This window comes from Ranitomeya imitator, chromosome 4, assembly GCF_032444005.1.
Source record: "Ranitomeya imitator isolate aRanImi1 chromosome 4, aRanImi1.pri, whole genome shotgun sequence".
NCBI lineage: Eukaryota > Metazoa > Chordata > Amphibia > Anura > Dendrobatidae > Ranitomeya > Ranitomeya imitator.
The window spans coordinates 277209221-277281309 of record NC_091285.1 but is presented as its reverse complement, the minus strand read 5'-3'; the positions used below and the strand labels follow the sequence as shown (position 1 = coordinate 277281309).

The 72089-nt window shown below is 44.4% G+C and overlaps 1 protein-coding gene across 1 annotated transcript; it reads left to right on the top strand.

Annotated features, from left to right (window-relative positions):
* The first annotated feature begins 16117 nt into the window (after positions 1 to 16117).
* DYRK2 (dual specificity tyrosine phosphorylation regulated kinase 2) lies at positions 16118 to 33919 on the top strand. Its single transcript, XM_069764644.1, has 3 exons — positions 16118 to 16477; positions 21056 to 21180; positions 28285 to 33919. Exons 1-3 carry the CDS (start codon positions 16432 to 16434, stop codon positions 29884 to 29886), a joined length of 1773 nt encoding a protein of 590 aa, XP_069620745.1. The 5' UTR covers positions 16118 to 16431; the 3' UTR covers positions 29887 to 33919.
* Positions 33920 to 72089: the final 38170 nt, after the last annotated feature.

Sequence of the window (72089 nt, the reverse complement as noted above, 5' to 3'; positions counted from 1 at the left end):
AGTGTTGCTTGCTCTTGGCGGTTAATAGGTCATTGGTGACCTTAGTTAGGACAGTTTCAGTGGAGTGGTGTGACCGGAAGCTTGATTGTAAGCGGTCGAAGAGGGAGCAGGAAGATAGATGGGAGGACAGTTCAAGATGGACGTGTTGTTCCAGTAGTTTTGAGGCATAGGGAAGAAGTGATATAGGGTGAGAGCTAGATATAGAGGATGGGTCAAGAGAGGGCTTTTTGAGGATAGGTGTGATTGAGGCATGTTTAAAGCTTGAGGGGAAAACATCAGTTGATAGTGATAGGTTGAAGAGATGGGTTAGGGTTGGGATGAAGACTGTGGCGAGGTTTTGGATGAAGTGGGAAGGGATCGGGTCAAGCGCACAGGTGGTGAGATGCGATCTTGAGAGTAGAGTGGAGAGTCGATCTTCTGTAATGGTGGAGAAGTTGGTTTTGGAGGTGGAGGGCTGGGTACTTGGGAGAAAGCGATCTGAGGGTTGTCGACTAAAACTGTCTCTGATGTTCTCAATATTCTGCTTGAAAAATGAGGCTGAGATGAGTAGGGAGGGAGGAGGTGCGGGGGACGGAGGAGAGAGTTGAAGGTGCTGAATAACTGTTTAGGGTTGTGAGACAGGGAGGATATGAGAGATGAGAAGTAGGTTTGTTTTGCTGTGGCGAGTGTGGTCTTGAAAGTAGTGAGGGACTGTTTGAATGCGATGAAGTGCTCGTTGGAGTGGGATCTTTTCCATCTCCGCTCAGCAGCCCTGGAAGCTCGCTTCAGTTCTTTGACCAGGCTGGTGTGCCAGGGCTGTCGGTTGATTTTGCGAGCTTTGGTATGTGTGAGAAGGGCAAGAGATTCCAAAGGTACAGCTATTGTGGTGTTATATAGAGCGGCAGCGTCATCCGCATTTTGTAGGGAACTTATGTCTGTGAGAGGGAGGGATTCAGAGAGTGAGTGTAGATCAAGGTGTTTAAGATTTCTGCGAGGGTGTGCAAGTTTGTGGGGTGGGGATTGTAGACATGGAGTGGAGAGGGAAGAGAATGTGAGTAGATTGTGGTCAGAAAGAGAAAGAGGTGAGTTAGAGAGGTTAGATAGTGAGCAGAGGCGGGTGAAGATGAGGTCCAGTGTGTGACCATCTTTGTGAGTGGCTGCAGAAGACCATTGAGTGAGGCCGAAGGAGGAAGTGAGGGATAGAAGTTTAATGACAGCTGAGAGGGAAGTGTCAATGGGTATGTTGAAGTCGCCCATGATGATAGTGGGGATGTCCGCAGAAAGGAAATTAAGTAGCCAGGTGGTGAAGTGGTCAAAGAAGGTGGTGGCTGGCCCTAGGGGTAAATGACAGCCAGTTGGAGGTTGGAGTTGAGTGAATATGTTCGGATTTGGACGCCGAATATAAATTTGACATATTCGTGCCATATTGGTACCCTATTTGTGCCGAATTTATGTTAGATGATCGGTTCCAAACATATCCGGTATTTTCTACTCCCATTGACGCCAATTACGTTCGGCTATGTTCGGCAAATATTGCAAAACCAATATTCGCTGACAATCATAATCAGAACCGAATTTTGAAAAATTTGCTCAACTCTATTCGGAAACACATAAGCAGTTAAAAGAAATAACAAGTGGCTAGTGCCCCCTCTTTATACTTGAAAGTATAGAGTAAAAGACACCAGTGATAGAGTCAGTGCAAGAGCAAAACCGCTGGCAAAACCACTTCAGGAAAGCGACTGCTTGGAGATGCACTGGCATCCATGTCCACTCCAAAAACTCTTCAAAACTGGTTCAGGAAAATAAAAACTCATCCTGAGGCAATTTCAGCTTCAAAAACTCATGGTTTTTAAACGCATCAACTAAATCCTATGAATATGGCCTAAGTGCTCGTGCACACAACTGGTTATATCGGATGAGTGCTATCCATGGATAGCACTCATATCCATGTTATTTTGTGGGTCTGTGCGGTCTGTGCACATGTCCGATTTTGATCCAAGGGTCGGATCAAAATCAGCAATCCAAGTCTATGGGTTCGTGGACAACCGATCATGGTCCGATTTTCACAGACTGACATAATGGAGAAGGTGGAGAAACTTTTTTTTTTCTCTCCTCCTCTGAGAAAAACTGATCAGACTATGATGATCAAACCCTCATCAGTCTGTTCAGCATAATTGGACGTTTTTTCTTGGATGGAGAGAAAATGGTCTTGTGCACGTAACCTAAGGTTTGCTTTACACACAATTTTTGGAGAAAATTTCGAAGTTTGCCATGCGTTTTTTAAGCTAGAGCCAGTAGTGTAGTAAAAGGAATAGGAAAAATAAATGAAAGACTGCTTACTGCTGAATCATCTTCTGACTTCATCTCACATTCCTCTTTTTCCCATTTATGTAGTCTATGGTTGCTCAATGGACCAGTCAACTTACATTTACTTAGTTGTGATTTATAAAGTAGAACATGTAGGAAATTATATTGAGGGCCCTGAGCTTCTTAAGGCTCATATTACAATAGAAGCAATTCTTTAGAAATTGTAAACCTGTTCACTTGGTCAGTATGATTTGTGTTCATTTTGATAGCATTTAAATCAGAGTTATTACTGTTTAGGCACATAAATGTTAGAAGAATTATAGGAGGATGAGTTATAGGAGGAAATCAGAGAATGTTGGGTATTATAGGCTTATATTAGTAGGACGGAGACCACAGTGCTTAACATACCTGATTTTCTTCCGCAAAATACAATATTTGCTTTATTATAGTTTTGATTGTTTGATTTGACTTTTTGAAACACCAGTTACATTTTCAGGAAGTAGCTTTTCTATCTTCTAATCTACCTATAAATTGAAGCCAATTGACAGGGCAGACAATTTTTGGTGACATGTTTCATTCCAATATGCTATGCTTGCTATGTTAGTTATGTCTGTCTAAATGTATGTACTAATATAGAGACCTGCCACATACTCTTCCCTTGAGTGTAATTTGTGACACACGTATATGACATGAGACGTTTTAAAAAGTGTCGAAGATAAAGCTATTTTCACTGCCCTTTCAACTAAATCTAAACTTATACTACAGAGTATTCCACAAAAAGAAGTGTTTGTTACTGAACCAAACCATACTAATGTTCTTGTAATTAGTTATCTTTGCATAGCACTAATGCTGCATTCTGTGAAGGTGGCTCTTCTTTTTGTGCTCCCTTCCAACGCAGCAATATTAATTTTCATAATTTTTGCGCCATACCTTTAGTCTGTCCAGAGGGCATGTCTTTTCCCCCCAGACACAACTGTCTCCCAGCCATCAGTCAGCACCGGGCGCCGCCTCCTCTGTCTTCAGTAATGTACCCGGTGCCTGCGCTGTGCTTTTGTTTTTCGAGCATGTGCCGTTTGCGCTGCCCTTCGACTCACATCACCTGATAGAATTCATCTCGTGCCTGCGTGTACCCGAGGCCTGAGATCCCGCCCCACAGTGTGTTCTGACATTTGACACAGACAGACAAGACAGAGAAGACAGAGGAGGCGGCACCCGGCGCACGGAGGGGCTGACTGATGGTTGGGAAGCAGTTGTGTCCGGGAGAAAAGACGTGCCTCCCGGACAGACTAAAGGTATGGCGCTAAAATTCTGAAAAATTAATATTGCTGCGTTGGAAAGGAGCACAAAAAGAAGAGCCACCTTCACAGAATGCAGCATTAGTGCTGCACAAGGTGGCTCTTTTAGTTAAAAATGCCGGAGGGGGGTGACAGGTTCCTTTTAACTCTTGTTCAACTTACACTCAATATGGCTTCAGGTAAATCGATTTCAGTTCCTAAACTTTACAAGCTAATAGCTTCGCAACTGAGAGGAGCAATTAAAAAATGAAAATATTTTACTCAGATCCATGATGGGAACAGTTTGACATCCTCACACTAATGAAAGGTCTTCTTTAACGACAAAAGACAATAAAACATAGATTTTTATACTTCAATTAAACAAAGGACTAGAAACCAGATCACAAAGTTGTTGCAGAATAAGAAAAAATATAGTATCAAAACGCAAGGATTTTCATCAGATTCCTATGTTGCAGCTACCGTGTCCAAAGACCATGCACACAAACGCTGGAAAATGAGTGCATGAATTTGCAGGTAATGTAGTCTTTACCCCCTCTTTGTGCATGTGCTACAGCGACACCAGGCAGGTGCACTGTGAGCCTCTATCCTATAGGGTTTAGCACTGTTTTGCCAGGAAAAAGGGTGAGCAAAGCTTATTTTGTTATTTTGACACAACTTCTATGGGTTTATTTTTAACTACTGATCTCTAACTGCTCTATCTACATTAAAAGAAACCATTGAGCATAAAGCAATCCAAAGTGACCAGACCTGTGGTTTACACTTGTCACGGTATTTTTACACTAAAAGCAGGGTCAGGATATTGAAGGGAACCAGTCAACAGTTTTACTCCTTATAAACTCTGGCCATCAGCTTTTAAAGTATGTAAATGGGGTTCGTATAACCCCTTGTTAACTTCATAGGTGCCCACATACCTTTAAAAAAGTATTTTATGTGTGTCTGCATGCAAATTGTGCTATCTAGTCCAATGGCAAGCTCCATACAACTCTTGGTGCTACATCAGTCCCTGCAAATAACGCATCTTCTTTCATGATGGACGAGGACAACGTCTCTTACGTAATCCACACAGTGCTCAAAGTCTCATGACAATTGCTGGGATTCATCCTGTATAAAAGACTCCCTCTTACATCCTGACGGTCTTTGTCTAATGAAGTTTAAAAAACTTCAAAGCCTTGGGCCAATGGGAGTGGGAGAGACTGCCCATGTTGGGAGTATTCCCTCTCCACAGATGACTATGACTGTATCTGTGTCAAGTGGAGGCTTCGGTTTGGCAGAAAAGTTTGTACTGCAAGCCATGAAGAGTCGGTGTCAGATTCCAATCTGACAGCTCCAGAATTCAGTGAGAGTGTTGTCAAGTGAAAGATGAGCCCTACTCAGAAACAGTCAAGTCATGCTTTAACAACTTAAGCTCCAGATCAGAGAGTTAAACATGGAGAAGATCGCCTTCCATGTGCTGTCTGGTATTCCCATAGGACATCCAGAGCTGAGAACTCATGTGCCTATTCTAGCCTGGAGACCCCGTGTGGTGCTCCGTTGAGGACAATCAAGTCACAAGAGCTGTCTGGTCCCCATATGTTCAGGTAAATGAGCAGTGTCGCAGTCTTCTCCACCAGGTCTGCTAGTTGTCGAGTTGCTGTGTGCTGGTGTCTTTGAAGAAAGGGAAGTGGGGGTGATGTCCCCACACAGTCCGATTATGGTACCAATGATCTTCCCCCAGGAATCTCCGAGCCGCGTGGACGTGCTGTCTTGGAGACCAGGCTGAAGAGGAACCCAGAGAAGGTATCTTCAGTTTCTAGGTGGTCTGGTGAAAAGAACATCAAGGCAGTGGCCTTTGCCAAGTCTCTACTATCATGCAACCAGGCAGAGGAACTCAAGTTGGTCCTTGAATCCTGCGGGGTGGTAGCTGATCTCAACGAACAGAGAGAAACTTCCCAATGTCCAGTTCCTGGTACTACGCTCGCTCTGTCCTATGCTGTAGATGGCTTGATAGAGAAAAGCATCCTAGCAGTGATTATGGTGAGACGTGTCACTTCTCTTCTAGTGGACAGAAGGAGTCGTAGCCCTTTAGAGTGTCTATGAAGAGGTGTCAGCATCCAATTCTTCTGCAGAGAGTATTTGCGGGCTTGAAGAAGGGGCGTAATGCAGCTTACTGTACAGCTATGGCCAGTGCCTCTGCATGGTGTCCCCTTCCCCATCCAAGCCCAAGGACGGCAGCTTACTCACCACCCCAGCCCTCGGCATGGTCCCTGTCCTCTGCTGCTGTGTGTGCCACAGTTCCCAGCGTCCTGTCTAGTGTGCAATGCTTTCGTGCTTTTAAAAGGGCAGCACACACATATATTAATTGCCCTCAGCTTGTTGCTGAGGCATTTAGTATGATGTGTACACCATAAAGATGGATCCCAGCCAATTTCTGGGATTCATCCTATATGACAGATTCCCTCTCCCTTAGGGAGTCGCCAAGCAATGAGTTGAAGTATTAGGTAGTGTGGTGGTCTACCAGTGCAGATGTGAGATCCCCTGGTCCCAGTGCAGCCAGTGTCATGAACCCGAATCCCTGGTACCAGTGCGACAAGTGTCCTGAACGTTTTCCCCTGGTCCAAAGTTCCCTGGTTCCGATACGGCCAGTCCTGTTCCCGAAGTCCCCTTGTCCCACTGTGGTCAGTGACTGAACATTGTCCCCTGGTACCAGTGTGGTCAGTCCGATCCAGTATTCTAGACCAGTGTATCTGAACATAGCCCTAGTCATTGCCAGCGAACCTGACCCATGGGGTCAGTAGCTGCAGTACCAGAATCTGCCTAGGATTGGTACCTGGTGTCTACAGTGGGGCAAAAAAGTATTTAGTCAGTCAGCAATAGTGCAAGTTCCACCACTTAAAAAGATGACAGGCGTCTGTAATTTACATCATAGGTAGACCTCAACTATGGGAGACAAACTGAGAAAAAAAAATCCAGTAAATCACATTGTCTGTTTTTTTAACATTTTATTTGCATATTATGGTGGAAAATAAGTATTTGGTCAGAAACAAAATTTCATCTCAATACTTTGTAATATATCCTTTGTTGGCAATGACAGAGGTCAAACGTTTTCTGTAAGTCTTCACAAGGTTGCCACACCCTGTTGTTGGTATGTTGGCCCATTCCTCCATGCAGATCTCCTCTAGAGCAGTGATGTTTTTGGCTTTTCGCTTGGCAACACGGACTTTCAACTCCCTCCAAAGGTTTTCTATAGGGTTGAGATCTGGAGACTGGCTAGGCCACTCCAGGACCTTGAAATGCTTCTTACGAAGCCACTCCTTCGTTGCCCTGGCAGTGTGCTTTGGATCATTGTCATGTTGAAAGACCCAGCCACGTTTCATCTTCAATACCCTTGCTGATGGAAGGAGGTTTGCACTCAAAATCTCACGATACATGGCCCCATTCATTCTTTCATGTACCCGGATCAGTCGTCCTGGCCCCTTTGCAGAGAAACTGCCCCAAAGCATGATGTTTCCACCACCATGCTTTACAGTAGGTATGGTGTTTGATGGATGCAACTCAGTATTCTTTTTCCTCCAAACACGACAAGTTGTGTTTCTACCAAACAGTTCCAGTTTGGTTTCATCAGACCATAGGACATTCTCCCAAAACTCCTCTGGATCATCCAAATGCTCTCTAGCAAACTTCAGACGGGCCCGGATATGTACTGGCTTAAGCAGTGGGACACGTCTGGCACTGCAGGATCTGAGTCCATGGTGGCGTAGTGTGTTACTTATGGTAGGCCTTGTTACATTGGTCCCAGCTCTCTGCAGTTCATTCACTAGGTCCCCCCGCGTGGTTCTGGGATTTTTGCTCACCGTTCTTGTGATCATTCTGACCCCACGGGGTGGGATTTTGCGTGGAGCCCCAGATCGAGGGAGATTATCAGTGGTCTTGTATGTCTTCAATTTTCTAATTATTGCTCCCACTGTTGGTTTCTTCACTCCAAGCTGGTTGGCTATTGCAGATTCAGTCTTCCCAGCCTGGTGCAGGGCTACAATTTTGTTTTTGGTGTCCTTTGACAGCTCTTTGGTCTTCACCATAGTGGAGTTTGGAGTCAGACTGTTTGAGGGTGTGCACAGGTGTCTTTTTATACTGATAACAAGTTTAAACAGGTGCCATTACTACAGGTAATGAGTGGAGGAAAGAGGAGACTCTTAAAGACGAAGTTACAGGTCTGTGAGAGGCAGAAATCTTGATTGTTTGTTTCTGACCAAATACTTATTTTCCACCATAATATGCAAAAAAAAATGATAAAAAAACAGACAATGTGATTTTCTGGATTTTTTTTTCTCAGTTTGTCTCCCATAGTTTAGGTCTACCTATGATGTAAATTACAGACGCCTCTCATCTTTTTAAGTGGTGGAACTTGCACTATTGCTGACTGACTAAATACTTTTTTGCCCCACTGTACCTGCAACCCAGTCTGTCTCCACCATCAGGAGCTCCAGTGAACACCAGGTAGCCACTTAGTCACATCCCTTCCTGAGCAGTACCAGTCCTGTGGCACAGAGGGTCCACAAATTATGTGCGCCACCATTGGAAGTAACAATTTTACTGTCTAATACCTACAGTAAAATATGTAAAAAGGAATATTTTTATATAACCGACGGCTCTCATCTATTCCTTGGCCCAGTGTCTGGTTTCTAAGCAAATACCTGCCAAAACATAATTCTAGAATTTATTCATATTGTATTTTCTCATTGGACAGCGTATTTGCCATAGTACAGATTGGTTAGTGAATTTCCTGGTGAGAACAGACAGCTTTTGGCAATAATCATTACTCAGATGATGTAGACACTAGAGCCAAGGTCATTACGCCAACATATTAACACCACAGCCATCTGTCATATCATGAGTGGATGAATTAACTAGAAAACATGAGTATGTGCTGAACAATTTCATTATGGATAGTAAAGTATAAGAGGAGATGATGAATTTTCCTGCCGCCTTCATAAAGAAGTGAACAGCTCCAAGTGATACTGTGCTATATACTATTTCTTCCAAGAAACAATACTTTCATAATACAGTGCTATATGGAGTTACTAGTAGGCAGTAGAAAGAGTAAGAACTAGGTGCCACTGTGATAAACTCATACCTCGCCACCAGGGCTCAGGAGTCGGTAAACAAAACCTCCAACTCTTCAGTTTCCATGACACCGACTCCGACTCCAACTCCACCAAAATGGGCTCTGACTCAGATTCCACGACTCCGACTCCACAGCCCTGACAGAGTCGGAGGTTTGGCTTACCGACTCCACAGCCCTGACAGGGCTGTGGAGTTGGAGTCATGGAATCTGAGTCGGAGCCCATTTTGGTGGGGTTGGAGTTGGTGTCATGGAAATTGAGGAGTCAAAGTCGGAGGTTTGGCTTACTGACTCCACAGCCCTGACTCCTCAATTTCCATGCAAGTATCAAATATTAATAGTAAAGCCGCACCCTACAATGGCAATGTCTCTATGGACAGCAGAGTGCACGTCCTCACCAGGGGATCCATCCCAGTAGGTAAATCCAAAAGCACATGAAGAGAAGGACAGCACCACAGCAATTGTGAAAAAACAGCTCCCGTATTTATTCTGCCATCTGCAGATGGCAGAATAAATACGGGAGCTGTTTTTTCACAATTGCTGTGGTGCTGTCCTTCTCTTCATGTGCGCCTCAATTTCCATGACTCCGACTACACCAAAATGGTCTCCAACTCTACGACTCTGACTCCAAAACCCTGCTCGCCACCGTGCCTAATGTCACTATTAGGTCAGATGTATCACGTAATATGGTCTCCCCACTTTCACCAACGTGACGTTCTGCACCCTTTGGGGACACGTAAGGTCAGCTTGGTATAGTTTTACACACATGCCCCTTGTCCACTTGGGCCCAGGAAATGAGAAGATGAAGCCCATGCAGTCACTGACCAGTGTAACAGAGGGCTGCCAGCCCGCTAGGGCTGCCACCAGTTCCTCGTTAGATATAAACCCGGTCCTTTAAAAGGATTATATCGGGCCAGAAACCAGCCCCAGTAGCATGGAAAGTTAAACCGAGAAAAGGACGTGTGGATTCATGGATCGAGATAAAAGAGCAGCCCAAGGTTAAATTATATATGTAATCACCTTAAGGGCACACTAGACAATACACTATATACAATGGTCAGATATGCAAATACAATAGTGGTAAAAAAAAACATTTAAGCAGAAAAATCATGTCAATTACCTCGTTGATGTTCGAACATGTGTGTGCTGGGCCACAGGAGGAATGGGTTGCCAGCTGGTTCCTAGGTCCTTGATAGCATGTTACTCGCTGTACCCCCCTTTCAAAGTGGACTGCATGCATAACAAAGAGAAACACATGGGTTTACACCAGCCTTTATCCCCTTTGGGTCACTGGCATCCTGCCCTCAGGGCTGAACCCAAAGCCCCTCCCATTTCCTCTAGCAGCTAAAAACACCAAAACCTACGATGAGTCATAACTCTTTAATGGACAGTCCTAGGGAGGTGGGTTTGGTGCCATGGGATCCTGCTACTCATTGAGACTAAACTCATCTTTGCTATCTGGTTCCTACTGGCCATTCTACTTAACTCCCCTTCCTGTCATGCTAGAATGGATAAAGACCCTGGAAGACGTTTGCCAAGTTCTGGAGATCTCAGAAACATACACGATGTACAGCTGGGATATATAGTATCTCCATAACTCCTGAAGGGATTGTTTCTAGAATGTTCTTTGGTAGCTTCAGCATGACTCTATATTGCAAGCCTTTGTCCTGCTCTGAGCTGGCTCAAGGTGTGGAATCTGTCATTCACAGCCTTTGGAGGCTTGACCCCCATGCTGAGCTAGGTGCCAGCTTTCTTCTTGGGTCTTTGAGAATATTGCACTTAATGCTGAGTACCTGCTGGACAAAGGAAAGGGGGCTTTATAATCCCAGGCCAAATAGGATACAAATGATTGTCATGAAATCATATTTCCAATATTCTTCACAGCCACCAGAAAAAAGTTCCATGCATGCAGCTCTAATGTGTACATTAGGTTTCAAGGATTTTTCTGGGATTCATTTTTATTTCCACTTATGCTTGCACCGAATGTGACAGCTGCAATCACTACTTCAGTGGGTCTGACTGATGGGTTGGGTTAGTAGACCCATATCAAGCGCCGAGGTTGCTCCGTAACTGGCCATAGGACTATTCTGTGCCAATTATCTTAGAGATTTACAGGGAGAGTGATATTTGCCATTAATTGCTGCAGGTATGACAAGCTACAGTGTTGTAAGGGACTGAAAGTTAGAAACCTAAGTGACACCGACGGTGGTGGCAGCAGTTTAGATGCGGGAAATCTCGTGATTGGTTCTCTTTGAGCAATGGCAGGCATTTGGTGATGTGTTCCATATCTAATTGGATTGCACCAAAAGACTAGATAATGACTCTAGGAATACTCCACACTGGCAATAGAAGCAATAATAAAAAAAAGTAATTGCTTTACTCAAGAAATTATAACAATCACATTCCCCATGACTCCCTGCAATCAATTCATTTTTCTAACTGACACACCCACTGGGCAATGGAATACTCGGTACCGGATCCGGTCGCAAAGGGGGATGTTACGGTTGCTGCGACCCGGTCCGTGGCCCTGGCTACCAACGTTAAAGGAAGTTAAATGTTCAAAGTTTGTCGTGACGCCACCTGTGGGGTTTGGTCAATAGGGGGACCGACGCTGCATTAGAGGGGTCCCCTGGGGGATGTTGCGGCAGCCCAGATGTTACACTTCCCACAGGTGAAGCGGAGTCCCTAGGGGTCCTATGGTGTGTGGCGTAGATGGTAAGGCCGGTGAATAAATGGAGGAGACAAGCGATAAGTCTTTACCTAGTTTACTTGTGGGTGACAGGCCACAGTCCAGGGTACCAGGCACGAATGATGGTGGTCCGGCCGGCTCAGAGGCAAATTAGTTCTCTTTTCCCAGTAGAGGTCCATGAGCCTTTCCTACTTGCGCCTTTCTAAGTGAGGTCCCTGCTGCTTTAAGCTTCCTACAAGGTCCTCCAGTTTCCTCCTGTCCTGGGACAGGTACCTGCACGACGGGCAGCTTGAGCCTTTTTACAGGGACTCTCAGATGTCCCGGGCTCCTCCAGTGCTGCTGCGTCTCAGGCGTGATGTGGGCAGGTGACGTGTAGTGTTATGCTCTCCGGTTCTGCTCCATGTCCAAGAGTCCACTAAAGCCTCGGGCTCCCGGTACCCGGATTCTGCGCTTAAGCTCCGAGGGTGCCCTGCCACAGTTCCCCTCTGAGCTATGCCTCTCTTCTGTGCTCCTTCCCTTCTGACTGTTCCACATGCAACCCAACAGGTTACGCCTTCCCAGAGGCTGCATTTCCCACATGACTGCCAGGCCTCTCTGTCTGCACTTAGTTCCAGACTTCCTTCTTCTATCTCTCCCTCCTGGAGACCAACTAGCTCCTCCTCCAGGTCAGGATCTTTATACAGGGAAGCTCCCCTGAATCCGGGTGTTGAGCTCCCCCTCCTGGCATGGATTCAGAATGTGTTGCATGTGTGTGCCTTACCTGGTGAAGAGAACTCCTTTGCCTCTGAGCATGACATTACCTTCCCAGAAGGAAAAGCAACATCACTGCAGCAACCGGTAACCTGGGGTGCTGCATAACCATAGCGCCCACTCATTATCACTCAAACCAGCACAAGAAATTCCTGTATATGTGGTTCTTCTCATCTATTTGTGTTTATTGTTCCTATTATCGTCTATGTAATATCTGGGTATGGGTATTAAAGTGAACCATGTCACGTGGCACATGAAGTTCGATCTGTGGACAACACGGTACGGAGAATAAGCTGAACAGAATATTTATTTGTTAGAAAAGATTCAGTATTCTTTTCACACCTTTCAACGTCTCAAAATAGAATTTAACCTTCCAGAAATTTAATTTTATTCATACTTAGAACTTAGGAAACACTTAAGGAATAAACTCAGAATGAATTGAATCCTGCATTGAGCAGGGGGTTGGACTCAATGACCCTGGAGGTCCCTTCCAACTCTAACATTCTATGATTCTATGAAGCATTAAAGTTGATTAAGAACCCTGGGATGAAAGAATTATAGAAGAAAAAAAAATATATAACATATGTAACAGAGACACTTCTTTCCAGAAGCACAACTACACTATCAGTTGGGAAAAATACTTTGGTTCCCAATTTACATCAGGGAATTGGCAAAAAGCTTTAAAAACAACATAGTCACATACTATTAATGCAAATTGACACAAAATTCATCTCAAAACATTAATGAGATGGTACCAGACTTCAGCGACATTACACCAACTTTTCCCAGAACACTCTGATCAATGTTGGAGAGAGTGTGGTCACAAAGGAAATCTATTCCATATTCTGTGGGATTGTCCATTAACTACAAATGTATAGAAAGCATCTTTCAAAATAAAAAAGGTTTGTGATCAGGAAATTCCCATTTAACCACAACTAGCTTTGTTAACATTAAATTCAGAAATATTCTCACCAAAAACAATGCCTAAAGCCATTCATATTCCTTTAGTTAATAAAATGCTAATAATTTCCAAATGGAAGCAAATAATTATTAATTCCATATCTGAGGTTATCTATAAAGTCACATCAAATAATGTGTTTGAAGTTTCTTATGCAATAAGAAATAGTACAATTCCGAAATACAACTTAGGATGGTCTCTTTGGAACTTCATTTTTCCTTCTAATTTAAGTCTCTTCCATCTCTACTTACGTTTAAAGGGACACTGTCACCTGAATTTGGAGGGAACAATCTTCAGCCATGGAGGCGGGGTTTTTGATTCACCCTTTCCTTACCCGCTGGCTGCATGCTGGCTGCAATATTGGATTGATGTTCATTCTCTGTCCTCCATAGTACACGCCTGCGCAAGGCAAGATTACCTCGTGCAGGCGTGTACTACGGAGGACAGAGAATGAACTTCAATCCAATATTGCAGCCAGCGGGTAAGGAAAGGGTGAATCAAACACCTGAAAACCCCGCCTCTACGGCCGAAGATTGTTCCCTCCAAATTCAGGTGACAGAGTCCCTTTAAAATACCAAAACTAGTTGATTTTTAAAGAAATCCCTTTTGGAACTTCTCCTTTAAAATGGGTGTTTCAGGCTGAGTTGACCTTTTATCTTGTTTTTTTATTTTCTTGTTTTCTTCCCCCTGTATCTCTCTTCACTCCCCCCTTTCTTCCCATCTTTTGAGGTGTGTTTGATAGTTTTGTTATAAATCTCCCTTCGCGTGTATTGCATCCCCTCCCTAAAAAATGTTATAAAAACAATTTGATGAAAAGATTCTGTATAAATTGCATTTTATTAATTGAAATCACTAGTGTTTCTATATGTACAGTTGCGTGGAAACGTGTTTGCCACCTTCCGGATTTCCTATTCTTTTGCATGTTTATAACACTGAAATGTTTCAGATCACCAAATAAATGTAAATATTAGACAAAGATAACACAAAATGCAGTTAAATGAAGGTCTTTATTATTAGAGGAAAAAGAAATCCAAACCTACAGGGCCCTGTGTGAAAAAGTGATTGCCTCCCCCATTAAAACATAAATTAACTGTGGTTTATCACATCTTTGGGAATCTGAGTTCAATTTCCCTACACACATGCATGCCTGTTTATTGCCACACCTGTTCTCACTCAAGAAATCACTTAAATAAGACCTGCCTGCCAAAGTGAAGTAAGCCAAAAGATTCCTCAAAAGCTAGACATCATGCCGCAATCAAAGAAATCCTGGAACAAATGAGAAACAAAGTAATTGAGATATATCAATCTGGAAAATGTTATAAAGCCATTTCTAAACCTTTGGGACTCCAGTGAACCACAGTAAGAGCCATTATCCACAAATGCCAAAAACATGGAAGAGTGGAGAATCTTCTTAGGAATGTCCGGCCGACCTAAATTACCCCAAGAGTGCAGCAACGACTCATCCAAGAGGTCAAAAAAGACCACACAACAACATCCAAAGAACTCTCCAATGTGGCTGAATTACAACAATTCTGCAAAGATGAATGGGACAAAATCGCTCCAGAGTGTTGTAAAAGACTCATTTATTGCAAATGTCTGATTGCCGTTGTTGCTGCTGAGGATCGCCCAACCAGTTATTACGTTTGGGGGGCAATCACCTATTCACACAGGGCCCTGCAGGTTTGGATTTCTTTTTCCCTTAATAAAGACCTTCATGTAAAAACTGCATTTTGTGTTACTTGCAACATGCAAAAAAATAGGAAATCAGGAAGGGGGCAAACACTTTCACACAAATGTATAGGAGTCCAGTGGTCGTGAAGTCAACCCGGGAAGACTCTAAATCACTAGTCATACTGGACTCATATGCACACAAAAACCAGGGGTAGCCAAGACTAAAATGAAAGTTTTACTGAAACTTAACCCAACAAAATGCACATCTGATCAATTCCTGCTATATAACAGCCTTCCTGCAAATTAGATATAATTTTCAACATGACAGATTCCCTTCCTATAAGAAAGGGGATTTGGCACCCCCAGCACTTTTCTCCTAGACGTCAATGAAGTTCACAGGTGACCTCTCCTCCGGGTCCCTTGCATTATTTGCATTACTTTCCATGTTGCTGTAGCAGCTATTTTACTAGTGGATTGTGTGTAACCATGATTCAACTTTCAGAAATGTTAGGATTTTTCTTCTGATTACTTTTCCCTTGAAACCTAAGTGAAAGAAGAAACGTATCGCAGGCTAAAAGTGAAGTAGATGATCACCGCATCCAATCTGATCATGTCTTCAAGCGGAGACTTTTAAGCCTTGCAATGCTCCTCTGGGAAGTTATCGAATTTGGGTAACCGCCCCTGCTCTTCCCCCCACCTGTACCTGATGTCTACAGAATCCAGTTCTGTGGGACCCTTGGCGGTCCAGGGTTATGGCCATAATACTGTATAGGAAGCCCATACAGATCACATACATCCCAGCCCCCACCCATGGCCTCCAGGATCAGGCCCCTTCTGTCAGCCTGGATACTAATACACAGCTGCTCTGTCAGTAAACCCGTCTGACCCTACAACCAGTAACTTCCACAGCCCTGTGCATGCCACCAGTGGGGCACTGGCAGCAGGTGACAATGGATGGCTGCCAAACCAAACAAATGGAGTCCTAGCAACACAGCGCGCATTGCCGGCCAGCTAGCCCATGTGCTGAAGGTGTGGGTGCAGTGTGCGAGCCTGGGGGCTAGGGGGCGCCATGCCAGAGAGGCTACAGGACTGCACCAATAACAGACTCTGTCAGCTGGTACTTCTCGCTTCTCGGGCCCGCCCTTGTCTGCTATCGTCTGACAGCCATCTGATGATTAGACGCCGCCTCCTGCCACTTTAATTCTTAAAAACAAACGCCCTCCCGCACGGCTTTTTCTTGTTGATAGTCTGTGCATAGTGTGTCATGTCGCTGCTTAGCAACACTGCAGCCGCTCGCCAACGGTTGGTCACCAGCAGTCGCGTCTCCTCCTCCCGCTCCAGAGCGTGTGACCGCCGCCCGCCTCCGAGCCAGACAGGCAGTACGGCCTCGACAGCAGCACCAGCCGCCGCTCTGCCTGTCCGAGGGTCGGTGAGACGTGTGGGCGGTCAGTGTGTGGGAGTGGCCGCAGTGCGGGGGCGGGGCCTGGGTTCCCGGCTGCTCTCCTCCCACACTGACTCCCCTGGGTGATCGCCTGGGAGCGGAGGGCTGCTCGTGCCGTGAGTCGGTGCCGAGGTCGGGGATGCCGGGGCGCTGCCGCGCTGGTCGGAGACGAAGCCGGGGAGCGGAGGTCGCGGAGACGGTGGGGGATCAAGAGTCCGGCTGTACTCGCCCTGCTCAGCCGCCATGTTAACGAGGAAACCGTGTGCGGCTGCGGCGGTGCATCCGAGCGGTAAGAGCTGATCGGGGACAATGAAACGTGACTCCGGGGACAGTGCAGGTGACAGGCGGCGCCACATCGGTGGCCATTGCCTGTGCTGCCACCCTCTCCAGACATGTTCCTGCAGGCCTGGCACGGGCCCGACGGGGTTAACAGCCGCCTTCCGCTTTGTCTGCTCCGTGTACCTGGAGACGGAACCGGCGGTGACCGGGAGACCTGTCACTAGGGAAAGCCACTGCATGGGCCATCTACTGGGAAGCCCTAACAATGGCCGCATGTCTGGTCCTAGTGTGTTCTGCCCCATGTGTGCAGTCTGGGGCCAGCACATTATGTCAGTTATGTATGGCTGTGTCCTACGCCGGGCACGGCTGTGTGTGGCGGTGTCCTACGCCGGGCACGGCTGTGTGTGGCGGTGTCCTACGCCGGGCACGGCTTGTGTGTGGCTGTGTCCTGCTCCGGGCACGGCTTGTGTGTGGCTGTGTCCTGCGCCGGGCACGGCTTGTGTGTGGCGGTGTCCTACGCCGGGCACGGCTTGTGTGTGGCTGTGTCCTGCGCCGGGCACGGCTTGTGTGTGGCTGTTTCCTGCGCCGGGCACGGCTTGTGTGTGGCTGTGTCCTGCGCCGGGCACGGCTTGTGTGTGGCTGTGTCCTGCGCCGGGCACGGCTGTGAGTGGCTGTGTCCTGCTCCGGGCACGGCTTGTGTGTGGCTGTGTCCTGCGCCGGGCACGGCTTGTGTGTGGCTGTGTCCTGCGCCGGGCACGGCTGTGTGTGGCTGTGTCCTGCGCCGGGCACGGCTTGTGTGTGGCTGTGTCCTGCGCCGGGCACGGCTGTGAGTGGCTGTGTCCTGCTCCGGGCACGGCTTGTGTGTGGCTGTGTCCTGCTCCGGGCACGGCTTGTGTGTGGCTGTGTCCTGCGCCGGGCACGGCTTGTGTGTGGCTGTGTCCTGCGCCGGGCACGGCTTGTGTGTGGCGGTGTCCTGCGCCGGGCACGGCTTGTGTGTGGCTGTGTCCTGCGCCGGGCACGGCTTGTGTGTGGCTGTGTCCTGCTCCGGGCACGGCTTGTGTGTGGCTGTGTCCTGCGCCGGGCACGGCTTGTGTGTGGCTGTGTCCTGCGCCGGGCACGGCTTGTGTGTGGCTGTGTCCTGCGCCGGGCACGGCTTGTGTGTGGCTGTGTCCTGCGCCGGGCACGGCTTGTGTGTGGCTGTGTCCTGCGCCGGGCACGGCTTGTGTGTGGCTGTGTCCTGCGCCGGGCACGGCTTGTGTGTGGCTGTGTCCTGCGCCGGGCACGGCTTGTGTGTGGCTGTGTCCTGCGCCGGGCACGGCTTGTGTGTGGCTGTGTCCTGCGCCGGGCACGGCTGTGTGTGGCTGTGTCCTGCGCCGGGCACGGCTGTGTGTGGCTGTGTCCTGCGCCGGGCACGGCTGTGTGTGGCGGTGTCCTACGCCGGGCACGGCTGTGTGTGGCGGTGTCCTGCGCCGGGCACGGCTTGTGTGTGGCTGTGTCCTGCGCCGGGCACGGCTGTGAGTGGCTGTGTCCTGCTCCGGGCACGGCTTGTGTGTGGCTGTGTCCTGCTCCGGGCACGGCTTGTGTGTGGCTGTGTCCTGCGCCGGGCACGGCTTGTGTGTGGCTGTGTCCTGCGCCGGGCACGGCTTGTGTGTGGCTGTGTCCTGCGCCGGGCACGGCTTGTGTGTGGCTGTGTCCTGCGCCGGGCACGGCTTGTGTGTGGCTGTGTCCTGCGCCGGGCACGGCTTGTGTGTGGCTGTGTCCTGCGCCGGGCACGGCTTGTGTGTGGCTGTGTCCTGCGCCGGGCACGGCTTGTGTGTGGCTGTGTCCTGCGCCGGGCACGGCTTGTGTGTGGCTGTGTCCTGCGCCGGGCACGGCTTGTGTGTGGCTGTGTCCTGCGCCGGGCACGGCTTGTGTGTGGCTGTGTCCTGCGCCGGGCACGGCTTGTGTGTGGCTGTGTCCTGCGCCGGGCACGGCTTGTGTGTGGCTGTGTCCTGCGCCGGGCACGGCTTGTGTGTGGCTGTGTCCTGCGCCGGGCACGGCTTGTGTGTGGCTGTGTCCTGCGCCGGGCACGGCTTGTGTGTGGCTGTGTCCTGCGCCGGGCACGGCTTGTGTGTGGCTGTGTCCTGCGCCGGGCACGGCTTGTGTGTGGCTGTGTCCTGCGCCGGGCACGGCTTGTGTGTGGCTGTGTCCTGCGCCGGGCACGGCTTGTGTGTGGCTGTGTCCTGCGCCGGGCACGGCTTGTGTGTGGCTGTGTCCTGCGCCGGGCACGGCTTGTGTGTGGCTGTGTCCTGCGCCGGGCACGGCTTGTGTGTGGCTGTGTCCTGCGCCGGGCACGGCTTGTGTGTGGCTGTGTCCTGCGCCGGGCACGGCTTGTGTGTGGCTGTGTCCTGCGCCGGGCACGGCTTGTGTGTGGCTGTGTCCTGCGCCGGGCACGGCTTGTGTGTGGCTGTGTCCTGCGCCGGGCACGGCTTGTGTGTGGCTGTGTCCTGCGCCGGGCACGGCTTGTGTGTGGCTGTGTCCTGCGCCGGGCACGGCTTGTGTGTGGCTGTGTCCTGCGCCGGGCACGGCTTGTGTGTGGCTGTGTCCTGCGCCGGGCACGGCTTGTGTGTGGCTGTGTCCTGCGCCGGGCACGGCTTGTGTGTGGCTGTGTCCTGCGCCGGGCACGGCTTGTGTGTGGCTGTGTCCTGCGCCGGGCACGGCTTGTGTGTGGCTGTGTCCTGCGCCGGGCACGGCTTGTGTGTGGCTGTGTCCTGCGCCGGGCACGGCTTGTGTGTGGCTGTGTCCTGCGCCGGGCACGGCTTGTGTGTGGCTGTGTCCTGCGCCGGGCACGGCTTGTGTGTGGCTGTGTCCTGCGCCGGGCACGGCTTGTGTGTGGCTGTGTCCTGCGCCGGGCACGGCTTGTGTGTGGCTGTGTCCTGCGCCGGGCACGGCTTGTGTGTGGCTGTGTCCTGCGCCGGGCACGGCTTGTGTGTGGCTGTGTCCTGCGCCGGGCACGGCTTGTGTGTGGCTGTGTCCTGCGCCGGGCACGGCTTGTGTGTGGCTGTGTCCTGCGCCGGGCACGGCTTGTGTGTGGCTGTGTCCTGCGCCGGGCACGGCTTGTGTGTGGCTGTGTCCTGCGCCGGGCACGGCTTGTGTGTGGCTGTGTCCTGCGCCGGGCACGGCTTGTGTGTGGCTGTGTCCTGCGCCGGGCACGGCTTGTGTGTGGCTGTGTCCTGCGCCGGGCACGGCTTGTGTGTGGCTGTGTCCTGCGCCGGGCACGGCTTGTGTGTGGCTGTGTCCTGCGCCGGGCACGGCTTGTGTGTGGCTGTGTCCTGCGCCGGGCACGGCTTGTGTGTGGCTGTGTCCTGCGCCGGGCACGGCTTGTGTGTGGCTGTGTCCTGCGCCGGGCACGGCTTGTGTGTGGCTGTGTCCTGCGCCGGGCACGGCTTGTGTGTGGCTGTGTCCTGCGCCGGGCACGGCTTGTGTGTGGCTGTGTCCTGCGCCGGGCACGGCTTGTGTGTGGCTGTGTCCTGCGCCGGGCACGGCTTGTGTGTGGCTGTGTCCTGCGCCGGGCACGGCTTGTGTGTGGCTGTGTCCTGCGCCGGGCACGGCTTGTGTGTGGCTGTGTCCTGCGCCGGGCACGGCTTGTGTGTGGCTGTGTCCTGCGCCGGGCACGGCTTGTGTGTGGCTGTGTCCTGCGCCGGGCACGGCTTGTGTGTGGCTGTGTCCTGCGCCGGGCACGGCTTGTGTGTGGCTGTGTCCTGCGCCGGGCACGGCTTGTGTGTGGCTGTGTCCTGCGCCGGGCACGGCTTGTGTGTGGCTGTGTCCTGCGCCGGGCACGGCTTGTGTGTGGCTGTGTCCTGCGCCGGGCACGGCTTGTGTGTGGCTGTGTCCTGCGCCGGGCACGGCTTGTGTGTGGCTGTGTCCTGCGCCGGGCACGGCTTGTGTGTGGCTGTGTCCTGCGCCGGGCACGGCTTGTGTGTGGCTGTGTCCTGCGCCGGGCACGGCTTGTGTGTGGCTGTGTCCTGCGCCGGGCACGGCTTGTGTGTGGCTGTGTCCTGCGCCGGGCACGGCTTGTGTGTGGCTGTGTCCTGCGCCGGGCACGGCTTGTGTGTGGCTGTGTCCTGCGCCGGGCACGGCTTGTGTGTGGCTGTGTCCTGCGCCGGGCACGGCTTGCGTCCTGCGCCGGCTTGTGTGTGGCTATGGCTGGTGCTGGACATGGCCGGTGTGTGGCGATATTCTCTGTAGGGCATATTGGTGACTTATGGACCCTCTCTGTAGGGCCCGGCTGCTTGCGGCGATGTATGACCACACACTGCAGGGCACAGTGGTCTGTGTAGGGTACAGTAGGCCTGTGTCTTCTCTTGCTGAGCACCTTTTCCCCTCCATTTTATATATAGTACCATAGTAGAAGTTTATTGTGTTGTGTATCACGGCCATACATCTACCCTGCACTGGATGCTCGCAGTTTTCTATTACATTGGGTGTAGTCGGGATCTCACATGGTGCAGTGCGCTCGGCACCGGACATTAGCGGGATGTAATGGACATATTTGCTATAATGGTTTTGAATCATGTGTTTTTTGTTTTTTTTCCCCCTTGTATTTTAGGCAGAGGAAGTGAGGGTACTAGCCAACTGCAGCAGTCTCCGGCCTTGCCCCGTTCTGCAGCCGGTACAGTGCCATCATCACCGGTATCATTGCCGCCCTTAAGAACCAGCAACGCAACACACACGGTAAGTATCTCGGATGGCCAGTACATACATTAGCCTATTAGCCTTCTTAGATTGTCTGTTAATCGTCTTCTTGGCTTCTAAATTCAGCCAAGACATTGATATTTATAGAAATAAATGTGCGAGGTGCAGTCACGGTGACAGCCAAGCAGCAGAGGCATCTGTTTCATGTCTGCTGGAGAGGCTACATAGTTCCTGTACATTACCGGAGGAATGAATGGGCTTTTTCATTCTTAGTATTTTTATTCTAGTGCTTGTATATATTCGTGTTTGCATATATTGTGTGTTATTTCAGTGTTTGCATATATTGTGTGTTATTTCAGTGTTTGCATATATTGTGTGTTATTTCAGTGTTTGTATATATTGTGTGTTATTTCAGTGTTTGTATATATTGTGTGTTATTTCAGTATTTGTATGTTGTGTGTGTTATTTCAGCGGTTGGGTATATTGTGTGTTATTTCAGCGGTTGGGTATGTTGTGTGTTATTTCAGCGGTTGGGTATGTTGTGTGTTATTTCAGCGGTTGGGTATGTTGTGTGTTATTTCAGCGGTTGGGTATATATTGTGTTATTTCAGCGGTTGGGTATATATTGTGTTATTTCAGCGGTTGGGTATATTGTGTGTTATTTCAGCGGTTGGGTATGTTGTGTGTTATTTCAGCGGTTGGGTATGTTGTGTGTTATTTCAGCGGTTGGGTATGTTGTGTGTTATTTCAGCGGTTGGGTATATATTGTGTTATTTCAGCGGTTGGGTATATGTTGTGTTTTATTTCAGCGGTTGGGTATATGTTGTGTGTTATTTCAGCGGTTGGGTATATATTGTGTTATTTCAGCGGTTGGGTATATGTTGTGTTTTATTTCAGCGGTTGGGTATATGTTGTGTGTTATTTCAGCGGTTGGGTATATATTGTGTTATTTCAGCGGTTGGGTATATGTTGTGTTTTATTTCAGCGGTTGGGTATATGTTGTGTGTTATTTCAGCGGTTGGGTATATATTGTGTTATTTCAGCGGTTGGGTATATGTTGTGTTTTATTTCAGCGGTTGGGTATATGTTGTGTGTTATTTCAGCGGTTGGGTATGTTGTGTGTTATTTCAGCGGTTGGGTATGTTGTGTGTTATTTCAGCGGTTGGGTATATATTGTGTTATTTCAGCGGTTGGGTATATATTGTGTTATTTCAGCGGTTGGGTATGTTGTGTGTTATTTCAGCGGTTGGGTATATATTGTGTTATTTCAGTGGTTGGGTATGTTGTGTGTTATTTCAGCGGTTGGGTATATATTGTGTTATTTCAGCGGTTGGGTGTATTGTGTGTTATTTCCGCGGTTGTGTAGATATATCTTTCTTTCAGATTTAGACCCACCATTGAGATCCATTCCATTATTTTCCGTTTGAGTCTCCTTTTTGTCAGACTCTGGCTGTAGTCATCTGGTTTCTTCTTCACCTTCCCTGAACTTTCTCTAAGAGATACAAATGGCAGTTGATGTCTTTTTATAGTTGAGCCTTGTATTATTCATTAGAGGATGCAGAGTTTTTAGTGAATTATCTGTGCTGGGTCACATTCGGTCAGCTGGTGTGGCGCCTGTTGTACACCAGCTACATCTTTTCTGCTTTTTAGTGTATAGCAGCTGTTGGATGCTGTGGTATTGGGCAGACAGGTGGCGGACAGCTGCTCGGTATTGAAACATTTTAGGAATAAGATGTCAGTTCCCCGTTCTGCTGCTGTTCGGCGGTCGTGGTGTCACTGAGCCGTCCAGCAAACCTTTCCCTTATGATTCCCAGCTACAGTGTGAGGATTTGGTAGTAAATATCTATTTACTTCCTTGTTTTCTTCTGCTGCTATTCCGTTGCATACCTTTAAAGGGAAGGTGCCACCAGTTTTTTGTAGTTTGTTTTTGTGTGACATTAAGCTTAAAATAGTAAATAAAATGTATTAATGCAATGTTTGCACTGTTTACAAACATTTCTATATGAAAAATATTATATATTTTCTTAGAACTATATATATTGACCACTAGGGGGAGCATTTTCCGTTTTAGACCTCAAGCAGCTATAGTAAGACTTACCAGCATTACTGTTAGCAGCAAAATTGGGGCAGTAACTGCTGACATCACCATTTCCCTCCCCTTTTGGGTGGTCCAATATCCCTAGGGCAGAATGAAGAGCAGCATCACAGGGAAGCGCCATTTTGTGTGTGATTGCCCTGTGATCTGCTATCACCAGCAGTTACTGCATCAGAAACACAGCTACAGAGTTTACAAAAAAGCAGAACACAGTGGGCTCAGCAGCATGGTGGACTGGAGGAAAAGTGAAGACATGTGGTGTTTATGTATGGAGCAGCATTATCTGAGCAGAGCTGTCTGTGACTCATCCCTCAGTAAGATAAGGAGGAGATCCAGGTCCGCAGAGAATGGCCAGGCATTGTGGAGGGAGGGGAGAGATACATTGTATGGCAGAGAGAGAGGCAGGCTGTGAATGCAGCTTACCAGAGATGACAGGGTCTGTGTGTGAGGAGGCGGAGACAGAGCAGGAGAAGCACACAGGGAGGGCAGCGTGTGAGAGCAGAAGATGTCTGCCCAAGACATGCAGCATGGAGATAAATCACCCGCACTCCACATCCTCCGGTTCCAGTGAGTGCTTCTCTCCTGCGATAGAAAGTAAGTGGAGCTCGGCAGATAACACAGGGCTATTATAAAATGGCGGCCAGTCACACCTACAGCAGTGAGTTGTGCAGCCCACAGAGGCGTGCCCAGCTCACTGCTAATGCTGCTGCAATGTTACAGATAGGGTCAGCGCCAGTCTATTATCTCCTATGTCCATGGGGTGCCGTAATCTGACACTGATGGTGACCTGCTACTGCTGCAAAACCAAGATGTCAGCCCCCAGTGCCTTCTTTAAACTCATATTACACACGTAATCTGTTTCACATGCATTTCAAACTTGGTTAAAGCAGCATGTTATGCCACATTACAGTGATTTATTAATGATCTACAAACGCGGTACCTTCCCTTTAATATCTTCAAAAATGTCTTTGCTTGTTACACTTAAGATGGCCATACCCTTAGGTGAATGATACAGAGCTGTCGTGCCCTGCTTCCTTATAACCATACATGGATTTATTTTGATAGGCAGAGATGGATAAGTAGCTGGGGACCCCTCAAATGCTATTTATCTCCCAGAGAAACCAGGACTGGGAGAGCAACCAGTCTGATCTATGTCTGGGGGCACCTATTAAGCAGGCATAGTAAACATGACTGTCAGCCGATCCCTCTATTTGTGAGCTGCATATATTACACCAGGGGTGTCAAACTGCATTCCTCGAGGGCTGCATACAGGTCATGTTTTCAGGATTTCCTTGTACTGCACAGGTGATAAGTTAATCACCTACACACATAATGATTCCAGCACCTTGTGCAAAGCTAAGGAAATCTTGAAAACACGCATGGTTTGCGGCCCTCAAGGAATGCAGTTTGACACCCCTGTATTACACTGCAGTGGTAGATCCAGCTAGTATTCTAAATGATGGAAAACATTCCATCTTGGTGTACAGCATTGTCTTATCTGTTAATAGCTGTTACCTTGGAGACACCTTTAGATTCGAGAATTGTATAAGTTATGATGCCTAATAAGTTACGGGTATCAAAATTATCATATTTAGCAATGTTGCCAGAAATAAAGGCGAGTCTGATTTCCTGTTTACTGTGGATTCCAAAGCTAGCAGCTGAAGTCTTCGATGGGCTTGTCAGGCCAGTCTCCTTGATTATGGCACAAATGATGTAAACGCTCATTTGACAAGTATCTTTACTTCCACCAAATTTACCACAGATAAGTTACCCAGGTAAAAAAAAAGTACATTCAGTTCAAGTAAAATATTATATTTTATTGATAACTGTTAAAAAAATGTATTTAAAAAAGTAAATTTAACAAAGAAAGATGCTGGATAAAAAGAGGGACTCTGTTCACAGTATGTCACAGGATGTAAAAATGCAATTATATATTCTACCAATCCTAATCCGTTACAAAATCTGTCAATGGTAAGTAGTCAAGACTGAACTACCCAGGGACTGTACCAAAAGGCTGCTCGTATAGCATCCCTCAGTGATTAGATACTCTGCCTAACACTATGCCTATAAAAATACAAGAACCGATCTCTGATGGGTTGAAAACAATTGGTTGTATAAAGTGCAAATACGATATCAGTAAGGTATCACAGGAAAAACAGAGTAAAAAAACAAGTGTTTAATGGCTGCTATATAAGCATGCCTACGTGGAACGATTTGTAAGTCAGCTTGTTAGTGAACCAAATGTCTGCTAGCCGCAAGCAAAAGTGCAGTGCAATGATTTGTTAGGATGGTCCGATGTTAAAATAGCAGAAAAAGGTGGATGCATAGCTGTATTGCACAAATCCTGGTGGATACTATGGCATCCCTCTGCCCCAACGCGCGTTTTGCTCTGCTTCTAGCAAAATCATGGCACTGCACTTTTGTTTTCTACTTTCTGTTTGACTGACAACTTTTTGCCTGAAGTCACACAGCACAGAGGCTGACCTCAAAACCTAAGGAGGTGCTTGGCAGAGAATAGAGCTGGAGTGACAGACTTTAGATCTACAAATAGCTGTTCAGCCTCATTTGCATATCAAAATTGCTGATTTCTTAGTACCATAAGAATGGACTTATATAAACATATTGTTGGATTTATCTTTGAAAGATCTATAGTGTCTTTAAAAGGTATTTACGGTATACCCCCGTGAAGAACTTTTCCGCATTATTGCATGTCACACCCACAAACTTTAATGTATTTTTGGGGAGATATTTTTGTGATATACCAACACATATTACCAAGTATTTGTGAAATGTCTAGGAAACGATGCATTGTTCTACAAATATTTTAAAAGTGTAAATCTGAAAATGATGACGTGCATTTGTATTCTGTCCCCCCCCCCCCTTCCCCACTCACACTGAGTAAATACTTTTTAGAAATCCTTTCTCTGCAATTACTGCTGCAGCCCTTTTGAGGTACATCTCTACTAGTTTTGCACATCTAGAGGCTGACATTTTTGCCCATTATTCCTTGCAAACTAGCTCTCTCTCTGTGAAATTGGATGATGAGCATCTATGAACAGCAATTATCAAGTCTTGCCACAGATTGTCAATGGGCTTTAGGTCTGGACTGTGACATTGAAACACATGAATATACTTTGCTCTAAACCATTCCGTTGTAGCTCGGGCAGTATTTTTAGGGTTATTGTCCTGCTGGAAGGTGCATTTACACCCAAGTCTCAAGACTTTGGCAGCCTCTAACAGGTTTTCCTCCATAATTGCCCCGTATTTCACTCTATCCATCTTCTCATCAACTCTGACCACCTTTCTGTCCCTGCTGAAGAAAAGGCTCCCCACAGCATGATTCTGCCATCACCATGTTTTACTTTGGGGATGTTGTTTTCAGGCTAATGTTTTCTGCCACACATAGTGTTTACATAGCGTTTGCACTTTTGCCACATGCTAGCTGTGTCCCCTACATGACTTTTTTAATACTGCAAGCTGGACTCCTCAAGAAAGATCATGGCCTCTAGGCTGCTTCTCTAATTAGTGTTCTCCTTTCTTAGGATGTACGTTTTATGTGGACGGCCATGTCTTGGTAGGTTTGCAGTTGTGCCATATTCCTTCCATTTTTGGATGAGAGATTGAACAGTGTTCCGTGAGATGTTCAGAGATTGGACTATTTATTTTTTATAACTAAACCCTGCTGTCACAAATCATTAAGGGATTTGTGGCAACTCTGGGTCTGCTGAAATCAAAATGTTGTTTTTTTTTTCCCTTTTGGTCCAGCAAGAGTTAATGTCAGTCTCTTGCTGGCTGTTCTTTTAAGCTGGTCAGCTGATGTTGGTTGGTAGCCACTCCAATCTCCCTTTAAATAGTCACATAACCCATCAGCTGTTCATTGGTTATAGTGTTTTTGTTCTATGCAGACCACCTTGGTGTGTGGAACTCGAGTGTGACGGTGGTGTAGATGCTTTGGGAGTTCTGCTATACTACTGTCATTTTCTGTGCTGGTTTGGAGCTTGGCAGCTGAACAGGAGCTGGGTATTTCAATTTTTGACTGTTCCGTGTTTCTCTTCCCCTGTGTATTACCAGTGCACTAACCGGGGTACATTGCGGTGACCGTCAGAGACATGGCATGTGACATCAGGGTGGGAGAAGGACCTGCTTAGGGGATTAGGGAAGCTTAGGGATCCAGAGACACTGGTTGGTATCAGGAGATGGCCCTACCTTTAGTGCCTTCCTCTCCTTTTTCCACCCCGTCTTATTTGTATGCTGTGTTTTCGCCGGACTTACCCATGTTCCAAGCGCGATGCCTGCTTTATTCTTCTCCACAACTTTATCCCTGACCTGTCTGGTGTGTTCCTTGGTTTTCATGATGCTGCTTGAGCCCTAATATTATCCAACAAACCTCTGAGGCCTTCACAGAACAGCTGTAGTTATACTGAGAATAATTTACTCACAAGTGGACTCATTTTACAAATTATGTAACTTCTGGAGGCATTTTATTTAGAGGTGTCAGGCTACAGGGTGCTGAATACAATTGCACGTCACAGTTTTCAGATTTATATATTTTTTTAAATATTTATAAAGCAATGTATAGTTTCCTCTATACTTCACAATACTTGCTACTTTGTGTTGGTAAATCATATAAAATTGCAGAAAGACATAAGTTTGCTGATGTAATGTGAAAAAGTTCACAGGGATTGAATACTTTTTTCAGGCACTTTGCATGCACATATAAATAGTTTAGGTTTGAAATTTTCTGACCGATTCCATTTAAACAATAGGTCATTTTATGATGACTCCCCTTTATGGAATTGTTGTCCTAGTAGGACATCCCTTTTTAATGCTTTGGAAATTTGAAGAAAACACAATGGTGACAGTGACAGCAGTATGTGACTGTGTGAACAGATACGTAAAGTAAACAACATTATCATTTTGCCTGGTTGAGGTATGCAAGCAATGAGCCAGAGCAAGGTTCACGTCAATGCTGACATTTTCTGAGATTGTTAACATAATTGTTTCCTTTAAAGAATAAACTTAATACATGATGAAATTGTGTATTTCAGATTGGAGGCAATAAGCACACGATGAATGAACATCTGCACATTAGCAGCCATGGACAGATCCAGGTTCAGCAGCTGTTTGAAGACAATAGCAACAAAAGAACTGTTCTGACAACACAACCCAACGGACTCGCAGCTGTTAGTAAAACTGGATTGCCTGTTGTTTCCGATAGACAACTCGAAAGCACACACCGTAGACAAGGAAGTTCTAGCTCTTTGAAATCCTCAGATGGGACAACCAAAGTAAAGTCCTCTTCATTAACCCCAGAACAAGCAATGAAGCAATACATGCAAAAACTGACTGCTTTCGAGCACCATGAAATTTTCAACTATCCTGAAATTTACTTTTTGGGTCCAAATGCAAAGAAGCGTCAAGGTGTGATTGGTGGTTCAAATAATGGTGGTTACGATGATGTCCAGGGTTCTTATGTGCAGGTGCCACATGATCATGTTGCTTACCGTTACGAAGTTCTTAAGGTAATTGGCAAAGGAAGTTTTGGGCAAGTTGTGAAGGCTTATGATCACAAACTCCATCAGCACGTGGCCTTAAAAATGGTAAGGAATGAGAAACGTTTCCACCGTCAAGCCGCAGAAGAAATACGGATCTTGGAGCATCTAAAGAAGCAGGATAAAGACAACAACATGAACGTCATCCACATGTTGGAGAACTTTACATTCCGCAATCATATCTGCATGACGTTCGAGCTGCTGAGCATGAATCTCTATGAGCTCATAAAGAAAAACAAATTTCAAGGCTTCAGCCTGCCTTTAGTCCGCAAGTTTGCGCACTCAATTTTACAGTGCTTGGATGCTTTGCACAAAAACAGAATAATCCACTGTGACCTTAAACCGGAAAATATTTTATTGAAACAACAGGGTAGAAGTGGCATCAAAGTGATCGATTTTGGTTCCAGCTGTTATGAGCATCAGCGTGTGTACACATACATCCAGTCCCGCTTTTATCGAGCTCCAGAGGTAATACTTGGCGGTCGCTATGGCATGCCTATTGACATGTGGAGCTTGGGCTGCATTCTAGCAGAATTGTTGACTGGTTATCCACTTTTACCTGGTGAAGATGAAGGAGATCAATTGGCATGTATGATTGAATTACTGGGGATGCCGTCTCAAAAATTGCTTGATTCTTCAAAACGAGGCAAGAATTTTGTCAGCTCCAAAGGTTACCCTCGTTATTGCACTGTTACAACTCTGCCAGATGGGTCTGTGGTTCTGAACGGCAGCCGTTCTCGAAGAGGAAAGCTACGAGGCCCTCCTGGAAGTAGGGACTGGGTAACTGCATTGAAAGGCTGTGATGATCCCTTGTTTCTTGATTTTCTAGCACAGTGTTTAGAATGGGATCCTGCTTTGCGCATGACGCCCAGCCAGGCGTTACGACACCATTGGCTACGTAGACGCTTGCCAAAGCCTCCAACTGGAGAAAAGGCCTCTTCCAAAAGAATAACTGAAAGCTCTGGTGCTATAACATCCATTTCTAAGTTACCTCCCACATCAGGCTCAGCTGCAAAACTAAGAACTAATTTGGCCCAAATGACTGACGCCAATGGAAATATTCAGCAGAGGACTGTGTTGCCAAAGCTTGTTAGCTGATCTAATGAACAACTCTTCAAACACCTTGTTGAGCCTTATGCTTACAGCTCGCATTCAGAATATTTTTAATCACTCGGTTTGTACCAACTCTTTCTGTGCAGCCATTGTCATTTTTTTTAGTAATAATGCAATTTTGTATTTAAACATTGGGGACGATGCTTTAAGGTTTTATCATTTTTTTTTTAAGTATATAGTTTATAATTGGCTTTGTCTAGAAAGTGTCAAAATCAGTGGCTGGCCACTGACTTGGTGACTGTTAAACATAACTTATTGTCTTCAGATGGTTGAACTAGCATTGATGCATTTTTAAAGCCGTGACTGTCGTACTGCAACAATCTAGCCCTGTATTATTTCAACTACTTCGTACAGACGCACACAATGGTATGCATATACAGTGCACATTTGGAGTGAAAACATCCCTTGTGGAGTATGCATTTTGCATATTTTTTCATGTCTTTCAAAGATCTGATGGACAAGGTTTTTAAGCAAGTAAACTGGTATGAGGGAAAGTGAACCTTTTTAAAAGATTTCAATACATGTATTTATTATTTTTAGGTACTTAGGGATTGTCAGGTATACACTAACTTTTTTTTTTTTTTTTGTATGTGCCCAATCAACCCCACTACTTGTTCTGACCACAACAGAACGTTGATCATTATCAATCCACCATGTTATGCATAGGGCAGAGCATCATGGGTTGGGGTATGACATCGGGACCACTAAAGAGAATCCATGCACAAGGCACAAAAAAAAGAGAATGATAGTGTAGTAGTTAAACAATTGGAAAGTCGAAAAATGTAAGTTCATACACAAGTTCCAAAGTGGAAAAGCCGTAAGAAGAAAAGGGGGTCTTCCAGGTATCTTGTCTTCTTTTGAGATGGAAAGTGTAAAGGGCTGCAAAATCTTAACTCGGCGGTCCTTTAATAAAAATTGAGCTGGTGTTTCGCAAATACTAATTCCTTCCTCAGGAGAGGATCTGTTATGTACCGCCCCCTTTTAGGACCTGGACTAATCGTGGCAAGGTATACAGAATATAGGAATTACTTTAGGTTGTGGATGGGTATGGATTTCAGTACCTCATACTACTTAAGGTGCCCAAATGCCTTAAGTTTTTAGCCAACTGCTTTGTCCTCCATGCACATGAATGCTTAGCTGGGCCAAGTGTTCATGCATTCTCTATAGGGAGAGCAGAGTAGGCTGCTGCAAACTTGCATTGGTAAAGAACAAAATGGTCGGGTATTTTAAATTCAAAGTGCCCAACCCTTATCTCACCTAACATTACCGGGGGAGGCAGAGTCCGAGACCCCGGTACATACTAAATTGTCGGCTTTGGACAACTATAATCTAGTATGTATGGGGCCTTTAGTTGAGGCATTAAAAATATTTACACCATGACTTCCCTTCTCAGCATGGGTGTTCTAGGTAGTCTGACCTGCCAGAATTTGCTGGTCGGGGAGACCCTCTGTGACATGGATTATACAATTCAAAGTTGGGTATCTGCCCAATATTATCTTTCCCTGCTTTTATAGCACTGTCGGAATACCATTCAGTCCCAGGAGCAGTGAGCTTGAATTTAGTCACATTAATAATTAAAATAAATCTTTACTCTAAAAATCTATAAATCCCTCTCTAAAATTTCCACCATAGCACAATCTACCCAAATGGTAAAATCCTGAAAAGGCTGATCCTTTGAAGGAATGACTGTTAACCCTTTTTCTTTACTCCGCAAGCCTGCAGCTGTGTTTTTCTAGTTACACTTAAAGCATGGTCCCCCAATACCACTAGATCTGCTGGTGGTCCGTTTTCTTAAGCTTTCGATAAAGGCACAGTTCAGTCGGCACTGATGTGAGGCAACGTGAATTTTTTTAACACTTTATTTTACAGTGTTTGCCATCTTTTCACAGGTAAACTGTATTGATCCCTATTCTGAGTTAATATTCGTTAATATGAAGAATTCCTAGCCGTCTGCTCGAATTATAGGAATGTATTTATTATAGAAGGCTCTTTCTATATAGTTATCAGACTAAATATTCACACTGGTAATTTGCACATTGTGTTTAGTGAAGAAACACTGGCCGTCGCTGACTGTGCCAGCAGAATATGGACTATGTATTCTAAACTTTAATTTAATGATGACCCCATTAATATGTTGTATGTTTCCTGCGCCCACTGGGCATTGAATGCACTTATTTCGTCATCTATTTTGTGTCTGTAGCTTAGAGTGCCAGGACTTTTTTTATAGAGTTGTGTAATATTGGAAAAGCATGGGTGCCTTCTTTCAGAAGCAACGCCGCTCTTGTCCATGGGCAATGTATGGTAATGCAGCTCCGCCCCATTCAAGTAGATGGATAAGAGCTGTTGTACCAGTCCTAGCCTGAGGACTTAAGTGGCGCTATTACCCATTTTTTTCCAATCTAATTGAACACGTCTATTTTTACTTTTGAACTTACAGCCATGCAATGTCTCAGTTTATAGCTGCTCTCTTCTCTGAAGCCTTTTGTAGTGTAAAGCGGAAAACACTGAGCATGTGAAGTGCAAGTTTGTCATTACTTTCTTAAGGGCTGAGCTGCTATAAGTTGTCCTGGAAACAATATTGCGTCTCACAGGTTCCTATTGTCGAGGGACGTCTTGGACTATTCACAGCGGTCGTGATGGCACAATGCGTTGCTGTTTCTTTGGTTGCAGCTTTGTTTAGCTCAGTTTTATGAACCCTCTGGGGCTTATTTGGCTCGTAAGTATGTTTATAATTAAAGTGCAGCAACAGAAGGAGTTAACATTAACAACACCGGATATAAATTGTGCCCTTTGTGAACCACGTGCCTTTCTGACATTGATGCCAGGCTGGGCATGTTTTGGCCTCCTTTTACTCCTCGCGGTAAAGGCATCTTTATTACAGATTGTTCGGACTTGTCTTAATATCACCATCTTACGTTGAGGCCTTACAAAGAACGATAACAGTAGTATTGTTTTCTTCTCGCTGACCAGACTGCTGGAAATGACTTCGATACTATTGAAGGGTTGAGGAAGCTCTTGAGTCAATCTCCAGGTACAATCCATGATTTATTGGTTCCCTACGTTTGTACACCGATCCTTCTTTTTGTACAATGTTTTGTTATGCTACACTTGGTAGGAAATCTTACTTTTCTTTTTTTTCATTTTTGGAAGAATTACCTCAAACATTTTTTCAGTTTTTGTAGTGTGTTCAATCCCAGGGCATTTGGTAAGAACCAAAGTGCATTCCTTTTCTAATAACCTGGCCTCGTGAAGCCGGGGTCTTTTACTAGGTGCGAGGCATTTGAGCCTCTCTTCGTGTCTGACCTTGGAGTGCATATGCTCTTACGTTGGGCTCTACTGTAACCCAGAGGGACAGTCGGTAAGTCTCGTACCCTTATTAGAAGGGTTTCCGGCAGATTCCTGCTTTTCTCTAGATTACAGTGTAGCCCAGTGATCACGTTTATCATAAACATGACTGTGAGTGATCTTTTATTGAAGGTTTTTATTTTTTATTTTTTTACATCGTGGCAGATATCTTCTTATGAAGATTTGTATGTGAATTCTCACTATAGCTTATGTCTGTGGTTATTAATCCGAGTCCTCCAGCATCCTAAATGGAGAATGTTGAATGCCACATGAGGGATCGGATACATGAAACCTGCTCCTTACGAGGTCTTCAGAGCATTCTCGCTTTTGGGATTGATTGTAATAACCACGGCCTTAGGCTTTCGCTTTGCTTCATGAGCAACATCTTAGACATGTGACTGTAATATGCTGCAATTTTGTGTACTGATAATATGTGAAACCCTTGGATTGAATGTGGACTTGTGTATATTTTGTGTACATTTTCTGTGCGATGCTGCTGGCTCCACTTTTTACATTGGAGATGTTCTAGTGGACTAGAATCAGTGGCCAGTTTTATAATACTGTATGTATTGTACAGCAGATGAAAGTATGACTTTCCAGTGAATATTTGTTAAAATTTATTGTCGTGGCCAGAGATCATTTCAGAATAAAACGTATGTCCCTTTTGCCTTTATTTGCCTGTTTTATAAATTGGGCTGAGAGTTTTTTGCTTCTATGAAGATTCAGAAAAGCTCCTCATTCGTGTTTTGTCATATGAATGGTTGACCTTGTCTTTAACCCCTTTACCCCCAAGGGTGGTTTGCACGTTAATGACCGGGCCAATTTTTATAATTCTGACCACTGTCCCTTTATGAGGTTATAACTCTGGAACGCTTCAATGGATCCTGGTGATTCTGACATTGTTTTCTCGTGACATATTGTACTTCATGACAATGGTAAAAATTATTTGATAGTACCTGCGTTTATTTGTGAAAAAAACGGAAATTTGGCGAAAATTATGAAAATTTCGCAATTTTCCAACTTTGAATTTTTATGCAATTAAATCACAGAGATATGTCACACAAAATACTTAATAAGTAACATTTCCCACATGTCTACTTTACATCAGCACAATTTTGGAACCAAAATTTTTTTTTGTTAGGGAGTTATAAGGGTTAAAAGTTGACCAGCAATTTCTCATTTCTACAACACCATTTTATTTTAGGGACCACATCTCATTTGAAGTCATTTTGAGGGGTCTATATGATAGAAAATACCCAAGTGTGACACCATTCTAAAAACTACACCCCTCAAGGTGCTCAAAACCATATTCAAGAAGTTTATTAACCCTTCTGGTGCTTCACAGGAATTTTTTGAATGTTTAAATAAAAATGAACATTTAACTTTTTTTCACAAAAAATTTAATTCAGCTCCAATTTGTTTTATTTTACCAAGGGTAACAGGAGAAAATGGACCCCAAACATTGTTGTACAATTTGTCCTGAGTATGCCAATACCCCACATGTGGGGGTAAACCACTGTTTGGGCGCATGGCAGAGCTCGGAAGCGAAGGAGTGCCATTTGACTTTTCAATGCAAAATTGACTGGAATTGAGATGGGACGCCATGTTTCGTTTGGAGAGCCCCTGATGTGGCTAAACATTGAAACCCCCCACAAGTGACACCATTTTGGAAAGTAGACCCCCTAAGGAACTTATCTAGAGGTGTGGTGAGCACTTTGACCCACCAAGTGCTTCACAGAAGTTTATAATGCAGAGCCGTAAAAATAAAACAATTTTTTTCCCACAAAAATTATTTTTTTAGCCCCCAGTTTTGTATTTTCCTGAGGGTAACAGGAGAAATTGGACCCCAAAATTTGTTGCCCAATTTGTCCTGAGTGCGATGATACACCATATGTGGGGGGAACCACTGTTTGGGCACATGGGAGGGCTCAGAAGGGAAGGAGTGCCATTTGAATGCAGACTTAGATGGAATGGTCTGCAGGTGTCACATTGCGTTTGCAGAGCCCCTAATGTACCTAAACAGTAGAAACCTCCCACAAGTGACACCATTTTGGAAAGTAGACCCCCTAAGGAACTCATCTAGATGTGTTGTGATAGCTTTGAACCCCCAAGTGTTTCACTACAGTTTGTAACGCAGAGCCGTGAAAATTAAAAAAAAAAAAATCTTTCCCCCCAAAATTATTTTTTAGCCCCCAGTTTTGTATTTTCCCGAGGGTAAGAGGAGAAATTCGACCCCAAAAGTTGTTGTCCAATTTGTCCTGAGTACGCTGATACCCCGTATGTTGGGGGAAACCAACGTTTGAGCGCATGGCAGAGCTCGGAAGGGAAGGAGCGCCATTTGGAATGCAGACTTAGATGGAATGGTCTGCAGACGTCACATTGCGTTTGCAGAACCCCTAATGTACCTAAACAGTAGAAACCCCCCACAAGTGACCCCATATTGGAAACTAGACCCCCCAGGGAACTAATCTAGATGTGTTGTGAGAACTTTGAACCCCCAAGTGTTTCACTACAGTTTATAACGCAGAGCCGTGAAAATAAAAAATCTTTTTTTTTCCCACAAAAAATATGTTTTAGCCCCGAGTTTTGTATTTTCCCAAGGGTAGCAGGAGAAATTGGACCCCAAAAGTTGTTGTCCTATTTGTCCTGAGTACGCTGATACCCCATATGTTGGGGTAAACCCCTGTTTGGGCACACGGGAGAGCTCGGAAGGGAAGAAGCACTGTTTTACTTTTTCAACGCAGAATTGGCTGGAATTGAGATCGGACGCCATGTCGCGTTTGGAGAGCCCCTGATGTGCCTAAACAGTGGAAACCCCCCAATTATAACTGAAACCCTAATCCAAACACATCCCTAACCCCAACAGTAACCCTAACCACACCTCTAACCCTGACACACCCCTAACCCTAATCCCAACCCTATTCCCAACCGTAAATGTAATCTAAACCCTAACTGTAACTTTAGCCCCAACCCAAACTGTAGCCCTAGCCCTAACCCTAGCCCTAACCCTAGCCCTAGCCCTAACCCTAGCCCTAACCCTAGCCCTAACCCTAGCCCTAACTCTAACCCTAGCCCTAATGGGAAAATGGAAATAAATACATTTTTTTAATTTTTCCCTAACTAAGGGGGTGATGAAGGGGGGTTTGATTTACTTTTATAGCGGGTTTTTTAGCGGATTTTTATGATTGGCAGCCGTCACACACTGAAAGACGCTTTTTATTGCAAAAAATATTTTTTGCGTTACCACATTTTGAGAGCTATAATTTTTCTATATTTTGGTCCACAGAGTCATGTGAGGTCTTGTTTTTTGCGGGACGAGTTGATGTTTTTATTGGTAACATTTTCGGGCACGTGACATTTTTTGATCGCTTTTTATTCCGATTTTTGTGAGGCAGAATGACCAAAAACCAGCTATTCATGAATTTCTTTTGGGGGAGGCGTTTATACCGTTCCGCGTTTGGTAAAATTGATGAAGCAGTTTTATTCTTCGGGTCAGTACGATTACAGCGACACCTCATTTATATCATTTTTTTATGTTTTGGCGCTTTTATACGATAAAAACTATTTTATAGAAAAAATAATTATTTTTGCATCGCTTTATTCTCAGGACTATAACTTTTTTATTTTTTTGCTGATGATGCTGTATGGCGGCTCGTTTTTTGCGGGACAAGATGACGTTTTCAGCGGTACCATGGTTAGTTATATCTGTCTTTTTGATCGCGTGTTATTCCACTTTTTGTTCGGCGGTATGATAATAAAGCGTTGTTTTTTGCCTCGTTTTTTTTCTTTTTTTCTTACGGTGTTTACTGAAGGGGTTAACTAGTGGGCCAGTTTTATAGGTCGGGCCGTTACGGACGCGGCGATACTAAATATGTGTACTTTTTATTGTTTTTTTTTTTTTTATTTAGATAAAGAAATGTATTTATGGGAATAATATTTTTATTTTTTTTTTCATTATTTTGGAATATTTTTTTTTATTTTTTTTTTACACATTTGAAATTTTTTTTTTTTTACTTTGTCCCAGGGGGGAACATCACAGATCAGTGATCTGACAGTTTGCACAGCACTCTGTCAGATCACTGATCTGACATGCAGCGCTGCAGGCTTCACAGTGCCTGCTCTGAGCAGGCTCTGTGAAGCCACCTCCCTCCCTGCAGGACCCGGATCCGCGGCCATCTTGGATCCGGAGCTGGACTGAGCAGGGAGGGAGGTGAGACCCTCGCAGCAACGCGATCACATCGCGTTGCTCCGGGGGTCTCAGGGAAGCCCGCAGGGAGCCCCCTCCCTGCGCGGTGCTTCCCTGCACCGCCGGCACATCGCGATCATCTTTGATCGCGGTGTGCCGGGGGTTAATGTGTCGGGGGCGGTCCGTGACCGCTCCTGGCACATAGTGCCGGATGTCAGCTGCGATAAACAGCTGACACCCGGCCGCGATCGGCGGCGCTCCCCCCGTGAGCGCTGCCGATCGCATATGACGTACTATTGCGTCCTTGGGAAGTAAAGCCCACCCCACATGGACGCAATAGTACGTCTAATGGCAGAAAGGGGTTAAAGGCTTTCCCACTATAAGATATTCATGGCTTACAGATTAGACATGCCATAAATGTCCAACGCCTACATTCCTGAAAATCAGGATGCCAGGTTCTGCTCTCTCGGGATTCAGCTCACATTATTTCACAAATGTTTAGGGTAAAATTGGTTTTCATTTTTATAATGCAAAATTCCAACTTAATGCCTATGTCATGTATTATAGATGTCACGTAGTCATGCAAGCAGTGGGTAGACACAGTCAAAAAGGTAACATTTCAAAACATGACATTGTGCGTATGAGAACTGTGCTCATGGCCTCTGCTTTCGGAAAGCATAAGTGTTATCCTTAGGTTCCATGGGTAATACATTACCATTAAATTGTCAGCCTCCTATAATACACCAGCGGGAGAAATGCGGGTGTGCAGCACTGACGGTACGGAGCTCACAGGATTCAGGTGAATAGAAATAGATTCTGGTTTATTTACAATGCGTTTTTAGGTTGAGCAGATGTCTTCCTCAGTGGAACCACAATAAAGCTCTAAATTGTGGTCCCCATAGGAAGAGGTCCGTTTGACCTAAAAACTCATTGGAAATTAACTACTATCTATCTTTATCTGAATCCTGTGAACTTCTTACCGTCAGTGCTGAACACCTGCATTTCTCCCTCTGGTACGTATTGGTTTATCCAACCAGTGGAGCAGCAGAAGCTGGGGTATTATCTAAAGGTACCGTCACATTTAGCGACGCTGCAGCGATATAGACAATGATGCTGATCGCTGCAGTGTCGCTGTTTAGGTCGTTGTGTGGTCGCTGGAGAGCTGTCAGACAGCTCTCCAGCGACCAATGATGCCGAAGTCGCCGGGTAACCAGGGTAACATTGGGTTACTAAGCGCAGGGCCACGCTTAGTAACCAGATGTTTACCCTGGTTACCATTGTAAAAGTAAAAAAAAAACAAAACAGTACATACTTGCATTCCGGTGTCTGTCACGTCCCCGGCGTCAGCTTCCCTGCACTGTCAGCGCCGGCCGGCCGTAAAGCAGAGCACAGCGGTGACAGCTGGTGATCAGCGACCAAAAAAAAGGTCCTGAACATTCCTAGCGACCAACGATCTCCCAGCAGGGGCCTGATCGTTGGTCGCTGTCACGCATAACTATTTCGTTAACGATATCGTTGCTACGTCACAAAAAGCAACGATATCGTTAACAAAATCATTATGTGTGAAGGTACCTTAAGGCTTTTAAATTGCTGTGGTTTCACAGCTTCTCAAGCTGAGCACAATAAAACCGCTTTCTATTTTGATAATGCCCTATGTGTGCTTTTTGTCAATCGGCTTCTTATAACTGCGTGCACAAAAGATATTAAAGGGGTTGTCCACTACTAGGACAACCACTACTCCTTCACCACGCTTGGCCCTGATAAAATAAATCTTATACTCCCCTCCCATGTTGGCGTCGTCACTGCGGTATCAGGGCTCTTGTACGGTTGCATGACACATGACCCCGGAGCCCAATCAGCACTGGTGTCACTGTCCCTTCGCCTTCAAATAAACTGAACATGAAGAGGAAAGCCAGGCTGCTACTGATCGTTCTTCCTCTTCATGTTCAAGTTGAAAGAAGGTGGGGACAGTGATGCCGGTGCTGATTGGGCGCCAGGCACCGTGTGTCATGCAACCGTACAAGACCCCTGGGACCGCGAGTGCTAACACTGCTGAAACTGGAGGGGAGTATAAGGTTTTTTTATTTTATCGGAGGCAAGCGTGGAGAATAAGTTCCATTTTTATATCCTTACTTTTAATTATAATGATTGGATTTCACTATGTTGAAATCCTATGTACACAAGTGGTCAAAATTGTTGGTACCCCTCGTTTAATGAAAGAAAAACCCACAATGGATACAGAAATAACTTGAATCTGATAAAAAAAATCTGTGAAAATGAACAAGTGAAAGTCAGACATTGCTTTTCAACCACGCTTCCACATAATTTTTTAAAAATATAATACTCATGAAATAGGCCTAGACAGAAATGATGGTACCCCTGAAAATGTCACAAAAGGGACATGTTAAATAAATGTGTGTCCACCAACTAGCATCACAGGTGTCTAAAATCTTGGAATCAGTGAGTGGGCCTGTATATAGGGCTACAGATACTCACTGTGCTGTTTGGTGACATGGTGTGTATCACACTCAACATGGACCAGAGGAAGCTAAGGAAAGAGTTGTGTCAGGAGATTAGAAAGAAAATATTAGACAAGCATGTTGAAGGTAAAAGTTATAAGACCATCTCCAAGTAGCTTTATGTTCCTGTGACTGCAGCTGCACATATTATTCAGAAATTTTAAGATGTATGGGACTGTAGCCAGCCTCCCTGGACGTGGTCGCAGGAGAAAAATTGATGACAAATCAAAGAGACTGATAATACGAATGGTAACAAAAGAGCCCGGAAAAACTTCTAATCAGATTAAAGGTGAATTTCAAGCTCAAGGAACATCAGTGTCCGATCGGACCATCCGTTATATGAGCCAAAGTGGACTTCATGGGAGACGACCAAGGAGGACACCATTGTTGAAAAAAAAAATCATAAAAAAGCCAGACTGGAATTTGCCAAGCTACATGTTGACAAGCCACAAAGCTTCTGAGAGAATGTCCTATGGACAGATGAGACAAAAATTGAACTTTTTGGCAAGGCACATCAGCACGGAAAAATGAAACATCAAGAAAAGAACACTGTCCCTACTGTGAAACATGGAGGAGGCTCTGTTATGTTCTAGGGCTGCTTTGCTGCATCTGGAACAGGGTGTCTAGAATCTGCACAGGGTACGATGAAATCTCAAGACTATCAAGGGATTCTAGAGAGAAATGTGCTGCCCAGTGTCAGAAAGCTTGGTCTCAGTCGCAGGTCATGGGTCTTGCAACAGGATAATGACCAAAAACACACAGCTAAAAACACCCAAGAATGGCTGAGAGGAAAACATTGGACTATTCTGAAGTGGCGATCTATGAGCCCTGACCTAAATCCTATTGAGCATCTTTGGAAAGAGCTGAAACATGCCGTCTGGAACAGGCAACCTTGAAACACGAGACAACTGGAGCAGTTTGCTCTATTCTTGAGTGGGCCAAAATACCTCTCGAGAGGTGCAGAAGTCTCATTAGCAGTTGCAGTGATTGCCTCAAAACGTTGTGCAACAAAATATTCAGTTAAGGGTACCATCATTTCTTTTCAGGACTATTTCATGAGTTTTATTTTTTTTAAATCCTGTGGAAGCATGGTTGAAAAGCAATGTCTGACTTTCATTTGTTCATTATCATAGATTTTTGTATGTATTACTTTTATCAGATTTAAGTTATTTCTGTGACCATTGTGGGTTTTTCTTTCATTATACGAGGGATTTCAACAATTTTGACCACGTGTGTATGCATGCAATTACTTAATCTAGGCTTTAACGATACTTCAGATGTAGAACTTAGAATGTTTCCCTACTCTAGTTTGGATGATACAATGTATAATCTGAATGGTGCTTTATACAAGACAGTCTACAACTTTATGATCTTTTTTGGCGTCATCATTTTATCATGTACACCATCTAAAAGCCACTTGTTTATGGAGGGCACATTATAATGCAATTGGCTTATTCCTTTGGCTGCAGCTGCATTGTCCGTCGGTTTTTGCCTGTCACAAGCGATCAGCTCTTGAATGTATAAGCTGAACAGCTGCTCCTGGAAAACATGTTCTATTGCTCTGGTGTTTCTATTAAATTTCATCCTCCACTTATTTTACTTCATGCTCATAGAATACTGTTCTTACAATGGAAACCAATTAATTCACCTATTGACTGTACACAGCAAAAAACCTTCAGGATACAAACAGTTTACCATTGATGAGAAGGCATTACTTTTGCTGTTCAATAGACGAGACCAACTTCCCTGTTATGTAAAAGTGATCAGTCTTGCTCCTGTATTCTGGGGATTCCCTGATCCGAGCATAAGGAATATTGGCAATTCTGGGCTATAATATAATCATAAAATCAGGTTAATTGCATCGATATTGATATACAGTCATGGCCGAGAGTGTTGGCACCCCTGAAGTTGGACAAAATTTCCAGCTGAGAGGTGTAAGAAATTTGTTGGTTATTGGAAACAATTTATTTCATTTATTATATAGGGTGTGTAGCCAAGTATTATGTTGAGGGTGACAAGAATTTTTTTGCAAGCCATTTTTGGTATTTTCTGTGAAATAATGTCTAATTTTTTTTTTCCCTCTGTTTTTTTTTTTTGTGTTGTTCCAGTACACACAAAGGAAATAAACGTGTGTGTATAGCAAAACGTGTAACCGGAATAATTTTCTGGAACAATTTCAAGGGTGCCAACACTTTCGGCAATTACTGTAGATGTTTAAGTCCAGTTAAGTTTGATGGAAATCTGGGCGAAATATGGTGCAATTATCACCTGTGCAATACTAAGGAAATCCTCAAAACATGACCTGTTGGTGGCTCTTAAGGAGCAGAGTTGTTGAACACTGGTCTAGAGCAACCACAGCCATTTTTCTGCACCCCAGTTCTTATGTTTTGTGGCTCTTGACTTTGTTTCCATGTTAAAGGTTTGACTTTTGGCTGCCATTCTTCAGCAGAACAGACAATGGATGTAGAGGCATCCCATTGGTTACTGCCAGTTCTGAGCTACAATGCTGGATATCTTATGATTTCAAAGACCAGTAAGCATGATGTGTTTTTCATCTCCTGCTCTGTTTCCTTGGCTGACCTCTACATCTATGGTCCTCAATGTTGTCCATTTCTTGGTGTCCTCAGTGCTGAGAAATACACACAGATACCTTTTCGTCATGCAATACCAGAAGAGAAGCATTTGATTGGCTCCAAATTTATTCTGCCGCAGCACAATTCCAAATTTGACCCAAAGCAAGCAGTCCTGGAACTGATAATATGGTCCCAACAAAACTCTGATCTCAACATTATCAAGGAATTATATTAAGAATAATTTTCATATACTGTAATTTTTTTTAAAACCGTGAGAAAAAGGAAACCCTTTAATATAAATGATGGTAATGAAATTGTGGAGTATGAAATTTTAACTTGAAATTTCGTATTGATCAAGGATTTGCGGGATGTGATTATCTGCTAACATCTTGAAGCAGATACAACAGGACAATATGAGTTCTGTTGGAGTCATTGCCTGGACAAGACATGGCTATTTTGGTTGTACGATGGTGATCAACACAGTATTAAACCCCATCAGATGTCTGTGTTACATACATGTTCTATCCATGTTTTTTTTCTGATAGAAAAAGTACCAATTAATCTATGATGCTATTCACATGTCAACGTTTTTTGGCAGACCGCATATCCGCCAACAAAATCAGGTAGACCTGTCCCATTTTTGATTGGAGTTGCACATTAAATTGCCCATGAAGGACAACAGGTCCGTAAAAATTCAGGATGGCAAATGAATGACATCAGTATGCAGTCCAGGTACTGATTGCGATTAACATTGCAATAAGTAAGAACAGCTTTATAATTAATTTTTTGACACGTAAAAATCACTAATGTAAAAGCTGACATCCCTGACTGGAAAAAAAAACAATTGACAATTCTTGATCTATTTATTTGGATATCTTGATGTTTGAACGAGGCCTTAAGCGGGTGGATAATTGATATATATCCATACACCACACTTTTATTTTTATTCCTGCTTTTATGTTTGATTTCAATGCTTGTCTCTCTAATATTTTTCATTTCATAATCGTCAAATGTTAATCTGGTCATCTAAGCAAGTACAGCATGAAAATCATTCTCATTTACTTTCCAATTTTGGAGGAGCATTCTAAATGAAATATCAATTTTTCTCCCATTGCAAGTAGTAGGCTTTAATAAATGACACTGTTCTTTGACTCACGGCCAACTAGCTGATGAGCTCTTGTTTTCTACTCTCCATCCCACTCTTCAAGATTTGGCAAATAAATTAGATGTAATAGGATTTTAATAAGCTATAACCATACAGTAGAAAGTAACCCTGAACTATAAATTTATGAATTTGTATTTACAGTTATATTGCCCTTCGCTTATTTATTCATCTTAATAAATTATGTCACCCCAAGATATACGGTAATATCTTGTAAAAAAGAAAAAAGAGAGAGAGGAAAGTGGTTACACTTAAAATCAAAGGTAGCAAATCTTTACTGTTAGGGTGCTTTCACTTTGCATTTAGTTACACGCTTGGTGGTCCCGACGGGGCATACTTACATATTCCCCTCACAAAACTGGATTCAATCGTCTACGGATCCATAGACCATAATGGTATCCGCAGAGCAAACATATAGTCTGCTACGTTTAAGTGTCCGCCTTCAGTAGACGTACACGCCTGACTATGATACACGGATCACTCTGCCAACACCGTTATAGTCTATGGCCCTGTCGGCGCATCTGCCTGACTCCCGTTTTTCGGGACTTAAGCTCAGGCGGGTGCCTGAACACTGAAAGCACCCTTAGAAGTGAGATTATGGGCCTTTCAGCCACATGAAGTTGTAATGGTTGATTAACTAAACAAGTTCAAGTAGGGCCTGGAGGCTTTTCTTGAAAAATATAATATTACTAGGTAGGTACTAGATTCTTTAATGGGATATTTATCCAGAGAACTTGTCTGTTTGCCGTATATGGAGTCGGGAAGTAATTTTATATGGGGCAATTGGCATCTGCCTTATAGGTTTTTTCCTTTCTCTGGTTCAACATGTCAGTCTATAGATTGATTTCAATGGACTTGCATCTACTTTAAACCTTAAAAACTGATGCAGAAAAAAAAAGATCCTACTAGCACAATGATGCTCTTACTATATATCCAAAGTAATCACCAATAAAGATATGCAACGATGATCAAATCTTCTCCCAATAGGGAGCCTTTATAACTACCAACAATTTTTGCAAATTGCATAATCACAGGGGTTATTTTTCATTTCAAATGTACATGTCCACTGGATTATATAGGTAACACAAAGCGTGAACCGAGAAAGCAAATTTTGGATCATGTTGGGGGTCAACAAACATACCCTTGAAACTCCTATTTGAAGAACTATTAAGGAAATGAATGAAAGGAGATTAGACACATTTAATTTCTCTGTAAATAGAGGTTATAACCACATTAAAAAGAGATCGAGATGGGAGCGTAATATTTTGCAAATCGAAGCTAAATGGATCTATCACATGGATACCATCAAGCCAAAAGGCTTGAACAATGAACATTGGCTCATTTCTTTAATTTTACTTCCCCTGTGCTCCAGTAAATTTACTGCTCAATTTCCCACTCTCCAACAAAATTGCATCTCCTGTTATGCATATGTGATATCCACTTATTAAAATTTCACATAATACCCCACCTATTCTATCAACTATCTTTTAAATATTGTGTTTGGTAGTGGTGCCAATATGCCATTGATGCCAACGTGCTGATGCTTTGGGAAAGAAAAACCTGACTAGACCCGTTGGTCTCTGTTGCATTGTTACTCTATATTTAGTAAATACAGCTTTGGCAAAAATTAAGAGGCCACTGCAAAATTTTCAGTTTGTCAGTTTTTCTCGTTATAGATATACTAGCTATTGAACCCGTTCTACGCCCGGGTGGCGAGCATTTATATTGGAATATGGTCTCCATCCTGATATGTGCTGCTCCATCCTGCATCCCCATCCTGTCATGTGCTGCTCCATCCTGCGTCCCCATCCTGTCATGTGCTGCTCCATCCTGCGTCCCCATCCTGTCATGTGCTGCACCCATCCTGTGTCCCCATCCTGTCATGTGCTGCTCCCATCCTGCACCCCCATTCTGACATGTGCTGCTCCCATCCTGCGCCCCCATTCTGACATGTGCTGCACCATCCTGCGCCTCCATTCTGACATGTGCTGCACCCATCCTGCGCTTCCATTCTGACATGTGCTGCACCCATCCTGCGCCCCCATCCTGTCATGTGCTGCTCCCATCCTGCGCCCCCGTCCTGTCATGTGCTGCTCCCATCCTGCGCCCCGGTTCTGTCATGTGCTGCTCCCATCCTGCGCCCCCATCCTGTCATGTGCTGCTCCCATCCTGCGCCCCGGTTCTGTCATGTGCTGCTCCCATCCTGCGCCACCGTCCTGTCATGTGCTGCTCCCATCCTGCGCCCCCATCCTGTCATGTGCTGCTCCCATCCTGCGCCCCCGTTCTGTCATGTGCTGCTCCCATCCTGCACCACCATTCTTTAATTTGCTGCTCCCATCCATATGCCCCACACGCTGCTCCATAAAGGTTTATGGCCCCCATAAGATGCTCCATAGTATATGCCCCGTACACTGCTCCATAAAGGTTGATGGCCCCCATAAGATGCTCCATAGTATATGCCCCCGTACACTGCTCCATAAAGGTTTATTGCCCCCATAAGATGCTCCATAGTGTATACCCCGTACGCTGTTCCATAAAGGTTTATGGCCCCCATAAGATGCTCCATGGTATATGCCCCCGTACACTGCTCCATTATGGTTTATGGCCCCATAAGATGCTCCATGGTATATGCCCCCCCGTACACTGCTCCATAAAGGTTTATGGCCCCCATAAGATGCTCCATGGTATATGCCCCCGTACACTGCTCCATAAAGGTTTATGGGCCCCATAAGATGCTCCATGGTATATGCCCCCGTACACTGCTCCATTATGGTTTATGGCCCCATAAGATGCTCCATACTATATGCCCCGTATGCTGCTGCAATATATAAAAAAAAATACCATACTCACCTATCGTCGCTGGGCGCAGAGTGCTGGGGGGCCTGAGCAGGCGGGGACACCGGTGCGCTGTGGGGGTCAGGTGCCGGTATCGCCGCCAGCTCAGGCCCCCCAGCACTTGCTATATTCACCTGGCCCCGTTCCACCGCTGCGCGCCGCCATCTTCCGGGTCCTCTGGCTGTGACTGAACGTCAGAGGCCGAGGACCGGGAGACGGAGCCACACGCAGCACTGGAAGGGGGACAGGTGATATAGCCGATACTTACCCTCCTGGCGGTCCCTGCTTCTCTGTTGGAGATCGCGGTGTGCATTCAGTGTTTACGCATACCGTGATCTCCTGGGAGCGTCACTCTGTGGGGTCCTTACTGCGTCAGCGCTTGCGCAGTCTATAAAGGCTACGTACAGAGTGACGCTCCCAGCGTTATATTATAGATTTTGGAGTAAAATGTAAATTGTTCTTTTATTCTATAAACTTCTGACAACATGTCTCAGAATTTTCAAGCAATACATTTTGTATTTTTATTCTGTAAAGGAGAAATGGTAAAAATTAAAGGGCCACTGTCACCCCCCTCCAGCCGTTATAAACTAAAAGAGCCACCTTGTGCAGCAATAATGCTGCATTCTAACAAGGTGGCGCTTTTAGTTTTTGGTTCATGTATTCCCAAAATAAAGTGTTTTGAAACTTATCCAAAATACCTGTCTTTCGCCAGGGAGGCGGGTCCTCACTCCCCAGCTTGAACCGCTACTCTGCCTCCTCCTAGCAATCGCCGGGAAAGAATTGCTAGGAGGCACGATCAGCTGAATATACAGACGCTGTAAGGCGGGGGACCTGGGTGAGTGGCTGACACACGCAGTGCGCATGCCCAGGAATCCTAGCCCCGCACTGTGCATAATGCATAACACACTGCGGGGCTGGGATTCCCAAGGTGGGTGGCCACACTGCCTGCACAGGTGCAGTCTGCAAGCCTGGCTGGGACGTCAGACGACCAGAGCTCACTGTGCCTGCACAACACAGTAGTACACAGCGCAGGCGCCGGTTTTGAAGCGAAAACAGCGCGGAGGGGGCGGTGCCGAAAGCCCCTGAAGATTTGAGTGATGGCAGAGTAGCGGTTCAAGCTGGGGAGTGAGGACCTGCCTCCCTGGATAAAGACAGGTATGTTGGATAAGTTTCAAAACGCTTTATTTTAATACATGAACCAAAAACTAAAAGAGCCACCTTGTTAGAATGCAGCATTACTGCTGCACAAGGTGGCTCTTTTAGTTTATAATGGCTGGAGGGGGGTGACAGTGGCCCTTTAAAAACAAAACCGTGCTTTCAGACCTCAAATAATGCAAAGAAAACAGGTTCATAATCATTTAGAAACAACAATACTAATGTTTTAGCTCAGGAAGAGTACAGAAATCAATATTTTGTGGAATAACTATGATTTTTAATCACAGCTTTCATGCGTCTTGGCATGCTTTCCACCAGTCTTTCACACTGAATCTGGCGCAAACATGTAAGCCGTTCTTCTTTGTTTGATGGCTTGTGACTATCCATCATCCTTTTGATTACATTCCAGAGGTTTTCAATGGGGTTCAGGTCTGGAGATTGGGCTGCCCCTGACTGGGTTTTGTTGCAGTGGTCTCACAATTTTTGCCAGAGCTGTATATACGATGGGGGAAATAAGTATTTGATCCCTTGCTGATTTTGTAAGTTTGCCCACTGACAAAGACATGAACAGTCTATAATTTTAAGGGTAGATTATTTTTAACATTGAGGGATAGAATATCAAATATAAAGTGCAGAAAGTCACATTGTATAAATTTATTTGTATTTTGCAGTGAGAAATAAATATTTGATCCCCTACCAACCATTAAGAGTTCTGGCTCCTACAGACCATTTAGACGGTCCTAATCAACTCATTACTTGCATTATAGACAGCTGTCTTACATAGTCACCTTTATAAAAAAAAAAAATAAAAAAGACTCCTGTCCACAGACTCAATCAGACTCTAATCTCTAAGGAGCTTTATAAGGATGTCAGGGACTGGATCATAGACCTACACAAAGCTGGAATGGGCTACAAAACCATAAGTAAGGCACTGGGTGAGAAGGAGACAACTGTTGGTCTGGGGCACCAAGCAAAATCTCACTTCATGAGCTACCCTTGATCATGAGGGAAGTGAGAGATCAACCTAAAACTACACAGGGGTGACTTGTTAACGATGTCAAGGCAGCTGGGACCAAAGTCACCAAGAAAACCATTGGTAACACATTAAACCGTAAAAGTTTAAAATCCTGCAGTGCCAGCAAGGTCCCCCTGCTCAAGAAGGCACATGTGCAGGCCCATCTGAAGTTTGCCAATGAACACCTGGATGATTTGTGAGTGGTTGGTAGAAGGTGCTGTGGTCAGATGAGATAAAAATTAAGGTCTTTGGCATTATCTCAACTCGCCGTGTTTAGAGGAAGAGAAATGCTACCTATGACCCAAAGAACAGCCATGTACAGAGCCATGTACCATAAAATCCTGATTGACCTCTTTCCCTCTACCAGGACATTAAAAATGGGTCGTGACTGTATCTTCTAGCAAGAGAATGACCCAAAACATACAGCTATGGCAACAAAGGAGTGGCTCAAAAAGAAGCACATTAAAGGGACACTGTCACCTGAATTTGGAGGGAACAATCTTCAGCCATGGAGGCGGGGTTTTGGGGTTTTTGATTCACCCTTTCCTTACCCGCTGGCTGCAATATTGGATTGAAGTTCATTCTCTGTCCTCCGTAGTACATGCCTGCACAAGGCAGTCTTTATTAGATGCTCACCTTATGTGAGCTTGCTGAGGGAAGATGGGCAGAATAGATTGTGTTGGAGCCAAAGAGAGAGTATCTAAACTGCACAGGCTGTGCTCACCAAAATACAAGTATTACGAGTTACTATGGAGGATGGCTGTTCTGTGGGTTTGAAATAGGACTAGATTAGTTGTGTCTAAAGTAGCCAATGACTATATCATTTAGTTAGTGCTAAGGTGTTGAATTTCAGAAGATTGAGGGTATGTGCACACGTTCGCGTTTTTTCGTGATAAAAACGCATTAGAAACCGCAGACATATGCATCCTATTATTTAGAATGCATTCTGCAATTTTTGTGCACATTATGCGTTTTTTTCCGCTAAAAAAACGCATTGTGGTAAAAAAAAGCAGCATGTTCATTAATTTTGCGTTTTTTTGCGTTTTTCCCGCTATTCTATGCATTGGGAAAAAACGCATCAAAAACTCTCAAAAAACGTGTCAAACGCGAAAAAAACGCATGCGGATTTCTGGCAGAAATGTCCGGTATTTGTCAGGAAATTTCTGCTAGAAAATCCTGACGTGTGCACATACCCTGAGGATGCTTGGAAAAAATCTTGGGACACTGTTGGGGGAGGAATGTATGACGGTGGAGGAAAGAAAGATGTCTTGTGAAGATTGAAGATTGCATGCAGCAAAGTATTAAATTAGTTTGTAGATGTATGGAGAAGACAGATTATGGATGGCCTTGTAAATCATTGGTTAGTAATTTAAATTCGATTTTCAGGAGAATTGGAAGCTAGTAAAGGGATTGGAGGAGTAGCGAAGGGAGAAGTTGATTAATTGGGCAACAGAATTTGCAGTGGTGCAAAAGTGTTCATGTCACGCTCGCGCCCTAACTGGGTGGCGCGAACGAGGGGATTGTGGCCCCACTGTGCCACCAACTATACTATCCTGGAAGGGGTGTGATTAAGCATCTACCTTAGTGTTCACTGGAGCCTCTGATGGTGAGGTCAGGCTTGTGCAGCAGGTATCTGCCAGGTACCACTCCAGGGTGGTGTCTGGCTGTAGCAGCTGATCCCACTGAGGGACAGAACACAAGTGACAGGTGCAAGCAAGTATGGATAGGCATAACTGGTTCTCAGGCGGGCACGGCTGGCACTCTGGAAGGCAGACTGGCACTCTTGGCAGGCGGGCACTCTTGGCAGGCAGGAGGGCACGGCTGGTAGGCAGGCAGGCATAAAACAGTGAAGGAATCGGGATGGTAATGGGTAGGGCAGGAACACAGGCAGGTACGAGTAGGGAACAGATAAGAACCAGTTCAGACTGGAGGGACAGGAACTGCTTCAGGAGACACGGGAACATGGGTGGGTAAGAGTAGGATAAGGGAGCAGGTAGGAACCAGTACAGACTAAAGGAGCCGAACCATGGGATGCAGAGCAGAACTGCAGGAATCTGGGCAGAGCATGACCGCAGGAGGCGGGGCAGAGCGGAGCCACAAGTTGCACAGCAAAGAACAGAGCCGCAAGGTGCGGAGCAAGGAGCAGAAGGAGTGAAAACAGCAGGATAGGAAAGGCTAAATACAGGGATACAAACACAGGATCAAGTACAGTACCGAGGATTCAGGCCAGGGAATGCAGCCTCCTGGGAGGCAGAAATCAGAGACACAAAATACAGGCATGGGGGCCAGGGTACAAAGCCCCCTGGGTGAAAGAGACAGGAGAAATTTGACAGCACCTGGCAAGTCAGTAGCCAAAGATAGACTGACAGAGATTGTTGTCGCCCTAAGCATGCAGCCAGGAAGTATGCAGCAAGCAAGGACATGAGGCACAGAGCATGGAGCCGGCAGAGGACAGAACTCACAGCATGGCCCGAAGTGGTAAGTAAGATGATGTATCTGCCTGATGGGAGATGGAAAGCCATGTACTGAAGCCGGCAGGGATGTTACAGTTAGTTGGAGACTATAGAGGAGGATATTGCAGTAGTCAAAGAGGAAGATGATAAAGGGCATGTACTACTATTTTTGTTTATTTGGTGTTGAGGAAAGGGTGGATTTTGGAAATATTTTAGCGTTGGAATCAGCTGGAGGGTGGTATGGGATTGGATGTGAAGAGTCAGAGTCAAGGGTTACATTGAGTCAGCCAACTTGTGATATTGAGGAGAGTGTGTGGTAAATTACTGTGATGATTAGGTGTGGTAAGTGGGTTAACTGACAGAGGATAGATGACTTCAGTTTTGTCCATGATGAGTTTTAGAAATTGTGGTTATTAGGAGGATATAGCAAATAGACACTCTGTGATTCTTGACAGTTGTTTGTTGACATCTGGCCTAGAAAGGTAGATTTGAGTGTCATCAGCATATAGGTAGTACTGGAGGCCGTGCAATTTTATGAGTTCTCCTGGGCTAAAGGTATAAGTGAATGAGTGATCTAAGGACAGATCCTTGAGGGACACCAATAGAGAGATGGCATGATGATGAAGTATTGTTGAACTCATGCCAAGGGAAGAGTATTTGTAGTAGGAGGAAAAGGTCCACTGAGTCAAAAGCAGAAGAGGAGTAGAGAGTATTGTCTACTAGCTTTGCAAGTAAGTAGTTTGAAACTGATTAGGGCTTTTTCAGTGAAGTGATGTGGATGGAAGCTATTATGTAGGTGTTGAGATGTAGGAGGAGAGTTCAATGATTGTCAAAACTTGTTGAATAGAACAAAAGGGAGTAATGAAATATAGCGAAAGCTGGATGTATACCATATATACTCGAGTATAAGCTTACCCAAGTATAAGCAGAGACCCCTTATTTTGCCACAAAAAACTGGGAAACCTTAATGACTCGAGTATAAGCCTAGGGTGGAAAATGCAGCAGCTACCAGTAAATTTCAAAAATAAAAATAGGTACCAATAAAAGTAAAATTGAGATATCAGTAGGTTGTGTTTTTGAATATCCATATTGAATCAGGAGCCTCATATAATGCTCCATACAGTTCATGATGGGCCCCATAAGATGCTCCATATTAAAATATTCCCCATATAATGCTGCACAAAGGTTAATAAGGGCCCCATAAGATACTCCATAGAGACATTTGCCCAATATAATGCTGCACAAATGTTGATTATGACCTCATAAGATGCTCCATAAAGATATTTGACCCATATGCTGTTGCTGCGATTGAAAAAAAAAAAAATGACATACTCACTTCTCGTCGCTCAGGCCTCAGACACTTGCAATATTCACCTGACCTTGTTCCGGCGCCGCTGTGTCTTCCGCGACCTCTGCACTAACTTTCAGGCAAAGGGCGCGGACTAACCACGTCATCGCGCCCTCTGACCTGAGCGTCACAGCAGAGGGCACGGAAGATGGAGCGGCGCCAGAATGAGGACAGGTGAATATCGCACAGTGCTCCCCCTCCCCATTATACTCACCTGCTCCTGGTGCGGTCCCTGCTTCTAGGGGTGCTGACAGCTTCTTCCTGTGTTGCACGGTCACATGGTACCGCACATTACAGTAATGAATATGCGGCTCCACCCTTATGGGAGTGGAGTCGGGTCCATATTCATTACTGTAATGAGAGGTACCATGTGACCGCTCAACGCTGGAAGAAGCTGCCAGCGCCCGGAGACCATCGGAGATGCAGGGACCGTGTCGGGAGTAGGTGAGTATGTCACAGCCGCCACTCCCCCTCGCCTGCCGACCCCCCTGGGACAATGACTCGAGTATAAGCCGAGAGGAGCACTTTCAGCCTAAAAAAATGGGCTGAAAATCTCAGATTATACTCGAGCATATACGGTAAGTTGTTAATAATGGGGAGAAAATGGAATGGTGATGAAGTAATTACATGTGACTTGAAGAAAATGTTAGCAAATTTTTACTTAGTGATGGTGGAAAGGAGGTTATGGGGTAAGGACATTTAATCTGTTATGCAGAGGGGTTGTGGGGGTTGTACATTAAATCTTTCTGCTGAAATAAGGCATGTAGGAGGGCAACAATGGATGGAGGAATTAAAAGTGTTGAATAACTGTTTGGGGTTATGGGATAGAGAAGATATGAAAGTTGTGAAGTTTTCCTGTTCAGCTAAAGTGAGGGCCTGCTTGAATTTGAAAACTTCATGAATATCGTTGCCTTCGTGTGAGTGCATTTTCTTTCAGCCCTGCTCTACAACCCTGGCCACTTGCCTCAGCTTTTTTGTAAAATTGGTGTGACAGGATTGTCTATTGATTCGTCGCATAATACTATGCACAAGAGGGACGACTTGAGTCAAGACTCAAGAGATGTGAGTAATTTTAGAAAATTGGAACGTCCCTTTTCATTTCAAAAAAGCTTTGGAGGCAGATTCTCATGGAGATCTGTGTCTGGCTCGTAGATTTAAACAGCTAATTTAAATATTAAGAAATATATGGATTTTCTGGAGTATGACAACAAATTGTAGATATCAAGGTATCAAGTATCATTTTATTCAGCTTCCTATGATCTGTGTGCCTATTTAGACAGCTTAGGAAGGTTGGTCTTACTAACAGATTCCCTTTAGTTTCCGTAGTTGGCCTGGACAACTCTGTAAGATGGTTGCAGTTCCAGCTTTGTAAAATTCTTGGATAACTTTTGGTTCAGTATTCTGTCTGCTTAAAGCTTTTCTGATCTTCTTATAACCTTCACCTTTCATATATAAAGAAGTTAGATTCTTTCTCAGGATTCGTGACATTTCTCTTCCAAGTGGCGCCATTGCTGACCACATGAAATGAGAAGGTGTTTTCTTTAAGGAATGACCTTTTGTAGTCAACTCTCTACTGGACACTTGTTTAATGAATAATTATACTTACCAGTGGCTTAATTTTAATTTACCATATAAACTAGAGTATAAGCCGAGATTTTCAGCCCATTTTTTTAGGCTGAAAGTGCCCCTCTTGGCTTATACTCGAGTCATTGTCCCAGGGCGTCAGGGGGAGGGGTAACAGCAGGAGTGGCGGCTGTCACATCATACTCATCCTCTCCTGGTGTGATCTCTGCATGTCCCTGCTTGGTGCAGCAGCTCTTCCTGTGTTCAGCGGTCACGTGGTACCGCTCATTAAAGTAAAGAATATGGATGTGTCTCCACTCCCATAGGCGTGGAGCGCATATTCATTACTTTAATGAGCGGTCACATGGTACCGCTGAACACGGGAACAAGCTGCCGGCGCCAGAGACCATTGGAGAAGCGGGGACATGCAGAGACCATGCCAGGAGTGTGAGTATGACGGGGGGAGGGTGAGCCATGCGATATTTACCTGTCCCTGTTCCACCGCTGGGCTCTGTCTTCCTTGTCCTCTGGCTGTGTCGTTCAGGTCAAAGGGCGCAATGATGTGTTTAGTGCACACTCTCTGCAGAGACCTGGAAGACACAGCGGCACGCGGTGGTGGAACGGGGACAGGTGAATTTCGCAAGTGTCGGGAGCCTGAGCCAGCGGCGACACTGGCACCTGGCCCCCATAGCGTGCCGATGTCTCCGCCTGCTCAGGACACTGGCACCTGGCCCCCAGCAACGAGAGGTGAGTATGTCATTTTTTTTTTTAATTGCAGCAGCGTTATATGGGGCATATTATTCTATGGAGCATCTTATGGGGCCCATCAACCTTTATGGCATATTATTCTATGGAACATCTTATGGGGCCATAATTAACCTTTTATGCAGCATTATATGGAGCATATTTTAATATGGAGCATCTTATGGGGCCATTATTAACCTTTGTGCAGCATTATATGAAGCATCTTATGGGTCCCATCATGAACTTTATGGAGAATTATATGGGGCTCCCGATTCAATATCGATATCCAAAAACACTTAACCTACTGATGTCTTGATTAATTTTACTTTTATTGGTATCTATTTTTATTTTTGAAATTTACCAGTAGCTGCTGCATTTCCCACCCTAGGCTTATACTCGAGTCAATAAGTTTTCCCAGGTTTTTTGTGGCAAAATTAGGGGTCTCTGCTTATACTCGGGTCGGCTTATACTCAAGTATATACGGTAATTCTTGTTAGAATTTTGTAGTTTAAACTTTAACTTTGTGCCAAAGACTCTAATTAGGGTGTACTCCTTTTTGCAACATTGTTTTGAATCAATTTGTTAGGAAAATTACTTTTTTTGGGTGTGCAAATTAACAAATCTTGTTTGCAATCAATTTACCACACTTGTGATAGATAGATAGATAGATAGATAGATAGATAGATAGATAGATAGATTGGAATTGCAACACCAAGTAGAAAAAGTTGTGGATTTATGGAAATTACAGGATGGATAAACATAAATAAAAGATGAAGAAAATTGATGCAAAATTTATAAAACATTTTGATTTATTAAGTATCTAGAATTAGCATGCCGTGCAGAAATCAGAAATACACTTACAGCCTTTGCATGCTATCAGTGAGGTTTTTAATTGTTGTCTGAGGAATGTCCTGCCACCTTGAATGCACTTGAGCACCCAAATCATCAAGATCTGCTGCTCGCATCACCATTTGCTACTGCCGACCAATGATGTCCCAGACGCATGATGGGAGACAAGTCCGGAGATGCTGCAGGGCATGGCAGCACATTTAGACCATGCAAGCTGCTTGCAGTGGGATGACAAATCACATTGTATAATTTTTACATGATTAATTTGCATTTTATTGCATGAAAGAAGTATTAGATACAATAGAAAAACTGAACAGAATATTTGGTACAGGACTCTTTATTTGCAATTACAGAGGTCAGACGTTTCCTGTTGTTCTTTACCAAGTTTACATACACTGCAGCAGGGATTTTGGCCCACTCCACTATACAGATCTTCTCCAGATCTTTCAGGTTTCTGGGCTGTCTTTGGGCAACATTGAGTTTCAACTCTGTACAAATATTTTCTATTGGGTTCAGGTCTGGAGACTGGCTAGGCCACTCCAGGATCTTAAAATGCTTCTTACGGAGCCACTCCTTAGTTGCCATGGCTGTGTTTCAGATCATTGTCATGCTGGAAGATCCAGTCACGACCTTTCTTTAATTCTGTTACTGAGGGAAGGAGGTTGTTGGCCAAAATCTTGCAATACTTGACCTCATCCATCCTCCCTTCAATACAATGCAGTCATCCTGTCCTCTATTATTTTTGGATTCTGTCTCGCACAGTTGAAGTGTACCTACGAGAAAAATTACAGACCTCTCCATTCTTTCTAGGTGGGAAAACTTGCAAAATGCTTATTTTCCCCACTGTATAATACTCTAAAGATACAAAGTCTTCAAACGACATAGCCATCTTCATAGACTTATAATTAGACATTTCTTTGAGAATACTTCTTCAAGGTGTTTATTTTTAACATTGCTGCCAGTACAAGAGGATATACAGGCATGTAATCACATAGGGGTATTCAGCTTTAAAACATAATTTATTATTGCCATTTTCCCCTAGGTAGCTGCAGGACATGCCTTAGAGACAAAAGTTTGTTTAACTTCAGCTGCTTAGATACAAAGACTAAAGGTGAAAATTTCTTTTAATATCGGCTACGGAATGTTGCAAATCACATGCAGAACATATTAGAGTTGAAGTGCTCCAAATGGCACAAATTACTTGCCATCTGACCTGCTATCTATCTATCTATCTGTCTATCTATGTGTGTGTATATAGAGAGATAGATAGAATGCAGGTCAGCTGAGAATATATATATATATATTAGTTACGTCCATATATATTTGGACAGAGACAACATTTTTATAATTTTGGTTATAGACATTACCACAGTGAATTTTAAACAAAACAATTCAGATGCAGTTGAAGTTCAGACTTTCAGCTTTCATTTGAGGGTATCCACATTAAAACTTGATGAAGGGTTTAGGAGTTTCAGCTCCTTAACATGTGGCACAAATATATATGGACATAACTGTATGTATGTCTGTGTATGTATGTACAGTGGGGCAAAAAAGTATTTAGTCAGTCAGCAATAGTGCAAGTTCCACCACTTAAAAAGATGAGAGGCGTCTGTAATTTACATCATAGGTAGACCTCAACTATGGGAGACAAACTGAGAAAAAAAAATCCGGAAAATCACATTGTCTGTTTTTTTATCATTTTTTTTTTTGCATATTATGGTGGAAAATAAGTATTTGGTCAGAAACAAACAATCAAGATTTCTGGCTCTCACAGACCTGTAACTTCTTCAAGAGTCTCCTCTTTCCTCCACTCATTACCTGTAGTAATGGCACCTGTTTAAACTTGTTATCAGTATAAAAAGACACCTGTGCACACCCTCAAACAGTCTGACTCCAAACTCCACTATGGTGAAGACCAAAGAGCTGTCAAAGGACACCAGAAACAAAATTGTAGCCCTGCACCAGGCTGGGAAGACTGAATCTGCAATAGCCAACCAGCTTGGAGTGAAGAAATCAACAGTGGGAGCAATTATTAGAAAATGGAAGACATACAAGACCACTGATAATCTCCCTCGATCTGGGGCTCCACGCAAAATCCCACCCCGTGGGGTCAGAATGATCACAAGAACGGTGAGCAAAAATCCCAGAACCACGCGGGGGGACCTAGTGAATGAACTGCAGAGAGCTGGGACCAATGTAACAAGGCCTACCATAAGTAACACACTACGCCACCATGGACTCAGATCCTGCAGTGCCAGACGTGTCCCACTGCTTAAGCCAGTACAGGTCCGGGCCCGTCTGAAGTTTGCTAGAGAGCATTTGGATGATCCAGAGGAGTTTTGGGAGAATGTTCTATGGTCTGATGAAACCAAACTGGAACTGTTTGGTAGAAACACAACTTGTCGTGTTTGGAGGAAAAAGAATACTGAGTTGCATCCATCAAACACCATACCTACTGTAAAGCATGGTGGTGGAAACATCATGCTTTGGGGCTGTTTCTCTGCAAAGGGCCCAGGACGACTGACCGGGTACATGAAAGAATGAATGGGGCCATGTATCGTGAGATTTTGAGTGCAAACCTCCTTCCATCAGCAAGGGCATTGAAGATGAAACGTGGCTGGGTCTTTCAACATGACAAAGATCCAAAGCACACCGCCAGGGAAACGAAGGAGTGGCTTCGTAAGAAGCATTTCAAGGTCCTGGAGTGGCCTAGCCAGTCTCCAGATCTCAACCCTATAGAAAACCTTTGGAGGGAGTTGAAAGTCCGTGTTGCCAAGCGAAAAGCCAAAAACATCACTGCTCTAGAGGAGATCTGCATGGAGGAATGGGCCAACATACCAACAAAAGTGTGTGGCAACCTTGTGAAGACTTACAGAAAACGTTTGACCTCTGTCATTGCCAACAAAGGATATATTACAAAATATTGAGATGAAATTTTGTTTCTGACCAAATACTTATTTTTCACCATAATATGCAAATAAAATGATAAAAAAACAGACAATGTGATTTTCTGGATTTTTTTTTTTCTCAGTTTGTCTCCCATAGTTGAGGTCTACCTATGATGTAAATTACAGACGCCTCTCATCTTTTTAAGTGGTGGAACTTGCACTATTGCTGACTGACTAAATACTTTTTTGCCCCACTGTATGTGTATATATATAAATATATATACACATACATACAGTTGTGGCCAAAAGTATTGACACCCCTGCAAATCTGTCAGATAATACTCAGTTTCTTCCTGAAAATGATTGCAAACACAAATTCTTTGGTATTATTATCTTCATTTAATTTGTCTTAAATGAAAAAACACAAAAGAGAATGAAGCAAAAAGCAAAACATTGATCATTTCACACAAAACTCCAATAATGGGCCAGACAAAAGTATTGGCACCCTCAGCCTAATACTTGGTTGCACAACCTTTAGCCAAAATAACTGCAACCAACCGCTTCCGGTAACCATCAATGAGTTTCTTACAACGCTCTGCTGGAATTTTAGACCATTCTTCTTTGGCAAACTGCTCCAGGTCCCTGATATTTGAAGGGTGCCTTCTCCAAACTGCCATTTTTAGATCTCTCCACAGGTGTTCTATGGGATTCAGGTCTGGACTCATTGCTGGCCACCTTAGAAGTCTCCAGTGCTTTCTCTCAAACCATTTTCTAGTGCTTTTTGAAGTGTGTTTTGGTTCATTGTCTTGCTGGAAGACCCATGACCTCTGAGGGAGACCCAGCTTTCTCACACTGGGCCCTACATTATACTGCAAAATTTGTTGGTAGTCTTCAGACTTCAAAGTGCCATGCACGCGGTCAAGCAGTCCAGTGCCAGAGGCAGCAAAGCAACCCCAAAACATCAGGGAACCTCTGCCATGTTTGACTGTAGGGACGTCTTCTTTCATTGAATGCCTCTTTTTTTCTCCTGTAAACTCTATGTTGATGCCTTTGCCCCAAAAGCTCTACTTTTGTCTCATCTGACCAGAGAACATTCTTCCAAAACGTTTTAGGCTTTTTCAGGTAAGTTTTGGCAACCTCCAGCCTGGCTTTTTTTATGTCTCGGGGTAAGAAGTGGGGTATTCCTGGGTCTCCTACCATGCAGAGCAGCTTGAACTTGTTTGGATGTTAGTCGAGGTTCTTTATCCAACATCCACACAATCTTGCGTTGAAATCTCTTGTCAATTTTTCTTTTCTGTCCACATCTAGGGAGGTTAGCCACAGTGCCGTGGGCTTTAAACTTCTTGATGACACTGCGCACGGCAGACACAGGAACATTCAGGTCTTTGGAGATGGACTTGTAGCCTTGAGATTGCTCATGCTTCCTCACACTTTGGTTTCTCAAGTCCTCAGACAGTTCTATGGTCTTCTTTCTTTTCTCCATACCTCAATGTGGTACACACAAGGACACAGGACAGAGGTTGAGTCAACTTTAATCCATGTCAACAGGCTGCAAGTGTGATTTAGTTATTGCCAACACCTGTTAGGTGCCACAGGTAAAGGTACCGTCACACATAGCGACGCTGCAGCGATACCGACAACGATCCGGATCGCTGCAGCGTCGCTATTTGGTCGCTGGAGAGCTGTCACACAGACAGCTCTCCAGCGACCAACGATCCCGAGGTCCCCGGTAACCAGGGTAAACATCGGGTAACTAAGCGCAGGGCCGCGCTTAGTAACCCGATGTTTACCCTGGTTACCATCCTAAAAAGTAAAAAAAACAAACGCTACATACTTACCTACAGCCGTCTGTCCTCGGCGCTCTGCTTCTCTGGTCTGGCTGTGAGCGCCGGGCAGCCAGAAAGCAGAGCGGTGACGTCACCGCTCTGCATTCCGGCTGACCGACGCTCACAGCCAGAGCAGGAGGAGTGCAGAGCACAGCGCTGGAGGACAGACGGCTGTAGGTAAGTATGTAGTGTTTGTTTTTTTTTACTTTTAGGATGGTAACCAGGGTAAACATCGGGTTACTAAGCGCGGCCCTGCGCTTAGTTACCCGATGTTTACCGTGGTTACCAGCGAAGACATCGCTGAATCGGTGTCACACACGCCGATTCAGCGATGTCTACGGGGAGTCCAGCGACCAAATAAAGTTCTGGACTTTCTTCCCCGACCAGCGATCTCCCAGCAGGGGCCTGATCGCTGCTGCCTGTCACACTGGACGATATCGCTAGCGAGGACGCTGCAACGTCACGGATCGCTAGCGATATCGTCTAGTGTGACAGTACCTTAAGTTACAGGTGCTGTTAATTACACAAATTAGAGAAGCATCACATGATTTTTCGAACAGTGCCAATACTTTTGTCCACCCCCTTTTTTATGTTTGGTGTGGAATTATATCCAATTTGGCTTTAGGACAATTCTTTTTGTGTTTTTTCATTTAAGACAAATTAAATGAAGATAATAATAACAAAAAATCATTTTCAGGAAGAAACTGAGTATTATCTGACAGAATTGCAGAGGTGTCAATACTTTTGGCCACAACTGTGTGTATATATATATATATATATATACAGTGAGGCAAAAAAGTATTTAGTCAGTCAGCAATAGTGCAAGCTCCACCACTTAAAAAGATGAGAGGCGTCTGTAATTTACATCATAGGTAGACCTCAACTGTGGGAGACAAACTGAGAAAAAAAAAATCCAGAAAATCACATTGTCTGTTTTTTTAACATTTTATTTGCATATTATGGTGGAAAATAAGTATTTGGTCAGAAACAAAATTTCATCTCAATACTTTGTAATATATCCTTTGTTGGCAATGACAGAGGTCAAACGTTTTCTGTAAGTCTTCACAAGGTTGCCACACACTGTTGTTGGTATGTTGGCCCATTCCTCCATGCAGATCTCCTCTAGAGCAGTGATGTTTTTGGCTTTTCGCTTGGCAACACGGACTTTCAACTCCCTCCAAAGGTTTTCTATGGGGTTGAGATCTGGAGACTGGCTAGGCCACTCCAGGACCTTAAAATGCTTCTTACGAAGCCACTCCTTCGTTGCCCTGGCGGTGTGCTTTGGATCATTGTCATGTTGAAAGACCCAGCCACGTTTCATCTTCAATGCCCTTGCTGATGGAAGGAGGTTTGCACTCAAAATCTCACGATACATGGCCCCATTCATTCTTTCATGTACCCGGATCAGTCGTCCTGGCCCCTTTGCAGAGAAACAGCCCCAAAGCATGATGTTTCCACCACCATGCTTTACAGTAGGTATGGTGTTTGATGGATGCAACTCAGTATTCTTTTTCCTCCAAACACGACAAGTTGTGTTTCTACCAAACAGTTCCAGTTTGGTTTCATCAGACCATAGGACATTCTCCCAAAACTCCTCTGGATCATCCAAATGCTCTCTAGCAAACTTCAGACGGGCCCGGACATGTACTGGCTTAAGCAGTGGGACACGTGTGGCACTGCAGGATCTGAGTCCATGGTGGCGTAGTGTGTTACTTATGGTAGGCCTTGTTACATTGGTCCCAGCTCTCTGAAGTTCATTCACTAGGTCCCCCCGTGTGGTTCTGGGATTTTTGCTCACCGTTCTTGTGATCATTCTGACCCCACGGGGTGGGATTTTGCGTGGAGCCCCAGATCGAGGGAGATTATCAGTGGTCTTGTATGTCTTCCATTTTCTAATTATTGCTCCCACTGTTGATTTCTTCACTCCAAGCTGGTTGGCTATTGTAGATTCAGTCTTCCCAGCCTGGTGCAGGGCTACAATTTTGTTTCTGGTGTCCTTTGACAGCTCTTTGGTCTTCACCATAGTGGAGTTTGGAGTCAGACTGTTTGAGGGTGTGCACAGGTGTCTTTTTATGCTGATAACAAGTTTAAACAGGTGCCATTACTACAGGTAATGAGTGGAGGAAAGAGGAGACTCTTAAAGAAGAAGTTACAGGTCTGTGAGAGCCAGAAATCTTGATTGTTTGTTTCTGACCAAATACTTATTTTCCACCATAATATGCAAAAAAAATTATAAAAAAACAGACAATGTGATATTCTGGATTTTTTTTTCTCAGTTTGTCTCCCATAGTTGAGGTCTACCTATGATGTAAATTACAGACGCCTCTCATCTTTTTAAGTGGTGGAACTTGCACTATTGCTGACTGACTAAATACTTTTTTGCCCCACTGTATATATATATATATATATATATATATATATATATATATATATATATATATATATATATATATATATATATATATATTTTTTTTTTTACTTAAAGGGGTTATCCACTGCCTGAACTGGTGCTATTTCAACGATGTTGGCACAGAGACTTGTATCACATTTACACGTGAGCCCTGCTGTCAATAATGGGTTGCAGTGCTGATGTGACAAAGCAGTGTCACGCAAACTCTGATAGATCTGGTATGGGAGGTGGGATATATATTATTTCTATTTAACAGGGGGAACTATTTCATTTAAAAAGGTGACAACCTTTTTAACCACTTGTCTAAAATGAGCCATCAGATCTTGTGTCAATTGCTTCTCCTAATCAATATCTTCTTCTCTGCTAATTCTACACCACTAAATGTGTCCCATTTTATCCTTTACCTATGAGGAATGCTTCTGTAAACTGTCAGTGCTGATCTTCATCTGTTTCTCACCATGGATACTGCTTCATGTAAAGTGGTTAGTGTGACAAAAGGGGGAGAATAAATATAGGGTGAGGACCACAACCCTTGTTCTCTGGGTGCACTGTAATCGTCTGAATCCCATTGGCGGTCTTGCTCTGCCTTACAAGGGATGTGTGAAATGGAGATTGGGAGTTTGGTACACACAGCATGGACTCCTGTCAATTAGGAGAACTGCATCTATATTTAGAAGGCAACACATGGGAAAGCAGCCTGATTGCGGGGCGTGTGTGGCGCTAACATAGCCACTTATTGTGCTTCGCCTGCATTCAGTGCTGTCTCCGAGCGGCTGCTGCTGCGCTATTGTCAGCGAGAATGACTCCTGCTTAGATGACACCACTTGTAATCATAGTTATGCAACCACACTGTGCCGGATAGCTGGCATAAGAGCTCGTTCTATGCGAGAAACGGCTTTTACATCCTGTGCAGTACTGTGCGCACACGTATGGTGCCTGACACAGCCTAACATAGCATTCAGGAAGGTTGGATAAATTATGCAGAAAAGTCTAAGTCGCCGATCTCTGGAATAATTGGACCGGAGACCATTAATAATACCTGTGGTTTGCCGTAGTGCATTGATTCCTGTGAGATCTTTGCTGCTATTTGCATTGATGAATGACTAACAGTCCTGCAAAGTAAAATCATGATATCAGGGTATATTGGCTAGTATGGCTACATGAGGTTTCCTTCTTCTGTCTTAGGGCTTATTCAGACGTTTGGTGATTTTCATTTTTTTTTCTTGCGCGTAAAAACACAGATAATTGTTCATCAGTATTTTGTATCCAATCTTCATCATTTTGTCCGTGTCAGTTTACACCATCAGTGTTTTTCACTGATAAATAAATTGCAAAGCTTCTCCTATTCATTACCGTGTTAGTCACTGCATGCTGATGCCGTCCGTCTAATGACCGTGATTGTCACCGGCTCACAGAGTTGTATGGGTAATTTGAATCCATGGTTCGGAGCAAAGACTAACATGTTGCCAGATTTTTGCACTTGGTCCTCCTAAATACACGGACACGTGACTAGCCCCACAGAATATAAAGGATATGTGTTCTATCCGTGGCTAATGTGGATAGAAGCAGTATGTGGCTCATGGATGTCTGAATGAGGCCTTACACTGTGTTTTGGACAGGGTGGTAAAAGCGAGTTTAGAGATAATTGCAACTTTGAAACCTGTCTCTTCTTCTCTCCACATATTATAGTTATTCAGGGGTGATTTCATGATAGCAGATTCTCCTTAAAGGGGTTGTTCACTATGACTGCTTCATAATACCTATGTGTCCCCCCCCACAGTAAAATAACGCCTATACTCATCTCCGGTGCCACTGCAGTACTAGCCGTGTTGGCATTGGCTCGTGTGATATAACAAGGTCACCAATCCTTGCGGCCAATCAATGCTGACTTTACTCTCCCTTCTGATGGACAAGTCAGACATCCGGAGAAAGTGAGAGAGCAGTGACCGCTTTCAGTTCCTCTGGATCTCAATTACGTCTGAAAGAGAGAAGAATAAAGCCAGCACTGATTGGCCGCAGGGAATGTCAAGCAAGCTTCGGGAGAGCCAGTGCCGATACCGCTAGAACAGCGCCGCCAATGGAGGAGGCTATATGTGCTATTATTTTACTGGGGAAAAACAGAGATTGAGGAGCTGCTGTCCGAGTACTGGACAACGCCTTTAAAGCTGCTTAATTTTCTTTAAAGGGAATCTGTCACCTGAATTTGGAGGGAACAATTTTCAGCCATGGAGGCGGGGTTTTCGGGTGTTTGACTCACCCTTTCCTTACCCGCTGGCTGCATGCTGGCTGCAGTATTGGATTGAAGTTCATTCTCTGTCCTCCGTAGTACATGCCTGCACAAGGCAATCTTAAAGGAAACCTGTCACCAAAAAAATGCTATTATCCTGTAGATATGGGGATATTCCCCAGGTTAATAGCGTTTCTTTCTGGTGACAGGTTCCCTTTAGGTTCTTTTGAAGTTGTGCATTTATCTACGTTTGTAGGTTACTAACACGCCCAGCACATGCACTAAGCCGAACGCTGTGGGGAGAAAATTATCTATCTTCTCCCCGGGAGCGTTCTGTTTCAGTCACAGGATGGCACCGGTGCTAGTGTAAGGGGTTACAGGGACTATGTGCTGCCCCCCTTATCCCTTAAGCCATGTGTAATGTTTTAATTACAGTCTCCATTTTTCGTGATCTCTGGTTGAACGAGGGCTTATTTTTTGCATGCCAAGCTGGCATTTTTAATTATACCATTTTGGTGTAGATACGACCTATTGATAGCCCATTAGTGCACTTTATTGCAATGTAGCGGCAACCAAAAAAACGAAATTCTGGCGTTTTGAATTTTTTTCTCATTACACCGTTTAGCAGTCGGGTTGATTATTTTTATATATTGTTGAATCGGGCGATTTTCAACATGATATCAAATATGTGTATATTTGACTTTTATTGCTTTATTTTGAATGGGGCAAAAGGGGGGTGATTTGAACTTTTATTTTTTAAATATTTTTAAAAACAATTTTTTTTACTTTTTCCATGCTTTAATAGTCTTCATGGAAGACTAGAAGCTGCAGAACTTTGATTACGCCTGCTACACACAGGCGATGATCAGATCGCCTGTGTGTAGCAAGAATGCTCAGTTATTAGGCATGCTGACCACGAGGCGGCGCTCATAGCAATCTTGCAATGACAACCATAGAGGTCTTCTGCAGACCTCTGATTGTCATGCCAACCCATCAGTGACCCGTGACCATGTAATGGGGTCACCGATGGGCTGGATTAGTGATTCACTTCCTGTAAGCGTGAGTTAAATGCGCTGTCAGAGATTGACAGCGGCATTTAACTAGTTAATAGCCATGGGTGGATCATCATTCCACCCGCGGCTGTTGCGGGCACACGTCAGCTGTACAGATCAGCAGTCATGTGACTGGAAAGGTGCGGGCTCAGCGTCGGAGCCCGCACCAAACAGGGAAAGTCCAACATGTGCGTACTAATATGCCATATGTGGGAACGGGGTTAATAGCTAGAAATCACGAGTTGTAACAAAACACTCAAGCAAAAAAAGTAGAGACCTATATGTTTTAAACTTTCAAGCAGTGTAATAAAGTCCTGGGGTCGCCCACCAAACACCCAGATACTTCTGACATTAGCCACCAGCCATGGTTTGTCTGTACCTGCATGTTATGTTCCATTTACAACCCACAATATAAATAGTTTACTTGAAGACAACATATATAAAGCCATCATATGTTATCAGTATGCTCGTTAGTTGTTTGGGATGAAAGCCATCTGTTCGCACATCTGTTAGGTAAAAGACGGATGCACATCGTGGGAAACATTGTGAATTCTCAAATAAAAAGTGAATGCTGAAACTTTTTATGGCACCTGCTTCAAACTGCAGGATATTACCAATGATATAGTCAAAAGGGTAACGAAAGGCTCCCAGGCCTCAATGTGAATTGTAATAAGACCTCCATTTACCACTTATTAGGGTCTAGTTGCTGTAGACTCGCAATGTATGTTGGCAATATTTCAGGAAAACTGGTTGATATATACCTCTGGTGAAAGCATCTGAAGGATGCCACTCGATCTTCTTATATTCCCGATATTCATTTTTGTGAGATACTTTTGTATAGAATAGCACTATGCTATCTTATACAGATAGAAAAAAGATATAGGAATGCAAACCTCCCTGACGTGCCAAAAAGGACACACTTCTATGCCTGAGAGATGGGAGCATTTATATGTACAGCTCTGGAAAAGATTAAGAGACCATGGCAAAATGTTCAGTTTGTCTGATTTTTCTCTTTCTAGGTATATTTTTGAGTAAAATGTAAATTGTTCATTTATTCTATAAACTTCTGGCAATATGTCTCCGAATTTCCAAGCAATAAATTTTGTATTTTTTTTCTGACAAAGAAAAATGGGCAAAATTAAAAAAAAATGGCTTTCAGACTTCAAATAATGCAAAGAAAACAAGTTTCACAATCATTTAGAAGCAACAATACTAATGTTTTAACTCAGGAATACAGTAGTTCAGAAATCAATATTTTGTGGAATAACCATGATTTTTAATCACAGCTTTCATGCATCTTGGCATGCTTTCCACCAGTCGTTCACACTGCTCTGGAGCAAAAATTTAAGCAGTTCTTTGTTTGATGGCTAGTGACTATCCATCATCCTCTTGATTACATTCCAGAGGTTTTCAATGGGGTTCAGGTCTGGAGATCGGGCTGCCCATGACAGGGTTTTGATGTGGTGGTCTCTTTATTTTTGCCAGAGCTGTATATGCTTAATACATACAGGTGTTTCTCACAAAGTTAGAATATCATCAAAAAGTTAATTTATTTCAGTTCTTCAATACAAAAGTGAATCTCATATCTAATTTACGTTCATTACAAGCAGTGATCTATTTCAAGTGTTTATTTCTGTTAATGTTGATGATTATGGCTTACAGCCAATGAAAACCCAAAAGTCAATATCTCAGTAAATTAGAATAATTAACAAAAACACCTGCAAAGGCAAATGCGTCCTAAGTATTCAGTAGGCTCCCCAATCAGACTGCTGACTTGACAGATGTCCAGAAGGCACTCATTGACAAACTCCACAAGGAGGGTAAGCCACAAAAGGTCATTGATAAAGACGCTGGCTGTTCACAGAGTGCTGCATCTAAGCATATTAATTGAAAGTTGAGTGGAAGGAAAAGTGTGGTAGAAAAAGGTGCACATGCAACTGGAATAACAACAGCCTTGAAAGGATTGTTAAGAAGAGGCCATTCAAAAATTTGGGGGAGATTCACAAGGAGAGGACTGCTGCTGGAGTCATTACTTCAAGACCCACCACATACAGGTGTATCCAGGACATGGGTTACTAGTGTCGCATTTCTTGTGTCAAGCCACTTATGATCAATAGACAACGCCAGAATGTCTTACCTGGGCCAAGGAGAAAAAGAACTGGACTGTTGCTCAGTGGTCCAAGGTGTTCTTTTCAGAGGAAAGTAAATTTTTCATTTCATTTGGAAATCAAGGTCCCAGAGTCTGTAGCAAGAGTGGAGAGACAGACAATCCCAGCTGCTTGAGGTCTAATGTGACGTTTCCACAATCATTGATGGTTTGGGGAGCCATGTCGTATGTTGGTGGAGGTCCATTGTGTTTTATCAAGACCAAAGTCAGTGCAGCCATCTACCTGGAAATTTCAGAGCACTTCATGCTACCTCTGCCGACAAGCATTTTGTAGATGGAAATTTCATTCTCCATTAGGACTTGGCACCTGTCCAGAGTGCTAAAAGTACCAATATCTGGTTTAAAAACAACAGTATCACTGTGCTTGACTGGCCAGCAAACTCGCCTGACCTTAACCCCATAGAGAATCTATGGGGTATTGTCAAGAGGAAGATGAGAGACACCAGACCCAACAATGCAGACGAGCTGAAGGCTGCTAACAAGGCAAATGAGGCTTCCATAACTCCTCATCAGTGCCACAGGCTGATTGCTTCCATCCCACACCTCATTGATGCAAAAGGAGCCCCGACCATTTATTGAATGCATGTACTGAACATACATTTCAGTAGGCCAACATTTCGGATTTTAAATTTTTTTTCAAGCTCGTGTTATAAAGTATTCTAATTTACTGAGATAATGACTTTGGGGTTTTAATTGGCTGTAATTCATAATCATCAACATTAACAGAAATAAACACTTGAAATAGATCACTATATTTGTAATGACTCAATATATGAGATTCACTTTCTGTATTGAAGAACTGAAATAAATTACGGTAACTTTTTGATGATATTCTAATTTTGTGAGAAGCACCTGTGTATTGTATAATCATCCGCTGGACACTTTAGGGATCATTACTAGATAACAAATTATTGAAGCATATATGACGCTGTTGAGTTATGGTAAAGAGACCCGTGGTCCGTACACAAACTGTGAAATACAGTACTATGAACCTGGCTTAACCCTTCTCTGCCATCCGACAGTACTATTCCATCCATGTGACCTGGGACTTAATTCCCATGGACGGAATAGTGCGTCACATGCAATCAGCCGCGCTCACGGAGGGATTATCACAGCTGACACCCGGTACTAAGAGTCAGGAGCGGTCACAGACCGTTCCCGGCACTTTATCCAACCGGAACACTGCGATCAAACAAGATCGCAGCATTCCGGTGGCATAGAGAAGCATCGCGCAGGGAGGGGGCTCCCTGCGTGCTTCCCTGAGACCCTAAGAAAAACACGATATTATCACATTGTTCCGAGGGTCTCCTCCTTGCAGGACACCAGATCCAAGATGGCCACGGGGTCCTGCAGGGAGGCGGCTTGTCAATGCCTGCTAAGAGTAGGCGCCGGCAAGATTCCTTCACTGCCTGTCAGATCGCTGACAGTGCTGTGCAAAGTGTCAGATCAGCGATCTGACTTTATACAGTGTCCCACCCTAAGACAATGTAAAAAAGTTAAAAAAAATAAAATAAACAGTGTAAAAATATATTTTTTTAAATTCCTAAATAAAGGAAAAATGTGTTCCCATAAATGCATTTCTTAATGTAAAAAAAAGTGCACATATTTAGTATCGCCGCGTCTCTAATGACCCGACCTAAAAAACTATCCCACTAATTAACCCCTTCAGTGAACACCGTAAAAAATAAATACAAAACTAGGCAAAAAACAATGCTTTATCATCATACCGCCAAACAAAAAGTGGAATAACACACGATCAAAAAGACGGATATAAATAAACATGGTACCAGTGAAAACGTCATCTCGTCCTGCAAAAAATGAGCCACCATACAGCATCATCAGTGAAAAAATAAAAATGTTATCGCTCTCAGAATAGAGATGCAAAAACAATTATTTTTTTATCTAAAAGTTTTTATTGTGTAAAAGCGCCAAAACATAAAAAATTATATAAATGAGGTATCACTGCAATCGTACTGACCCGAAGAATAAAACTGCTTTATCAATTTTACCACACGCAGAACGGTATAAACGCCCCACCCTAAAGATATTCATGAATTGCTGGTTTTTGTTAATTCTGCCTCACAAAAATCGTAATAAAAAGCGATTCAAAAATTGTCATGTGCCCGAAAATGGTACCAATAAAAACGTCAACTCGTCCCGCAAAAAAACAAGACCCCACATGACTGTGGGCCAAAATATGGAAAAATTATAGCTCTCAAAATGTGGTGATGCAATAAAAAGCGTCTTTTAGCATGTGACAGCTGCCAAACATAAAACCCCTCTATAAAAACCTGCTATAAATAGTAAATCAAACACCCTTTATCACCCCCTTAGTTAGGGAAAAATAAAAAAAATCAAAAAATGTATTTATTTCTGTTTTCCCGTTAGGATTGGGGCTAAAGTTAGGGCTAGGGTTGGGGCTAAAGTTAGGGTTGGGGCTAAAGTTAGGGTTGAGGCTAAAGTTAATGTTAGGGTTTGGGTTAGGGTTGGCGTTTACAGTTGGGATTAGGGTTAGGGGTGTGTTAGGGTTAGGGGTGTGGTTAGAGTTGGGATTAGGGTTAGAGGTGTGTTGGGGTTAGGGGTATGTTGGGTTTAGGGTTGTGGTTAGGGTTGGGATTAGGGTTAGGGGTGTGTTGAGGTTAGGTGTATGTTGGGCTTAGGGTTGTGGTTGGGGTTAAGGTTAGGGGTGTGTTCAGGTTAGGCGTGTGGTTAGGGTTGGGATTAGGGTTAGGGTTGTGTTCAGGTTAGGGTTGGAGGTAGAAATGGGGGGTTTCCACTGTTTAGGCACATCAGTGGCTTTCCAAACGCGACATGGTGTCCGATCTTAAGACTGCGGAGACCTTCGTGTCGTAAATAGTGCCTTCCCCCCTACCACAAATCACGAAAAGACAACACAAACAGGCTTAGATGGGTTGAACTAGTCAGTCACAGTTTATTAATTTGATAAGCAGGGAGGGGCAAATTACATTTCGCAACGGGCTCACAGCTGTGGGCCCAGTCTGCGACCGACAGGCGGCCAGCCAATGAGCTGCTACGAAGCTTCGCCCCTCCCTCCACTTCCGCTGTGACTTAAAAATAACAGTATTATTATCATCAGCTTTAAGGTTCAAGTATTGAAAACATTTTTAAATGGCACAAAAACATTAGTAAATATGTAGGGGAGGGAGGGTGGGACAATTGCTTCCAGAGGGTCAGCCGGGGAGAAAGAGGAAGGAACTGACCCCGGCACCTGGATTTAACCTTTGTGGGTGTGGCAGGACGCCCCTTCCTCTCTCTTTCCGTTGGTCAGCTGGGCGTCCCAATTAGTGCATCACCTGGGGGAGTAGTGTGAGGGGGGAATAGGCACTGCATGGTGTTTCCTGTTAGCTTTTTCCATAAGGGGCTCCGTGTGTCATAAATAGTGCCTTTCCCCCCTACCACCAATCCCGAAAAGACAACACGAACAGGCTTAGATGGGTTGAACTAGTCGGTCACAGTTTATTAATTTGATAAGCAGGGAGGGGCAAATTACATTTCGCAATGGGTTCACAGCCGTGGGCCCAGTCTGCGACCGACGGGTGGCCAGCCAATGAGCGGCTACGAAGCTTCGCCTCTCCCTCCACTTCCGCCACAGAGGATCATGTGTACTACCTACATGTGACTCCGACCCCCACCCATCAGCATTAGGGCCTGGTCAACTCCATCCTGCAAACCTGATAGAAATATGAGGAGACCAATGTCCATGAAGTGAATTCCATCTGGTCTCAATAGTGCCGAGTTATTTCCTTCCAGCCGGTCAACGATGATGCCATATTTTCCCTTTACAGATTTTGCTATCCGTGCGTTGATCTTTCTTCTTGATTTCTCTATGGCTTTTGCTTCCTTAGCTCTG

Bases quoted from the DNA above. Each gene is read 5' to 3' on its own strand.
- DYRK2 (XM_069764644.1), top strand. From the start codon at position 16,432: ATGTTAACGAGGAAACCGTGTGCGGCTGCGGCGGTGCATCCGAGCG. The intron at 16,478-21,055 runs GTAAGAGCTGAT...CTTGTATTTTAG, and splicing joins TGCGGCGGTGCATCCGAGCG to GCAGAGGAAGTGAGGGTACT. The intron at 21,181-28,284 runs GTAAGTATCTCG...TGTGTATTTCAG, and splicing joins CCAGCAACGCAACACACACG to ATTGGAGGCAATAAGCACAC.